General features: G+C 39.9%; 1 protein-coding gene and 1 long non-coding RNA gene across 3 annotated transcripts; both read left to right on the plus strand.

Moving 5' to 3' along the window:
- The first annotated feature begins 2,096 nt into the window (after window positions 1-2,096).
- On the plus strand, window positions 2,097-29,511 carry mxi1 (max interactor 1, dimerization protein). 2 transcript variants are annotated; one of them, XM_026170330.1, is made up of 6 exons: window positions 2,097-2,563; window positions 4,786-4,888; window positions 8,717-8,746; window positions 25,622-25,736; window positions 27,765-27,963; window positions 28,857-29,511. In XM_026170330.1, exons 1-6 carry the CDS (start codon window positions 2,335-2,337, stop codon window positions 29,018-29,020), a joined length of 840 nt encoding a protein of 279 aa, XP_026026115.1. In that variant the 5' UTR covers window positions 2,097-2,334; the 3' UTR covers window positions 29,021-29,511. The 2 variants fall into 2 exon arrangements, with proteins under 2 accessions (XP_026026115.1, XP_026026116.1); XM_026170331.1 differs by lacking the exon at window positions 2,097-2,563 and adding an exon at window positions 3,548-4,641.
- A 7,459-nt stretch (window positions 29,512-36,970) lies between these two features.
- On the plus strand, window positions 36,971-39,095 carry LOC113023247 (uncharacterized). The gene is made up of 2 exons (XR_003272527.1): window positions 36,971-37,800; window positions 38,452-39,095. It is a non-coding gene; the product is annotated as an uncharacterized LOC113023247 (long non-coding RNA).
- Window positions 39,096-72,089: the final 32,994 nt, after the last annotated feature.

Below are 72,089 nucleotides of genomic sequence, written 5' to 3' on the forward strand. Positions count from 1 at the left end.
CTTCAAACAGTATGTCACAGGACATACGTACCCCTAAGCAATAGTCTCTTTCAGTCTGTAGCGTCTCACTGTTACCAGTGTTTCCTGCTGGGACACATGACTCCCTTCTGCTTAGCAGCTCTTATCCCTCCTAATGCACGTGACCTGAATGGCCCAAACCTTCAGGAGGAGGAAAATATTATTATTGCGTCTAGAGCTTTTCATGCTATACTTTTCATGTCTATTGCTATATAAACACTTTGCTCACTGACAAAAAAAAGTTGCCCTGGAGCTATGCACTTCAGGAAGCAAAGACAGCATGAAAAGCAGAGCCTACAAAAGTAGGCCCAGTAACCTATAATGTTCAACTCTGTCCTGAAATCCCAAAGAGGTTTTGCCAAGCCCTTTTGAAAATCCACGCATTTTGTCATGTGCTGGCGCTGGCACCTTTCAAAGTCCAATCAGGATCCCTCTGAAATGGCTTTCCTTCGTCCATAGCTACCCCTCACAGAGGGTAAAGAGGTGGTGGGGCAGGGGAATGAGGGACCTTCAGAGATTCCCCCTTGTGTCGGACTAAAGTTTCTGCTTCTGTGAACTTTACATCAAACGATCACGGGCTGCTGCTGGCTCTTTGAAGTGGCAAAGTGAGGGGGTGTATCAGGGCTTCATACAGGCTTCTGCCTCGACATGTTCTGGTTCAAAATGGACTCTGCGGCAGTATAAAAACATCTTAACTAAAGGTCTACTGAAAATGGCACAAGATCAAGGCTAAGAACTTATCTCTCAGTTACCCTTTCTGTCATTTCAGTGGGATCAGTCTTATACTAACACAGTTCTTCAAGCTCCTCTTTCTCACCTCTCTTTAAAGCTCAGATTTGGGAATTTGTGTGTGTTTTTATAGTAAATTCATCTTAGGCTTGTCTTCTTGCAGGCCTACAATGCTGCAAACATATGCAGTGAGGGACTCAAATGCAAACTTTAGAAGCAAACTTGTAAGAACAAAGGGCACAGAACACTACAGATTTCAGGAATGACTACAATAGCCACACAGCGAATATGCTAAGGAAACTGAGCAAGTAAACAGTATGATGCAACAAAGAACTGAGTCAAACTGAAGCCTTAAATACACATGAGGTAATCAAGAAACGTGGACATGTGAGGGTGTGGGGACACAGCTGAAGCTAATTAAAACAAGACCAGAAAGTAAAACTAAATACAAAAGCTAGTTTACTGTCAAAGTAAAACAGGAAGTGAGTTACTGAAAAGAATATAGAAAACTTTATATAAAAGGGAAAACAAGAGCTTATAGAAAACAAACTGTAATCAAGACTCAAAACCCAATGGGAACAGAAGAGGCAAAATACAAGAAAATACTGAAACAATTGACACCTAGAGCTAAGATACCATAGAGACTAATGAATAAGAGGAAATTAAACCTGGAGATACAACTAAATTAACTAAACTCAACTACAAAAAGCAACTGCAGCTAAACAACACAATTGATTATAAAAGAAACAAGCATACAAAGGAATAAATAATAACATATTTAATAAAAAGTCTGAGTTCTGAAATCCTAGGCCATTGACCCAGGAACATGACTAGACATGTTTGTAGCCCAGTAATCTCCAGTACTGATCTTTGTTTGGATATACAGATGGTAACTTTCAGTGGGAGGTTCAGTTTGGAGTATACTATGGCATAAAGATCTGGAAAAAATGCTGGTGAGAAAACAGTATAGGCATGATAAACATGCACAGAGCCTCGTTTATTTTATTTTTTTAACCTTTTTATTTGCTCAAATAGCGTGGTCAGTGAAGAAAATAATAACTTCCTACTTCTTTGTAACAAATTAAAACAACAAAAACTATTTTTACCTTCAAATCAAGTTTTAAATGCCTTTCTCATAGCTTGACTTCTGTAAACAGCAGTAGAATACAATAAAAGCTGTTAGTCCCAAACCTGCCATTGCTGTTTAAACTCAAGTTATGCTTATTTTTGTTTAATGTGATGCCACGTAAAACAGAATTATGAAACTCTTATGTAATGTTAACATGTAAATATGATTCATTGGTATAGTGTCCATGCATGCACGATTCTGTCTTCTCTTCAAGGGCGGGCACAGGGACCATGCGGAATCCTTAGACTCTAAGGGGCCGGGCTCCCTGTTTTCCCATGCACCATCATCTACTGACATTGGCCACTGCTCCACATTAAACACCCTGCATTCATAAAAAAAAAGAAAAGAAAGAAAGAAAAGAGACACCATCTGACAAGAGCAGCGTCCCCCAGAAGCTGCCTCACTGCGAATTGCGCTCAGCCCGTCGCCAGAAAGCTCGGAAACTAAGAGGGGGGGAAATGGCCAAAAGTGAGAGGCAAAGAAGAAGTTTGAAGAGTGAGGAGTTCTTTTTTGATTCCGATGCGTCTCTCTTGGATCAGCAAGATTTCGAGATGTCTAGTTGTCCTTTCAATGACGTCTTCAACTCCAAAGACTCCCACATGGAGCAGATCAACACTTTTCTGAAAAATGTACAAGTTTTGCTGGAGGCTGCTAGGTTTCTTGAGAGCGCCGAGAGGAAGGACGGAAGTGAGTTTTATTTGTGTGCTGCGTTTGATCTTTTTCCCCCTTTGCATCTGAATTTCAGGAAGGAAAAAAAAAGACTTCACTGTCAACAGATTCAGACAACAAAGGGTTGAGTTCATTCAACTAAGCACCGCTGCCTGCAGTAAACACAGAATATGAAAGAGCACCAGACTGATTTAGGTGACCTTACTTATTGCAGTTACGGGAGGGGAGAAAAATATAAGCTTTCGTAATTTTACGGACTATTTTTACCTGCATTATCCGCATTATCTTCGTGTAGAGCTATGTCACTCTCCACAACTCCCAACACAGGGATCTATAATTTTTGTACCTCCCTGCTGCATAGACAAAGCAATATGACATAATGATTAGGTGTGTGGGTGTGAATGTTGGCTACGATTCCGTTATAATAAATCTGACCACATTGCAGCGCCGTCCAACTCAGTTTAGGATGATGTCATTGTGCCCCCGCAGACTCGATCGGTGAAACAAACTGAAACTTTATAGATAAACGCCACGGCTATAGCTCGCGGCGTTGACTCGACCTTTTAGAAAATATCCGACCTTGCATGATTTTCTTGTTTATCACGTTATAAGAAATGATGTAATTATAGATAAGTTGGCTGATTGCAGAAAGCACGATCATTCAGATGGGTATTGGATTGGCACGTATCCAATGTAATGACATGTTATCTGGGCAATGCACTACTAAAAACGACTCTTTATGATCATTTTCATGGCTTCGCTTTCATCTAACTCGTGACTTTAAAAGACCGAAAAGACGAATTTATATATGCATTTTTCTGTGCACGGCATTTTTCGTGCAGAAAAGGTCAGTCATGTTGGGTGAAACGCGCTGCGAAAGCCTTTGAAGTGATATCGACTATAATAATGCAACGTGGGAAATTTTCTACAGAAAGCAGTCCTCTCGATTGTTTGCTTCCTGCTATTTTGGGGGGCGTGTCGCACTGGCTTCCACATGGCGCAAGGTTCCTGCGGTTGGCTAGAGGCGAGCTCAACCCTCGCCGCCTGTCAAAGCCTTTCGCCAATCGAAGTTACGCTCGATAGCAACGTCACGTGTTGCTGGGCCTGGCTACAGCCGACCAAGACACGCCTACTGTCCCAGTGAAGGATGGGATTTGTAGGGCTTTTCTATAGGACTCGTAGTCTGGCAAGAATATGGAATTACATGGATATTTAGTAATTTAAATATGAAAAGCAGCCCTAATTAATGCTTTATTATTTTTTGTCATGCATTTATGACGTTGTCATGAAAAGAAGCAACAACGTTCCTAAACTTTGCAAGAACAATAGTAAACACACCATTTTTTAAAATAATTTCTGCTGATCTGTGCACTGGAACTCTGCCAGATGTATGTATTAATTTACACTGACCTGTTGTAGTTGCAGTTGAAACATTATTACAATCGTGAATGATTTTCCAATCGATATATATCTCAGTAAAGGTGGGCTAAATTGTGAACTTAATGGAATGTTTGCGTTTGAGGTAAAATGGACCATATTCACCAAAATACTCGATTTCCCAGAATGCATTGCACTTAGGCCGGCCTCTCCCGCCGCTGGATCCCCGCCTCTCAGCTGAGCAGCTAAGTAAACAAACAGGAAAGGAGAGGAAACGAGCTGCAGCACGCGCATTGCTGGTTCAGGGTTCCCTCGGGGACGTTTTATATTGTTTTTATCCAATTTTGTAAAAATTTGATATCGTGTTTCGTAGAAACTTTTAAATATTTTGATAGGCTTTCTTTTTCTAACAGTGAATTCTGGCGAGGATTGGCTGTAGCTTGCTAGCTTGCGAACACTGGATTTTTTTTCTTTCCTTCCCTTTTTGCGAAGGCTGTTCATGAGCCAGCAAAGGCACGGAACAAGGATATAACACGTCAGTTTTAATAATAACCAATGCACTGTCTTCCCTGTAATTAAAAAGCGGTCGTTGCTGCTGCTTGCAAAGCTAGATTGCAACGTCCAACACAGCCAGCCTCAGGAAAGAATGACGGCTGTTCAGCTAATAAATATCCAGCGGTTACTGGAAGCAGCAGAATACATAGAAAGGAGAGAAAGAGGTAATAACATTTCCAAATGTCTCAGTTGGCAGTGACAACCCTGTACTGGTTGTCGGCTCAAAAAGGGTGATTTTCGAAGTAGAAAGTGTCCCCCAAAAGAAAAAAGTGGCTAGTCAGTTAACCACCAGTTTTTTTTTCCAACAGAGTGTGAACATGGATATGCCTCGACGTTTCCATCAAATCAGAACACAAACTACCAGAGGCAAAGGAAATTCCGAAATAAGAAGTTCAGCAGTAACCACAATAGGTAAGACACTATTCTCAGTCATTTTTGTGATTGCTGGGGAAAAGTGTCTGTTTTCTTCTTCGTCTTGCTATTTATATGCCAGTAATGAAAGTGAAGTTCTGGGATGGATGACACTGCTGCAGATAGCATGTGATCCTAAACTGCTGCCAGCTGGTTATTGCAGCGTTTACGCTTTTCAGATAAAGGGGCTTTCTAGGTAAAGAGACACTGACATTTGAATAACAAAAGATCGATCCTCGAACTTGTAGAGACATCTATAGTAGCTACGTGCACGTTTGACCGTCAACACCGCTGGTTCGGTGGATTTGACGGGGGGTGGCAGCAACAGGGGCTCTGCTGGCTTTTCATCAGCTGATTGTCAAACGGACTGCAGTGGTCAAGGTTAGGGATCATGGTGAAAGTAAAGACTTTAAAACGAAAAATGTCGCTTAAGAAAAAAAATGTTGCAGCAACATCTTCTACTTCTTCTATTTATTGCCTAAACAATGCAGAAACATTTTCCCGTGATTTTTAAATTTAGTAATTTCTTTTTTTGTGGTTGACTTTCTGTATTTCCCCCTAGTATGCATTCTCCACTTCACTGTGGGAGAAAGGGATATTTAGTCTTATCCCCTAAAGAAGAAACGCTGCTATTTATGGCATGTTTTGTTTGCAGACACCAAAAGACGAATATGTGGAGCCATTTATAGGACTTATGTTTTGTATAATCACTGACTTGCTATTTCATCTTTACCTTCATATTCTATAAAAAAAAACATGGGTTCACAGTTTGCATAATTTCAAAGCTACTGGTGATTGTTATGGAACATATGCTTAGTAACACTCGCTGATAATGACTGTCACATAGATTAAGGCCCTTGTCAAACACATTAATTTCACTGATGGCAGACACTTGTATTTAGTAACAGGAGTTGGGAGGATCCACTGGATTTGTGTGGGTTTTTTGTTTGTTTGTTTTTTTTTAAGTTAGGCTGCTTACATTAATCTTTCCATTGACAGTCATACATCAAACACAAAGCCCACTCGTACTCTTGAAGAGCTTTTTAATATTAATGTAAGAGAAGGCCACCAAACAGGAACTGCGCATTACTCATCATGAGCGCACAATGCTGCCTAGTTCTGCATGGCAACAGTCACGATCAGATATATTGTTAGTCTGACACCATATTCATAACTCTTCATAGCATTTAGTCTTGTGAGAATATCCATAAGGACACATTAATGATGCTTAATGTAAAGTTAAATGCTAGAAAAGCTGTAAGCTTTCACAATGCATGCTTTTTCTGAAATCTGCTTCTAAAGTGGGACAACTTTGAGAGTCTGTAATCAAACTGTTTACGTATGCAGGAGAGAAAATGGAAGCAAGTGGCAAAGAGAAAAGATTTGGTTTTTAAATGCTTCGAGATGTGAAGAAGCACTACCAATAAAACTGTGCAGGGATAATGCTTGTTGTTTCTATTCATAGAGCTATGTTTACAACTCGCCTATTGCGTTAACACATTTTGTATTAAACACCCATTCACAGCTTCATATTGTGATGTGGTTTCGTTTACTCCCATGGGGAGATGGGCATCTGGCAAACTAAAAAAATAAGATCATTCGATGGGCCTTTTTCATTCAGAGATCCTGTGTATGACAGAAGCCAAGTGAGCAAATTAAAGGCATGGTGCATTAGCCAAAGAGATCTACAATGCAGCCATCTTCTGTGTCTGCATTTTTAATGACAAAAAGAACATCATATATACCCAAGCTTCAGTCTCAAACATGTTCTTGTTTATTCCTTACTTATAAACACTCCAAGGACCCTTTTAAAATTAATGTTAAGCCGACATCTTAGAGAATATGCTAATTTATTCATTATCATATTTACATTAATATTACATTTTATTTTAACACACTCTTAGTTGCTTGCTCCAGTTATATCTGCCTTCTCAGTAGCGTGTTGAGGCTTAAAGTGATGGGCTTATCTGAATCTGTCCTCTCTTGCCTACCGTTTATAGCAGGGCAGCTTTATCTCGCTGACCCACTCCCTGCATGCATATACATGCGCACACATACGCGTACACATACATGCATGCCTGCCTGCAGAAGGAAGCATGCTGCTGTTCTGTGTGGCCTTGCTGTCACTGTCCAGACATGCAGATATGGGTTTCAGGAGGCAGGGAAAAAGGATTGTGATGATAAAACCCACGTAAGTTGACTTAGGCCAAATGAAAGGCCATTTTTCAGTATAGTGAAATAGAGCAGCTGAAGAGATTTCCCAAATGTAAAAAAAGAAGTTTGGTTTCACACAAGTTCCTTGGAATCCTGAATTTTAACATTGTTCCCTGAATGCGCTTTTAAAGGGAACCAAATGAAGGTTCACATTTTGGTAAAACATTCAGAGTTTGGAAAGGTTACAAAGCAGGATGTTGGTTACCAAGCAACACAGACTCAGTGAAACCACTGTGACAGCAGATGACGCAAATTATGCACTCCAACGTATTAATCTTCTGTTAGCACAACTATTGATCTGACTTTACAGATCAGACAGTTACAGAAATAAGCGGAGTTGGAGACAATGAAAATAATTACATGTGTGCAAAGAAGTCAGCGTTCAACACAAGACTGTGGCTATTCATTTTCCCAATAAAGAACTAAATGTGTGGCTGTTAGCTCATTTTTTTATGACATTTATGGAGATCACCATTAAACAAAAAGAGATTATGCTGTTTTAAATGCACCATTCATATGATTTTAGTTTGTGTGGCTGGCCTGGTGAAGAGCACAGCCATACATGATTTCAGTGCTTATATAATGTATATAAAAGATGAAGGCATCCACGTGAGCATGTAGGCTCCTTCAGGTTTTAAGCAAATAGCCTGCAGTGTCTGAAATGTGCCTGGGTTTTGTTGTAATAGTAGCTACTCAGCCTGGTCATAGACCTTGTCATGTCAAATCAAATATACTGCCACAGTTGACTTACCATACTGTCTAGCATATCCAACTAAATAAACAGTAATCTATTCATTAAAAAATGAATTCCTCTGAGTCTGGGCCAATTTTTACAGATGGAACCGCAGCATTCCCTCTGTTCTGTTCTTACCTCTTGCTTCGTCCATATTTCCTGCATGCTTATTACCAAGATGGCAAGAAAAAAAGCATACTGCAGTATTGATAACCCACGCTATAGAAAAGTGCTTGACCAGGTTGCATCCAGCAGCACTCCCCTACCCCCATTTTGCCCCCTGGGAGGAGGTAGAGTGCAGTTTGTGTGAAAGGGAACTTGGCCATTTAAAAAATCTGGGGGAGGCCTTGTCTCCTTTCAGTATGTTTCCACACACAGACACTCTTAGGGACGAGCTGATTCACTTTAGATTATTAACAGAGCACTGAATCCTGGCTGCTTTTGTGTATTTGTGTGCGCACGTTCCTACTTTACCAGTCGCACACACATGCACAGTGTGAATGGAAGTGTCTGCAGTGTCACATCCTCCCTTGCATTATTGAGGAAGAGGCACTGTGCCACAGTGCATTCCTGGATGTCACGTTGACATTTGTTTGTGTAAAGGCTTCAGTGCACTGAGCCTAGAATTGGTCTAGTTTGAGATTAATTAATAAATCTGTTAATCAAATTTGACACTCCAATTCACCATTCACGTCTCAGCCCGTGGTTTTCTAGCTCATACATACTTAGTATTCTAATACTACCCATGTAAAGTAAATTGTTTTTTTTCTGATAAAGACGCCCTGTACCTTTTATTTTGCTTGCTCATTAAGGCAAAATTGTACATTTGTTCTCTTTTCTTTTTTTTTTAACAGCTTCTGCTTTTTGTTTTTTGTTTGCAGGTCGACACATAACGAGCTGGAAAAGAATAGGTGAGTTGGCAGTGCATCTTTAAAACACATTTCGGATTTAATCAGACCACAGACTGCAGGCTCATACATGCCCTACCCACATATATCAAGTCTGTTATGACCTACTTCTTCATTTCCCCTACAAGGTTATGGCCTTTTAAGTAAACGCTTATTTTTCTACAGGTCTTTAAAGATAAAAGTACTTGGGTGGCCCAGTTGGGTTCATGAATTCCTCCTTTTCGTTTCACCTTACCCATTTCCACCTCTAATATGCATAATCCTTCCACCTTTTTGTGTAACAGTGAATCATATGCAGTTTCCTTCTCCACGTTTTTGCATATAACTCTGTGGGTATGTGTGACATAAACTTCTGTCTGAGCTCTTAGTTGATATTCAGTAATAGTTGACCAGTCTAGCAGTCAGAAAAGGGTTAAAATCGAATGAATGAAGTTGCCGTATAACGATATTGGGCATGTTTGAGCCACATTCTTTTGTGGTAAGTTACATCTTACTGAGGTTGTAACATAAGCATTTGTTAGTACTGGCAGGCTTTTTTTTCCTTGCACGTTTATGTCTACACCCTCGTCCCGATTGTGGATACGTACTGCTCCGTTCAAGTGATTATATGCCATTTTACTCTGGCACAGCATAGATCCATTCATTTTCCAGATCAAAGTATAGCAGAACTGCACTGGTTAGCAGGGTTATGATTTTACTTTCCAACTTGTTTGTTACTAACAGAGAGGCGTGATTTTGAAGCTGCATCTCTGGCTAGGCTTAGATCTTTGGACTATCATGTTAATTATTTTAAGCCTATTTTGTTCAGTCAAATAAAATACGGGTGCTTTTCTGTTTGCAGTCCAATGGTTGTGTCCAGTTTGTGTACACGCCTGCAATTTTAGTGTGTAGCAGACATACGTTTGTCCTAGGGTATGATTTAAAAACTTAAAGTGAAATGACATTAAATCAATGTAGTATGTAGAAGCAGCATAAATTTCAGCACTGTATCTGCATCTAAAGTTTCTTATGTTTCTGTACTGAATTATGTCTGCATTCAAGTTGGTATCTGCAGTGTAGGAAGTGGTGCATTTAACCAGACTTTGGTTTGGGATGGTTTTATTGCTAAGAGCAACAGCACCTTGGAAGCCCTTATCAGACTGAGTTCACTACTAGGGTACTTGCTGGTGTTTATGCTCTTTATTCCATGCACAGTCAAGCACTAGAGCCTTTTCTTTGACACCATAAATAAGAATGGCCCGACTTGCAGGATTTATGGTAAATATATGAAAAAACGCATGCCTTCCATTTCATTATCTCTGAGCGTGTGGGTACAATGAAAGGATGCGAGAGGCTGGAACCATTCAGTGTAATTACATATCACCTCAGCCTGTTTTTTCTCGCCATTCTCCCTGGCAGCCTTTTCTGAAAGGATGGGAACATTGGAAGGAGAGCCGTCCAGTGATCTAAATATAGACAAGAGTTGATGTCTCATCTTGGTGCTCATATACAAAGCCACACAAGGCCGGCTGGTCGACTGAATGGCCTCAGCAGATTGCAGCACCCATGCGGAGTTGCATTTTTTTTTCTTTCAGCGTTCCACCCCAGCAAATACATTTCAAAGGGGAAAAAAAATGTGCCAACTCAGTTGTTTGTTCCTAAAACACAGTGTGAAGGATGGATTTGTTCATTCTTTGGGCTGATCTTGTAGTAAGGCTTGTTTTTATGGCCATGGTCATTCAGAGTAGATTTGTATAAAGCCTATATGTGGGAATCACTGCTAACTATAACAGGAGATGCAGAATAGGTGTACTTTCCTACCCTTTTTGCTCTAATGCTTTTTTTTAAAAGTTTGAATTAGATTTGGTGATCTATATCTGTGTGAGTTTTGTTTGTCCATTTGCTCTGATGTTTTATACTCCATGCTATCTTCTGTTTGCATCATATATTACTCCTCCAAAAAATGATTACTTCATAAAGTAAGCATCCTAATTGTGTCACAATAATGCTTAGTTTGTATGAACAGGAATCTTCTGACTGTGCTGTTTTTGCTTCCTTTAATTAAATGGCACAGTCTGTAGAATCCCCTGAAAAACAGCCTACTTTCTGCAAAGCACTAAATCACTAGAGATGGTTTGAAGAAGTTCAGAAATAAGCTAACTTGTTTAAATGTTAAAAACGACTGACCATTCATTTGTGCGTTAGTTTAGTGTCAGTGTGTTTTCATTCGCAATACGTGCATAATGTCCAGTGAAACTTTCTATCCCGTCCCTCCTCTTTTTCCTGGCTGCACTTTGCAGTCTTAGAGAGACATGCAGCAGCAGAGCAGGCCAGGAATAAGCTGTCCTGTACCAAGTCTGGATACTGACACCACTCTTCTCTTCACTCTTGTCTTTGTTTTCAGCTTGACACAGTTAGCTTGGTGTTGCAGCTTAGTAGCAGGCGAATAAGAGACTAATTCACATTTCCATTTGCAAAGAAAGAGTAAAAATTGAAATGGTAATCAATCCTTTTAGAGCACACTCAAAGTCAGAATCATTTATAATCCCTCTTTTTGCCAGAAGCTAATCCAATTCCCTTTAAGCACATGCCCCAATGTAAGTCATATGTTTCGAGCATAGTTGTTCATCCAAGTGTGTCAGGCTTATACCATGATCGTGCAACAGAAGCAGCTTTCGTTCCATGTCAGCAGAATTCCAAGTCCTGTAAATTGGAAGCAGCTCCTTTATGGTCCAGCCTGGGTGGAGCTTTTTCCAACACTTATCAAACTTGTGTATCTACTGCAGGCAAGATGATTTGCATTGCATGGCTACCGCAGCTCTTGATAACCTCTGAGGCTTGTAGACTCAGTGTGACAGCAGAGACGTTAGGACACGGATAAAAGGCACCGAAAGGGGGGGAAAAAATCCCCACACACATTCCAGATGCTTACCGTGGGACCAGATAACGTAGTCATCTGCCGCTTTGATCATGTACCTTCTAACAGCCTTATTTCACCTCCACATGTCACTGCTAAATTACACTCCCTTAGTAGGATTTAACAGTAAAAGGCTTGTATGACTGCATGTTGTGGTTCGACTGCTTTGATCTCACGGCCTTATGGTTATTAGTCATTTTCTTTAAACCGTGTTGATTATAAATTCAGAGTGCTCAGGTTAGTTGGTGATTTATTGTTGCGCGTTGTGTAAAGCATGTGCATAACATTAAACAATTAAGAGGTTTTTTTATGGCTCGGAGTTGAATCTGTAGGGGCTCGAGCAGTTGTGGATTTATTATAGCTAGTAAAAGCTTGTTTTATTGATTAATAATAAAGCCATCAATCAAAAGGTAACAAAACAAGAACCATTGCTTATCATCTGAGTTCCTCCTGAACTGCCACTCATCCATTTTTAATATAGTTCGTTGAGGCCAGGTCTGTAATGCAGTCAGAAAATTTTCCCAGGTAGTAAAACCAATGTTAGCTTTTCTTTTTGATTTGACACGGAGGAGCTGCCTAAGGCCGTTTTTATGCTCGCCATGTGGCTCGTGTCGCGGGTCTCTGGTGACAAGTTTCACATCACATCCTGTATTGCAAGACACAATCTTTGTGGAACAGTCTTTCACTAATCATGTCGGTTTTTACGGCCATTATAATGGTAATCCTGCACAGAAGCTCGGACACATACAAATACAAATGTTGGAGTAATTTGAAAAACTTGAGTTTTTGGAAAGAACGTTGCAAAAAACACTTGCCAACTCTTGGCTTTTGACATCTTCTCCTCCTTATCAGTGTGTATGACGTGATATTGTCTGAGTGGAGAAACCTATCGTTTTGGAGAATACTGCAACGGCTTCTTACAACTTAATTGCAGTTATAAATGGCTCCATCTGTGCAATGATGGCACAGCGGTGAGCAAAGCGACCACTGCACAGGGTATTTTAGCACCTCAAAGAATGAGCTAAACACCTCTGAGAGTGATTCTGTGGATATGTTTATCAGAAACACCCTTAGCCATTAGAGGTTGGCCTGCCTGACATGTAAGGAGTGTTTGTGAAGTCCTGATTTTTTTTTTTTTTTTTTTTTTTTTTTTGGTCTAAACATGTAATGCCTCATTTGCAGTCACCGTTTGTTTGTGTATGTGTGAAGTGTATGAACTTGACATGAACTTGGTCGGATTTACCTTTAGCTGTTATATAAACAACACCTATTATGACAATTTTCAGGCCAATATATAGTCTCCAGCTGAGTGGGATCACATATTTCAGAGTTCAAAGAAGGTTTTTATTAATGCAGTTACCTAGTTTAGTCCCTGCTTTTAAAGCCCACTTTCTTTTCAGAATATGCAGACCGTTACTGGCCAACAAAAAAAACTGCTTGATCAATGACAGTCATGTGAAAAAACACCTTTGCTATCTCTGCTGTAAATTTTATCAGGAGGACACCACTGACATTGAAGGTCTTAAAGCAAACTGCAAACATACCAAATCATATTCATCTGCTCATGTCTGGGCATAAATCCAGTCCAAAATGTAAAAAGTGGATAACACGCAATAACACGCATGCATGCGTGACACAAAATTAACTGTGATTCAGCTAGTCACAACCCATACAGCAATATTTTTCTTTATGTGTTCAGACTTTTGAAAGCTTTTCTTAATTTTCCAGTAAGTCTAAGCTAAATATCACTAAAGAAGGGTGGCACATTTTTTAAATGGCACATTACTTTGTTGCCACTGACTGCCCTCATTCATTTCTGCTCTTTCTAACCAGTGGGCTTAAAACACTGCACTGCTGTTCCAGCCTTTGGGTTGAATGAGCAGTCGAACATGAATAAGCCTGGGTTACTCTGACTGTGTTGATGTTTCTTGAAGAAAGCAATACTGCTTCTCGAGTCCAGGGAGTGCTGCCCATTCTCAGGCCCTGCTGCAGGGTCTAAAACTGGGACCATTTGTTCTGACCAACGTGACGACTTGTAAGCTTTTCTTGGCTCAGAAAAGCAGCTTAAGAGACTTGATCTTTGGTCTGGTGAGCCCAGCTAGAGCATGCACATGTGCTGAGGCATGTCACCTACCCTCTCTCTGAAACCACTCAGACCCAGTTCTGAATAGTCGAGCTAAGCTTTGATTTAGCCAACGATGGTATCTCAGTACAAGGAAGTTATTGAGATGCTGATGGGATGAGTAGAGAGATTGGTCAAACACACCTAATTAAGGGAGCCTTAAGAAGCACGCAAGCCTTATATAAACTCTCAGTGTGTGTACAATGAGCATTTCTGCCCTGTCAGTAGGACATAAGCCTGTACTCAGTTGGCAAACAGTCAATTTGTAGCTCTGGCTAGAAGTCTACCTGCTCTACCGACTAGTGTGGAGGGTTCCCAGCTGCAATGAAGACGTTATTTTCTCTTTTTAAAATTATAGTTCACTCATAACATGGTGAAAGAATCTTCACACTTAAATTGTGTGTTCTGGAATGTGTGTATTGTTTTCAGCCAACTATAAGACAGGCTGAGACGTTTGCATTTCACTTGTGCCACATTGGTAGCATAAGTGAACTATTCTGAGTCAAGTGGAGGGAAACTGGATTAGCCTTTTCTGATTTGCATATCAATCGCACCTGCTGCTGGGTTTCTGAGGGTTCTGACAGTAACGCCTTTTTGTAGTTTGGCATTCTTAGCAGGCCAGTCACATACATCTTTTCGGGGAGCACTTACCTTTTAACATCAAAAATGTGAAAAATCCACATAAGCCTCCAGATTGTGGGTTTTTTTTTGTTTGTTTGTTTTTTTTTAAATAGACAAATAGAACCTTTTTACTGAGAAGGAAACAACAATGGAATAAAGTACTGTTAAAATCTGGAAAAAAAAGTTTGCAAACATTTGTTATCACTGGCATGCTGCCAATGTAAGCTCAATAACTGTTGTAACTGCTTCTTTAAAAGACTTCCTGGTCAAATGAATGATCAGTTTGAATCATCTTATTACATGGGGTGCTATAATTATCTCACACCTTTATTACTATCTGTAATTTCAGTATCAAATACTGCTTGATTGAAAACAGGTCTGTAAGGTGTCATGGACATAGCATGTTCTGGCAATCCTCACTGGTTTGCCGTCAGATAAGACCGTAGATCTTTGTTTCGTCCCGACACAAATGTTCTGTAGACAGGTGTAAAGAAGACCCATACAGAGGATTATATGTAGGCACTTGAAGGCTTCCTCATCACTCACATCTTGTCTCGGCTCTTCTGACCCTTAACCCCTTGTCTGGGCTTCTTCTTGTTGTGCTTTTATCCTGCAAGAGTACATCTACACAGCACTCTGTGGAAGGATGGTGTGACCAAAAGGAATAAAGCTGAATGGCTATAGAAGCTTAGTCAGCAGGTTTAAGCCATCAAACAATCCCCTCTCTGACTCAAAACCTGGTTAAATTTTCACTGATTAAAATAGAAACATTTTCTTTTTATTAGTTTGTAGGTGTTCGGTCTTGTTAGGGTACAGGCTGTACACACAGTCTGTACCATAATACTCTGCAAAATGTTCCTCCTACACATTGGGTTTTTTGACCTGTGCCATTAACAAAACTGTGTGGGGCTGCTTGATTAGGCCACTTTGGAGAAAATGGGTGACGCTGGGGTTACATAATGTTCCAGGAAGAAATGTTCCTGCGTCCCTTCCTTTTTCCTGAAGAAGCTTGTTAAATGATCTGCCTGGTGACTTAGGATAGAAAGAGGTAAAAGGGGATGCTAGCTGAAAGTGCAAGACACACTCAGTTAGGCTAAATCTGACTATTGCTTCTATTTTTAGCCTCACAGCTGGGGAAAAAGGGGGAAAACACCACTGTCTTCTGACCAATCACAGAGGTTAATTTTTCACCAATGAGAGCAGTGTGATGGAGATGCATAGGAAAAAAAAGTCTCCACCCTTTACTGCCTCGTGTACTTTCTCATCATCAAACCTGCACTGAAAGTCATATGAAATGCACATGTTTAAAACTAATGCATAACTTCAGTAGAATTGCATGCCACCAGCTGGATTCAGTGACTTTAAGTAAATTTAGAGAGAGAATCGTGTACATTTTGCGCATTAAAGGTTGATGTAGAGCATTCGGCTGACATGCCTTCCCCCACTCTCAATTGGATGTATTAAAGCACATGAACAACTAAGGGGGTTGTTGTTTGACAGGACCCAACCTGCCCCCAGAGCCAACATCTGGTTGGATGTCCCTGGCTTTACACTAGGCCCATTTTTGGAGAAAAGCCATACTGGAGTTTTAATCCAAAGCTTTTGCCCTCACCCCTCCACTGACAGAAGGCTGAAGGGAAACTGAGGGTTGCCGATGGGTCAGTGACTGTGTGTGCCATTGTGTCCTCAAGCTGAAGAGCAGACAAATGGAAAAAGAGGTTGCTCCCTAAAAGAAGAAATGAATGTGTTTTGAGTAGTGTAGGTATACAGTCACATGATCTAATCTGTGGGATTTAGGCCATTTGCCAAAGACACATGTATTGGTAGTATTTTAGATCAGGTGGTATCACTCTTTTAAAGTGCCCTGCCCTCCATCTCTCGTCACCTCCGACCCGTCAATTACACCCCCCATTCCTCCTTTGCCCTCCAACTCTGGCTCTGTTTCTGTGGCCTTCTTTTTTGTTCAGGCCATCTATTTGTCAGTTTCCTTCTTTCTGTTTCTCTCTCTCTCTCGTCCAACCTTTGTCAGTGGACCAGATTAAAAGGCAGTGTGCACGTGTGAACTAATCCGTGCGTTAGTGATGGGTTTCAGCCCCAGAGTCTCTTGGCCCAGCCACACAAAGAGCGCATCGCCCTCTCTCTATTCCAGCACGCTCTGCACGTGTGTGTATTTGTGCGTGAGCACGTGTTTATGTCTGTGGTTGCTGCTCGAAAAGGGTAAATTGACGCATTTTTGCTTTCATCCCAGTTCTCTCAAAGTGATTTGTTTTGTATCATCTGTTTTCATTCGTTTCAGCCTGTCCTCCATCTCTCCTTTGCCATGTGTCATGAATGTGTTTCAGCAAGTTTAGCATGACACCAGCTGTGGCCTGGTCAACTGTGTTCTATTTTATTTACCAGTTGTGTCCTTTAGATTTGTGGCAGGGATTCTGCAGGTCTACAGTGATTTCTTTCTTTATTTTATTTTTTTAAAACTGCCATTTGCATTTTATTGCCCTCGGTTTCCAGTCTCGTTTTAGCTCCGAATTCATATCCATATATACATTTTTATTGTGAGCTTACTGCCATTGGAAAAATTGTCTCTCTTTTCCACACACTGAATCTCTTTTTTTGGGATTGAGGTCAAAACTGCCTGAATGCTCAGTAGTTTCATTCCCACCCACCCACATGTGGCAATGCATTTTCACACCCTTTGCATTTTTTATTTTTTATTTTTTTGTTTTGTTGTGTTCCCTGTCATCTAACCAGACTGTCCTCATTTGGCATAGTTTGTGTAGCGTACCAATACTTTTTAATTATTATTTAACTCCTTAGCCAAGAAGGATCCTGCTGTATGTGGAAATGTGACGCAATCCCTTTCTGTTTATCAAATGCAGTAAAAATCTGTGAAAAATCACGTTTGCTCGTAAGGCACTGACCATGTAAGAAACTTTTCTAGTTAGATATATATCAGTACACTCAAAATTCTGTTCCTTGTGGCAGCTGTGCTTTTTATATATTCCCTGTCTTGTGAAAAAGAAACGCCTCCAGATTTTCCTGCCATTAAAACTGGAAGTGACTTTATGAGCCCTCACCTACTGTCACTGTCCAACTGGGCAAACAAACTTTTCTAATACTAACGGGCTAAGATCAGTTAGAGTATTTTTCTAACTAATTTTGGCTGACATAATGCATCAGATATTATTGGCATGCTGTGATTTATTTATTTTTTTGTCTAAATTTACATAACAATAATGATCACCCAGAGAGAAAGTTGGAAGCAACATAGACGGTGTGCACCCTCCTGGATAACAGACCACAAGAGCAGCATAGCTCCTTTCCCAACAGCTTATTCGCTGGTTAACAGAAAAATAACTTACAAATCCAAATATTAATTCGGTTAACTAATATGCAGGTTCAGCTCTTGATGCCATATGTGCATGCAATATGTATGTTCATGATGAATTTTGGGCTAAGGATGTGTTGTTTTTTTTTTTTTTAAAGAACTTCTGCCATCACTAAGCGCAGTTGAATTCCACGTAGACCGCCGCTCGTTTGTGCCCATGGCCAGTTTCTGGGCAGATTACACAGGCAGAACCCTCCCCTTCCCCCCTCACTCTTTATATCCCTCACCCTTGCTATCTCACTCTGACTCTCTACATTCATCCCATCTGTCCATGTTTCATAGAGGAGATGAGGAAGGCATCAGGCTTTCAGAAAGAAAGAAAGGAGAAAAAAAGCCTACAGTTGCTTCAGAGCAAGGATTGATCTAATCTTGTGCGTGCCATGTTCGTGTAGAAATGTGGCGAACAAGCGCACGCATCAGCGATGGGTAAAATATAACTTTCACGGATCTTAATTTGTCAGTTGTGCAGCTTTTTAGCTTTGTTATAATCTCACAATCATATAGCTTTCAAAAATTTGTGGCACCCGTGCATTGTCAGTAGCTGTTAATGACTTCGTAGCACGTTATGGACGAGCCATGGGCAAATGTTTGAACCATCTGTAAAATCATGAATCAACACAAGTTTTTTATTTTAGTTGTTTTACATTTAAGTAAAACCTTAAATGTAAGCTCATCTCCATCTGCACTTCTCATTTCCTTAACTTGCCATTTATAGCTCAGATAATAAACCTGTAATTGGCTAAAGCACATACAACAGGCTCCAGTTTTGCAGCCAGGCTGGTGCCTCTTTGATTACTGTTCCAGTAGTTAAACTAGTAAATACTGGTATTTCGTAAGGTGCCCTGCTCTGTAGGGTCAGACATCTGACCTTGGCTTCAGCTTGACAGCAGTCATGTGAGAGGGACAGATGATCCCACCTGAACAAACAAAAAAAGAGAGAAAGCCATAGATGGCATAATAGACAGAGAGTACTAGAAGAGGTAACTTTAGCAGAAAACACAACCGTGGCCTTTGTAGTAAAACCCAACAAAGAAAGGTGGTGAACAAACACGGAGAACAGCAGAGAACTGTTGTTCCCTTACTGTTTTGTGTGTATCTGTTTGTATAACATTAGAAATGCTCGTGCTGTTGAGCTACGCAGAACACAGTTATTAATGTACATGTTAATGTGATATATTGTTTATATCTATTCATTTTTAAGGTAAACTCCAAATGGAACCAATATATCAGTAACATATACAGGTGACCGTAGTGTCAATAATCGACCTAACTGACTGTTCCAGTGGTGGTGATGACATTTACCACTGTTTGGACACCTTGTTCCTCTGCTGTGTAACATCAGTTAAGCACTGGGCAAATGTTCAAAACTAGTAAAATGAAGGGCTAAAAGACAGTTAATTGTTGATAATGAAAAGTTATTTGTTTCTTTTACACAAAGAAAGGAATAAATTACAAAAAACCTAAATGAAAATGATCTGTACCTGCATCAGGCTTTGGCTAAAGTGTTACAATCTTTGCATTAGTTGTTTAAAACTGTTCAGTTCTTATAGTTACACCAAAAGTATCATGGGACAAATGTAGGTACTTCCATTTGATTAGCGCCCTGTTCATTTATATTACATGTCACCATCTGTGGTGTGGACCACGGTGCCACATGTGGTTTCACTCTGTATCCTCTGTGAGAAGGAGCCTTGCGTGTGATTTGCCGTAGTGGCTGGGCTTGGGTAGCTTAAGCAGTAAGCATCTCACATTTGCTATTTTTAACCACGAAGTAATGGATTTGGAATGTTCTGGAAAATAATGTCCAAAGCACAGGAAGGAAAAAAAAAACATCTGTGGCCACATTTTATTTTTTTTTTGTTTGTTTCGATTTAATTGCACTCCCCCTCAAAATAGATCATTTACTGTTGAAGTTGATGTAGCTACTCAATGAACATGGCTTAGTCTACTTTAAATGAGGCTTTGCATTATAAAATACTGTAATCACTTCAGTAATCGTTGACATCATGTGAATCACAATTTTCTTTAAATGAGTCTTGACACCGCAGATGGAGGAAGGAACAAAAGAACTGCCTCTAAGTCATATTCTTCCCCCTCCCTAATAGGGTGTTTAATGATGTCTTAATTTCCTTTCTTATGTCACGTTAAAAGATTTGCCACTGAGACAGTCAGTGGCGACGTGTAATTAGTGTAATAACTGAGCGAAGGGTCACATCCTCTCCCTCCACATGCACTAGAAGTAGGTCAGATTTTGTGTGTGTGTCTGTCTCTGTATGTGTGTGTTAAGTGGGTTTCAGAGAGTGGGGAATTTGCAAAAGAGAAGTGCATTGACTGGTATCTGGGCTGGAAATCTGAGACTTCCTTTAAAAGCATGTACAATAATTATGTCAGACAACGTAGATGGCCCGAGAAGTGATCCATTATTTACGTATTCACAAGTTTAGAATCTAGGGCAGCTACATTTTCCCCTCCATAAGTCACACTTTGAGTAACTGTGTTGGTTCCAGAGGACTTTAAATGAGAAATAATCAGAACCAAAAGTGTGCCTTTGAGATGTCATATTATAACTCTTTGCATTCAGGTGTTCAGTCCTTGAAGATCCTAGTTAAAGATGTGAACATTTAAGGTTTCATTAAGGATTCCTGTGTTTATTGAGGAATCCATGTGGTTAATACAAAGCCTGTTATTTAATTCACATGCCAGTCTCTGCTGGAACTGAGGATGTTTAAATGAGAATTTTTACTTGCAGATCATAGTCATAATATCTTCACACTTCTCTCATACATTGTTGAAACATTTCCAAGACACTGCAGTTCTGATTTCCTCACATTTCACTTGTCGTGTTAATCGTGTGGGAATAACAGCAACATGTCAGAATACGTAGGAAAGCATGGATGCGCTGCAGTGTTTGTGCCCTTCATTGCTGTTCCAAAGGCAAGCCTTTTCTGCACGTGTGTTCCTGCATGGATGATACAAGAAAAAGGGAGGCGAGTGCTGAGCTGCTGTACATAGGATGTGCGTAGGTTCTGTCAGAGTAATGGTGGGCAGCTCCTCCATACCAACGGGGAGCGCTTCAAAGTGGTTCTTTAAAAAGAACTCTGCTTCAGTCACATTGGAGGTAGTTTGACGCATTTTGACAACATGCGAAACAGCTAGAGGCATATAAGGAGAGCAGTGCAGAATTTTAAAGTATAAATTCTCATCTTATCAATCATGAATTTAATTGTTCATTTGCAACGATGAGAAGCATTTAAATTACACTCGGAAGTGTTGTTAGCCCTTATACATAAAAGGTAAGTCTGTATTAAACTGAACTAAAGCAAGTACCAAAAAAAGAAATGTGATTATTAGAATAAAAAGGCAATGTTGTGCACATGACTCACAGAGAAGCTAGATTTTGAGGGGTGCATATGAAAGAAAAGTGCAGTGCAGTGACCCAGGGCTGCCTGGCGGCTCGGTCACATGCCAAAGCCAAAAGGCAGAGCTCGTGCTTGCCTGCTTACCCATCTGGGGTCCTTCAGGAACACAAGACACAGTTCATACACCCAGACTTCCAAGCATGACAAACTTGCATGCATACATTCCATGGAAGTGCATCACTGTCTCCTGAGGAAAAGGAAAGGCTGGCTTTCTAAGTGTTCAACCTGTAAGCTTTGTCTTTTAGGATTCATCATGGGAGTGCATTCATATAAATGTGCATATGCATTAGAGGATATATATTTCTTGTTGTTGTTGATGATTTTTATAAGAGAGTGTGGGGGAAAACTCACTACCTAACTGTCAGTTATTTCCCTCTACTGAACAGAACTAGGCTGTTTTGCTTACTGTCACTGAGTGATCTGTCCTCTGCGTGACAGTTGGTAGCACAGGTCCTGGTAGCCACGGGTAGCCATCTAATCCGCCACAGATGGAGAACTCTTCATTCAACCTACATCGCCATGCCATTCATTAAACTCTGGAAGTGCAAAGTAGGGAATTATTTTCTTCGCTGGTTTTAGTCTACTTAGACATTTTGTCACTTAACAGATATCTGGAAAGATTCCCAGTCACACAGTAGATCTTGTTAGTCGTTGTTCATCTGTTGTTTGATGAATGAGATGATTATTTTTTGTTCAATTGGATTTATTAATATCATAGCTTGATTAGTCCATGTAACAAAAACAAGCACTCACTCAGTCTTCTGTACAGATATGGAAGCCTTGACTTTATGTTCATCTCACCTTAACATTATAAAATCTTCTTTAAAAATATTACTCACACATACAAAAAAATGAACTCAACAAGTGGTCGTTCCTCTCAGGAGAGCTATTTAAACCCCATAATCTTTGACCAGTGATTGCATATTAATGATCAAGAAACTGACCTCACAGCCAATTATAAGGTTGGGGAAACCTGCAGTCAGCTGAGACTGAAGAAGTCACTTGGATGAGTGACCAAACGTTTCTCTCACAGAAAACGCTACGTCCAGATGAACAGAATCAACTTCTTGTTATTTAACTCCACTGAAATTGACTCCACATCAGTCACCACTGAATCACCCTGTGATCCTGTGATGTCATATCCTTTAACCAAATATGTTTAAGCAGTCCTTAGCATTAGCAGCAGAGGACATGAAGTTATGGGGCTACACAGTAAATCCATAGCTGTTTATGTAACTGGCACCGGCCTTTTCTAAGAACTCTGGGAACAGAAGGCTCTATTGCTGGTTACATAGCTACAACAGGGTGGAGGTGATACTGCCTGCAGCAAGCAGGTATTTATGGTCACAAGCCTGCACTCATATTGTAAGCTGTAAAGGGCTTAAGCTCTTTGGCTGCTGGTCTACATGATAAACAAGCCTTTTTTAGGGATTAGAGACCTGCTCTGTTAGGCATCAACAGTAGCCAGGAACTTATGACCTTTAGCCTCTAAGTAAGACAGTTATACTTTATCTAGATTGACACAGTGATGTAGAGGTCTTTCTGTGTGGCTCAAGCCACATTATTGTACCCTTCTTCAAGACCAGCCTCTTCAACAGGGCTGGTCATTGCAATCAGGATTGGAAATAAGTTGATCACACTGACATTCAAAGGTCATTTAGCTCTGAATTGAACACCTTGTGCAGGGACTGCACCATATGCACATCTGCTGCCTGGTGTTCGAGTTAATGTTGGTGACTAACATGGTGAACGTGTCTGACATTATCTTTGCTTGCCTGTAGCTTTAGGGACATACTGCACGATCATTTTTGACACACTGCCCTGTCGAGGATAACACCTCCAGTTTGGCTTCCTATTACCAGCCTGTCCAATGTGATAGTGAAGAATTACACAACAATAACCCTTCTCAGTTTTGATTTTCACAGTTACATACTGCTCTTCTGACGCTCCTTGTTATGCTTTTTGGACTTCTTTGCCATTTATAGTTATCGGAGTGCTACACGGTAAAGCATGTCATCCACCCAGAGATAAGAACGCATGCCACACAGGCGTTTCACATGCCTGTCTATCAATAAGAGGCACAGAGAGGGTTTTGAACGCTACTAGCAATTACTGTAGCTCGTGTTGAGTACATTACCAAAGGTGGTTATAAAAAGGTCAGAAGCAGGAAAGGACAGTGATAAAATAGGTGACAAACTATTTATCATCATCATAATCTCTTCCTTTGATGTTTGAGGTTTTATGCTGTTTAAGAAAAAAATTGATTTAGCAGCCAGACCAGTGACAAACTGGTTTACATGCCGAGAAGCACAAGTTCAGTAATATCCAGTGATAGAAATGTGGTGATAGTGGTCAACAGAGGTGATAGTGGTCAACAGAACAGTTCATGGTTTGGTTTTTTTTGTTTTTTCTGTTTTGTTTCTTTTTGTTTGTTTTTTGGGGGGAGGGGGGGGGGGGGGTCCATGTCAGTGGGTCAGGATGAGAGAAGGATGGAAGGAGTAGAGGAGTGGTTTTAAGTGGAGGGTTATCTGGGGTTGTCTGCTAAGATATTTACATTTATCTCTCTGGGACTGGAGGAGAAAGCTGTGGTCTCCGATGTCTGGAGTTTGTTAACTAAATGCCTAACAAGCCAGACAGACAGACCCACACATCAGCACTGTGTCCCGCTCTGCCCTCACCGCTTCTTTACCAGACAGCCGATGGCCATCTGTGGAAAAATGCTTGCATATAGACTAGAAAAAAGCAGTGAATGAGACTTGTGTGTACATGCATGAGGTTGGTGTAACGCAAATTAATATTTGTGCCAGCTCTTCAGCAACAGCTCCCTGATAAATAATATATTGGCATATCAGCAGAGCTGAAAACACACTACGTGCATAGCTCAGTTGATTTCAAAATGGTTGGACTGCAAACATGGCAAATTACACTTAATACCTTATTTCCACATAATCCAGTAATAATCCTGATTATAGCTTTTAACAGAATACACTGAACTCTAATCACTCTCAGAAATATTCGGCCATGTTGTGCTTTGTTGTACGTCCTCGACGTCTCCCAGGTGCAGCTGCGTGTATCGCTCAAGGCTGCTGTAAACGAGTAGCATGTGAATAAGTGACAACTGATGTATGTGTAGACGAGGGTTTGAGATGAGACACGCAGATATACATTACGCAGATAAAGAGGAAAAGGGGGCGGGGGGGCTCTGCTTTGTCCTGTGAATAGAACTGATTAAATGGACAGATGTCCTGATAGTCATCATGCAAACTCCCAGAATAAAAGGCTGTGTGTGTCTGTGTGTTGTGACTTCCTAACTTTTACTCACGCAGCCTGAATCAGGGCTCCTCCTAGTTCCCTCCCCAAACATGCAGTGTTTGTTGAAGTACACACTCACGCACACATTACTGGCATAATGGCTGTAATGGCTTGCTCTTATGTTCTTATCAACACCATCCACACTGACCCCCACCCCTACACATATGCACACAGACAGATATACTCTATGCAGCACTTACATGTATCCAACAGTCTTAAAGAGCATAGCAGAGAGCTGTCTAGCCCATCTTGCAACTTGGTGCAGTGAAGCCCTGCTCTGGTCCCTTGAGTTTGTCTCCTGTAAGCGTCCCAAGAGAACGTTTCTGAGTCTTGGTTGCTCCACTAAGTCTACTGCCTCCTAATGTCTCTCCACCTTTCCATCCAGGCTAGCTGAAAGACAGCCCCTGCTAATGGAGCAGTGATTGTGTTATAGCCACAATTATCTCTTTTTACCTCTCAACTCTGGTCCATTAGCAGGATAGATAGTACCTGGGGCTTGTCTTCAGTCACAGAATAAGGTACTGTCAGGATGATGGACTACATGAGCTGAGAGAGGTCCTGGAAATGCCATTATACCACCACCATGCCTTTTATCGCCAGATGAAACTTATTGTAATGTAGGCGAGACAAGTATCCATACCTAGATTTATTAAATACATGCAGATGATAAACCTCCTCGTTGTTGACCCGTAATTTTGAGATGATCAAGACTCAAGCCAAATCTGTCACGGGTGGAGGCCAGCACCCCAAAGACAACAGAATACTGCCTACATCTAGCTACTGAAGCAAGGGTGTTACAGACGAAATAATAATTTAAATCGAATAATTTAAATAGCTTGACATCACAAGTAAAGAGAGATGCCATATTTTATTTGTTAGGGTGCACTGCTCCTCTAAGAGCCTTTAGACCTTTGATACATAGTTACAATGGGCTACACATTCAATGCTTTGTTTAAAGAACTCCCCCAATCTGCATGAACTTGCCTGAGGCTATTGAACAAGACAAACAACTACCACACTGTATTTCATGTTTTGCTGTATACACAGCCGCCCTGCCCTATTGTTCCTTTTTTATTTATCTAATTATGCTTTTGTTTCCTCTTTGTTACTTTTTCCTTTGTAGACGAGCTCACCTGCGGCTGTGTCTGGAGCGGTTGAAGGCCCTCATACCCCTAGGACCTGACTGCAGCCGTCACACTACCTTGGGCCTGCTCAACAAAGCCAAAGCACACATAAAGGTACATATGATTACCCAGCTCTTAGCTAAAGCTGGTCCTGTTTTTTCTTTTTCTTTTTTTTTGTGATAAACAGAACAAAGAAACTGCAAGCTTTAATGATAATGATATTAATGACGATGCCTTTCTGAAGGTTTTTAAACTGAGTGGTTACCAGCTGACTATGAAAACCTTATTATTCATTTGGTCAGAAAAAAAATGAGGAAAAGAAAGGGTGCAAATTACCAAAGACTCACAAGTTGGTGCCTCATGATTGGGTTAAAAATATGCGAAGAGAGATTTTTCAAAGGTTAATGAGCATCAGTGCTCATGCAGAGCCAGTCCTGTTGGTGTCCTCTGAGAACCAGCCCCCATTTAGACAGATTTCTGAATGAGATGTTAGATAGTGTTGTGTGGCAAAGCATTTCAGTTGAACTTGCCTGAGAACGGTCAGTCCGTTAAGTATTTTGGCCCGAGTAATTTGATGTTGTCTTGGGTTCAACATCAGGCTTCTTGTGGTGTAACTGGTTCTAGACTGGGCACTCAATTACGGATCAGTGGGAAAAAGGTATTCAAAGCAGGTGCCAGAAAGGACTTTTTTCCATTTGGAGATGCACTTAAAATTAAGCCTGAAACCCACTGCTATTTTCTGGGACATATTTTCTTTAAGCATTGGCTCAGAAAGACGTCTGCTGTTTGAAGAATGCCATGATCATGAAGGAAAATACACCATCACACACTTTCACCTGCAAAGGGCCTCAGAAAATGACCGAATATTCACCTGATGTAAAATTCTGTTCAGAACTTGTGGACTGGAGAACTTCTCCCCCCCCCCAAAAGAAAACAAGGCTTTGTGCCAGTTATTCAAATGAAGGGTTGTTAGATAGATCACTGAATAATTTGAAAGGTGAAAGTATTAGGACATGGTGTGTCATGTCATTCGTCACACATGAAAAAATATTTTGCTTGGAAAGACCAAACTCGTGTTTACCTTTATGATAAAATGAATCCACAGTAATTGTGCAGGCAGTGTAACACTTCACACTTTGTTATCCACTTTAAAAGCAGGCATGTGACTGCCTGAGAGTGAGCAGTCTGTAAGGGGAAAGCGAGGCATAGCATGCACTCACGTAACAGACAGGACATGTACAAAGGCGATATTGTTGTTGAGGTGGGCCTCCGCCAGCTCTGCCGCTCGCACTTCTGCTGCTGCTGTCAACTTGAGTCTCTTCATCGCTTATTGATGGCCTATTGTTTTGGTCTGTCGCTGGGAGTCACGCTCATTAATGTTGGCACCCATGACATAAGGCTGCAAGGTTACATCACAATGTGGCTGTATCGGGCCCTGCCACGGCCTTCATTTGTATCATAATGGTGCAAGGCGTAAACAAGCCGACACGGTGTAAACAAGACAGGTGAGGAAAATCATTTAGGGGTGTCGTCGCTGACAGCAGGAAAATCCGAGGGGACAAACTTGTTTAATTTGCTGAATACTAAAGAGCTTCTGGGGCATTGTCCATGTGTTTGTTCACACCCTTTTATGGAGGCTCGATGGCTGTGAATTCTCTGGACAATTACCTTTTCTGTTCTCACATGGGCTCAATCTGACACCAGAGTTTGTGGGGAGCTGGCGGAGAAAAGTCCGTTTAGTCTGAGCCCATTGATTCAGACATTTGTGTTCTCACATGAATGTATGAAAAAGGCCTGTTTCTTTGCTGGCTATTCATTTGTCTAACCTCTTTTCTCAGCATTATTTTTATGAGGCTTTCCTCTTGCTTACACACTTAACCCTCCTGTGCGTTCTCCAGGATATTGGCAAGCCTTGAAAAGCAATGAATTCATTTACAAGCTAGTAAGACTTCAGAAAGTATTAACAAGGATCGAGTTTCTTTTGCAAAGCAGCCGAATGTCTTTCTTCCTCCCTGTCATAGACAGTAAAGTTTTTTATAACTAATGATCCCTACAAGTCATGAATATGATTATTTAGCACAACACAATGTCTATAATATCTTTTGGTGAAGACTCCTCTCCTCTTCTCTTTCACCTCACCAGAAACTTGAAGAGGCGGACAGGAAGAGCCAGTACCAGCTGGAGTCTCTGGAGCGCGAGCAGAGGCACCTTCAGCGTCAGCTGGAGTTGCTGAGTGGAGGCAGTGGTGCTGCAGCCCAGAACAGCCCAGGGGAGGGAGAGAGGATACGCATGGACAGTGTGGGCTCCACCCTCTGCTCCGACCGCTCTGACTCTGATCAAGGTATGTAAGGTGGCATGCATGATTTTTAATTAAGCATCTACACGGCTATCAAAACATGTTTTCACACATGGATAAATTCACAAGGGTATTAGCTGCGCTCCGCTATCTGCCATCACAAGGACTTTACAATAGGGGGCCAGCAGGTTAAAAAACAGCTCATTTTTAGTATGAGTACACTGGACATTTGTGCTCTCACATGCACCTCTGTCATGACTGCAGTGCATGTGTGAAAACAGCTAGAGCCTCCAGCTGCTGTCGGTCTAATTTTATAGCACTGAGGTTGGGTTGGTCAGAGCTCCTCTGAGACTGCATGTCGAGGTGCTGATGAAGGACATCAGATTTAAAATGCAAAATGTTTCCTGAACTGAAGCAAAACCAACATGGTGTCTGTTTGTTTGTAACGATGTCAAGTATGAGGGACATGTTTTCCTTTGTATTTTATGTTAAAATGACTCTAACCTAACAGAGAAGCATTAAAGCCATCATTAGTGTGTCACCCTGGTTGTGAGGTGACAATTTTAACCACTGAAAATGAAACTGACTACAATCTCCTTTCTTTTCATATTCTGTATTTTTGTTTTCATAAAGTGCTGTGGCACAAGCCAGATACTGTGTAAGATACTGTGTCATCATACAGTACAGCATGTTGCTGTATAAGTAAGGCTTTTCTCTAAGATATTGTATCTTTAAAAAACTCCAAAACAAATTTCTGGCACCGCTTTTATCCAAAGGAGAAAACAACATGGCAAACAATATAAAACGTAGGAAGTTTCTTAAAATATCCAGAAATAAAGTATCAGCAGAGAATAGTTTTCTTAATAATCCTCAATGAAAGTGGAAATATGTTAAATTGATCTGTTCTTCTCCCCTTTCATCATTTTTCCATCCTACAGAGGAGATTGAGGTGGACGTGGAAAGCACGGAGTTCTCCCATGGAGAGCTGGACAGTGTGAGCACAGCCAGCACCAGCGACCTGGACGACCACAGCAGCCTCCAGAGCATGGCCAGTGATGAGGGCTACTCCTCCTGCAGCGTCAAACTTGCCTTCTCCTCCTAGAGCCCCGCACCACCGACGTGACCATCACATTCCTGCCAAACTCGCCTGCCCTCCCATCTGTTATATCCATCCAGCCATGCCTATGAAACACACACATCCAGTCTCATCTCCGATGACTGGCACGCACCCAGCTAATAGTGTCCCCCCTTTGCTCCCAGCCTTTTTTTTTTTTTTTTCTTTTTTTTGCCCCACGCTTCCCCTCCACGCTGCTCAACCCACTTTCGGAGGCGTTCCAGTGAGAGCTCTTTCTCGCCTCTGAACTTTGAACCGCTCCGACCAACACTGACACCAGGGACCCAGACACAGACTGCCAATTGGTTCAAATCTTATTTTAAAAGGAGGAGCAGAGACGTAGACATCATCTTGAAGTTTGAAGCCACAACATAAAATTAACTGTTGATTTTTATCTGCTATTTCCACACACCTTTAAAATCCCCAAATGTATTTCAAATTACACAGCCCCAAATATGACTAAAATGCTCTTTAATTAATATAATTGTCTGTTTGGTTCTGTCTAATGTGGGTGTTTGCCTATATCTTATTATTCTGGCGTTGGGCCTGGCTAAATCTGGACTGGATTGAGGCTGAACTTTGCCATATCTACACAGCTCGTCCCCGCAGCCCTGAATTTCTTCCTCGTCTTATCGAGGTTTTTCTTTTCTTTTCATATTACCTGTGCTCTACACCACAGAAGCTCTGACCCTTGAATTGGTGCTATTGTGAAATAAACCCACCAACCAACCAATGGGGGAAGCAGATCAGATCCACCACTAAGCTTTTAAAGCGAACAAAGCGCATCTGTCGTGATTGTTTCCGACCACACACGGAGGAAAACAAGCCACAAAAACGGAGGGAAAAAAATAAGAAAACATTCCTGTCGGATGTGGGTGCTCAGTGCATTTTCAAAGAGTGGAAATTGTAACTTTGTGTGTGTGTGTGTGTGTGTGCGTGTGCGTGTGCGTGTGCGTGTGCGTGTGTTTTGTTTTGGTTTCTTTCCCCTCGACAAGCAGCTACTACAAGCTATCCTGCACTTATCTACTTTAGAGCTGTCCATAGAAATGGCACAAACCAAGAAGGAAGAAACACACACACACAAAAACAACAGCAACAAGGGAAAAAAATCCAAACTACAAGCTTTGGAACAGATGTCCAACTTCTCTCCAGCAGTAACAAGCAATAACTCGTGCAGTTTTTTGTTTCGTCAGTTTGAACTCCTTCCCGTTTTTTGTTTGTTTTTTTTCTCCCTCAAGACTCATGTGACCGTCCACATTTTTTTTTTTTTTTTTTGTACATACAGATAGCTTAATAAATAAAACTTTAAAAATGAGTTCAAAAAAAGTAGTGCTTACAGATAGAACTATTGCCTCTGTTGCTGTTTGACCTGTGTTTATTGTGCATTTTTAAATTGAAAGTTTAGAACAATTTTTATCCTCCGATAAAATTTGCTGATGGAAACGTTCAAACGCTACCCTCTCTGTCCCCGCTCCCCGCCCCGAGGAGGTAAAAGGAACGGTATCCTCGATAGAAACAGTAGAACGACTTTCCATCCAGTTGTAAACAGTGATCTAAAATGGCATTTGTTGGAAAATGCAGACTTTGTTTCTCACTGTTTTCTTTTTGTTTTTGTTTTTTGTTTGTTTTTTTAATCAATTAGACAGTTTTTATTCTCTTGTTTGTGAATGGCGGTTTAAGTAAAAAGAAAAAAAATATATTATATGGCATTCCAATGGTGGTCAGGTGATCTGTGGAGGGAAAGTCTGAAGTGTTGGAAAAAGAAAACGGGTTGTATGATGTCAATGTACTCCATCCCTACTCCACCGGCATTAAGAATTGCACTTCGGCTGCAGTTCGCTTTGTTTTTCTTTACCACTGTCGTGTTGCGCTGCCAACCATTATTTTGTGTGTGAGAGAAAAAAAACTAAGAATATGATGAATATTTATTCTGCAATCCCTCAAAGAACACACAATGGGGAGAAGGTTAACTTATTTTGTTTCTGTCTTATTTTACTCTTCTCTTTGATGTTTATTCCTCACTCCTTATTTTAAAAAAATGTATATTTTATGGATTATTGTTAAGGTTTGTTTTTTTTTCTTTCTATTTTTTGCCGGGTGGGTGGGAGAGTGGTTAAGAAAATGTAGCCATTTTTTTGTTTTCATTTTTTTGCTGTTTTATTCAATGGACACTTGAAATGTAATTGGCCCGTAAGCTGCTCCTAGTGCTGAGCCTCGCCTGTTTAGAGTCACCAGCCTTGTTCGGGGCTGACTCCCCAGCCACACACCAGGCCTGTGAGGAGCATCACAGACCTGAAACAGGAGCACAGGCTGAACCTTTATACCCATTCTGCTGTCGCAAGGTGAAATGCTCTCGACTTTGTTTCTGGGTCTGTGCTGAGGGGAGCTAATTCTGCACAAGACTCACCCATAGCCAAGACTTTACTGGCAAATATTGAGCCGGCTGCTATGAAATAAAAGGGGTCTAAAACTCCGCTTTCCTCTATTAGGAGGATTGTAGTCTCTATTAGACTTGTTTTAGTTGACAAAATGTGTCTTACATTTACAACTCCTCCGACTGAGGATTTAAAGAAATAAAAACACAAAAGAACAAAACCTTCGGTTTCTCTGATGGACATCGTTACGGTGTAGAGTTCGACATGTACGCTCTTTGCGGAGCTCTGTTGAGGTTGTTGGACTTGGCACTAAATCAGAAAGTCACCACTTTTGGTGCTCAGATATTTAAAAAAAAAAAAAGCCAAAACCACCTCAGAACACCTCAGTGTCCTCTCTCTTTATCTCTTTCTCTCTCTCTGTGGAGGACAGTTTACATTTATTCTGCCCCGTTTTAAGTTATTACCTTTATCTGATCTTTGTTTCTGCTTTCTTCTTATGTTGGTTTTATGAAACTGCACTGCTGACACGACAAAGGTCTCAGTGTTCTGCGACAAATGAATTTCTCTTCTTGTTCAGACCTCGATCAGTTCTTTGCAGTGTTTTAACCTGCTCACACAGTACACAATGTTGTGTTTTACTATGATGGGACAAACTGAGTGTTTATCACAAAATGTGTGTCATTTTGTCCCACGTTGTAAAATGCTGAGATGCGAGATGATTCCAGGACGGGTTAAAAACAAAAACAACACTAAAAGAACTGGTTTTACTGAGGCCAGGTCTGTCCTCACTCATGTGAGTCTACTATGTGTGTGTGCATGGGTGTATGTATGTGTGTGATCTCTGTGTTCTTACTAAAGCTGAGCTTTAGAAAGGCACCTAGTCCATGACTAGTCTGCACAGATGTCAGTGGGCTGTTTGCCACTTTGATACTCAGTAAATATCACACTTCTGAAGGCTGTTTGTCATTTTTAAAAAAAGACAAGCTCTCCAGCGTACGATGCAAAAACAAAAGATGTTCAGTCCAGTGCAGAATAGTCCTGGATCAGCTGATTGAGAGGTCTGACAAAACATTTCTGGCCATGCTGCAAAATTCATTAGCATATCCTCATCACAAAGTTGTATTTTTACCTGTGTTTAAGGTTTCAGTGGTGGTTAGGGGACAGCTTGGCCAGAAGTGCACCAGCCCCGTGAAGTGGAAGTTGCAGTGTCCTTTGTAAAACCCCACTCCACTCTGGTGTCAGTCTCTCTCAGGGGGTTGATTTGAGCAAACGGGTCCACGAAGTCAAGTTAGCCCAACCAAACAAGCAGTCCCAAGTGCAGTAGGGAGCCCTCCTGTTGTTCTGAACCTGTGGCCATCCTTTGTAAAACATGCACTCTGATGACGATTCTAGCTGTGTAAGTTGATGATGCAATACTTAAAATAAAAACACCAAGATTTTCAAACCTGAAGGACTGAACCGAGCTTTTAATACTGTGAAGTGTGTCACTGCTGAATGTATTGTAAAGCAAATGGCTTACGCCAAGTTAAATACAAGTCACCTGTTAATCACATGATTCCCATTTACCACATGTGCACAAATCTCGACAAAGCAGCAGTTTTTTTTTCCACAAGTGATGTGTCATTTTCATAATGAAAGAGTGTCTCTTAGATGTGACTAAGAACATAAATGTCTGAAGCCCTTTATTGGGTGGCTCGATGAATCACAGGAGTCAGAAGATAATTGTAGCAGCTCATAAAAACGAAAAGGTCTTCTACTAAAAAGCATTTCTTTTAGATTTCTCTCATTTTTATCTCTCTTCCATTAATTTAAATATTAATCAAACATCATAAGAAGCAATGATAACTCGGCTCGAACTGTTTATAGCTGACAGGCAAACAGGAATCCTTTGGGAAAAGGTTGCAAGAAGATTAGTCTACAGTTTAATGAGTCACAAGCCGAAACTGACACAGCTCATTCATCTGCTTTGAGACCAGCTGAACCCTGAGTACTTCTGTTAAGCCGAACTAGATTATGTTGTCTCATAATCATCCAAATCAAAATCAAAGGCCTCCCCCCCCCCACCCCCCCACCTGAAATTTCCGACCTTCAGGTTGATTATTTTCCTTGATAAATAGTCTAATTTGTAACTTGACTGCTTCTGTTTATATACATCCTTCATAAAGCCTTTTATAAACCACGTCAAACTGGATGTCTTGAAATGTGCGACAATATTAATATGAACTCTCATCATGCAAAGTGATTTTTAACAATAACTGTCAGAAAGTGATCCAGTTCAGTGATGCTGCTCAGCATCTCTTTTAGGGGCCGTGTTTTTCTAAACTGTAGAGCCAGCAGCGTACATGTGTTATAAATCTGTGACACGATGTCCATGGTTTCACAGGACTCTGGCAGGGAGAAATAGATTATGCCCCCCATCTGTAACACACTGCACTAACATCTGCTGCATGTATTATTATTCTTAGGAGATCAGAGCCTGTAAGAAACTATTCCGAAGCACGACTTCCCAAGATGTACAAAAGCACTGTGTAAGTGTGATAAGAAGATGTTCTCATGAGAAAGTCTCTGTAGCTACAGATAATCTGGGTTTTGATTAGAACTCCACATCAGCGTTTACTCCCATCGGCAGCGATGACTGTTATAAACTATAAAAGATATTTTAAAGTCAAACAACAACCTGGAAACTGTTGATGATGAAAGGACAAGCTTGTCTTTATATGTATTTGACAAAGTAGTAAAATACAAACTCTTCGCTTGCAGGTTTACTCTCATTTTTTTAAATGGCTTTTGTGAATGCATGTTGAAAATATAATGCATATAATGCCTTTCAGCTGGTCTTGCATCGCAGTAAATCTCACAGTTATCGGGCACAGCGTGTGTCACAAGAATGAAATTGCAAAAAAAGAGAAGACTCGTGTTTCTGCCCATCTTTTGAAAGACAGAACGTCCTTTCTGTCCTCCTTTTGAACTAATCTGGAACATTATGATAAAGCCATTTTGTTGTCAGTGTGGTATCTAATAGGGAGCTCTTATCAGTTTCATACTGTGCAAAATGCTGCCACCTAGAGGATAAAAGCTCAAAAATAAATAAAATTTCAAGTTCAGCTTTCTGATCCTTTCATTACACGCACCGATTGAATATATAATTTTGTGAGACAACGCCAGTGCTACATATTTATATGACATTACATATCAGCACGTACACTAAAAACATCCAACATCCAATGAACAGTATTATCTACTAACTAAGACTTTTTTACATTTAAACTTCTTTTCTTTTTTAAATAATTAGACGTGCGTACACAGTGGATTTGAAACCACACAGTCAAGATGTGACTGAAGTGAAGACTTTCAGCTTTCATTCAGGGTGTTTTGCTTTAAATGTTTACAACATATTAAAGAAAAATAGGATGATAATGCCCGACAGACACTATGGGCAAATCAGGTAAAAAAACAAACAAACCCCCCCCCCCACAATTCTCTAAATCTAAGCATTTATCTCATGTACGCATTACAGAGGTTACAGTGATAAATGAAGTCAGCCTAGAGATCACAGTGAGACATAATCTTGGGCTATACAGACTCTTTAGGCACTATTTTCTAATCTTGGATATTTATGATGCTGTTTAAACTCTGTGTTTGTGAGGGGCAGCCAATCAGAAGAAAGAAGACCCAGATGTTGTTTATTATATTATGGTCAAATAGAAGCATGGAAAAAACAGCAATTTTGAATTCAGTGAAGTCTAGCATAGCACCAACCACCTGGTGGCACAAGAGGCTTGAAAATAAGCAAAAACATGGAAGGGGTGAAATTGCAGCACTGTAACCTGTGGTTGCAGAGTGGATTTAATATGTGTGTTAATAAATGTGCATTGTCCCTTCTTTTAACAAATAAGTGTATCAAAGAAAGAACTATTTTATATCCTGTTACGCTACTTTCTGGCTTTTGTTATTTCTCTGGACCCTGGTATGGCCTGAATCTGCCTCTGCTGCTCTCTGTTTGATTTCCTGCCTGTGACTTCAATGAAAGAAACCTTGGTTCTTTTTTTGCACCGCCGTGCATTTACCCTTGCTTTTAGGTTAATAAAATAGCAAATTTTTAATAACCTTTAGCTACTAAGTCATTAGCTATCGTTATTAGAATATTAGTGAGGCTTTTGCAAGTCTTCTGGTATAAATGTTCTTAACTTTCCCAGCTTCTTAAACACCATCCACTAAGGTTAAAGGTCACCTTTACTTAACTATTGTCTCTTGTGCTCTTATTGTCCTTTTACTTTTATTGTTGTACTTTTTTTTATATACATTGTTTCTGTTTCAATGGCATTTATTTTCTTATTGTTAAGCACTTTGTGCAGCATGGTCTGTCTGGAAATGTGCTATATAAATACATTTGACTTTGACCTTGACCTACCTATAACAGTAATGTCATTTAGTCCTTGTGTATCTAAAGGCAACGTTCATACTTCTTACAAATTCAGCATTTCAGGCTTTAGAGTTTAACTTTCTTTTGAATCTAAACTAAAAACAGGACCCAGAGAGAGTCTGCAGTGAGCCTATAGTACTGAATCAACACGTCGATTTTCCTCTTTTGAACCACTGGGCTGCACTCAAGTATTAGATATTTCACAAATAAACACTTTGAGCCACTACGTGAGCCGAGGGCTACAAAGATGTTCTTTTACTGTGTATGATAGGGCAGTGTGTTGTGTTTTCCGGTCTGATCTGCAGTAAAAATCACAGATTAGAGCATTTCTGAATTGAACTTCTTCCTCAGAAAACCAGAAAATCAGTCTACTTCATAATAAAACTGAAACAATTTCATCCTACACAATTTTCACAATAATTTTTGTTTATCAAAAGCAAAGTGATACCTTTGCGAACGATAACACGGTCCTATTAACAGTCATATTTTTTATGTTTAGTGGCTGCTTGTAAAAAACACTTTTAAAAACAGTTCAGTCCTCTAAGCTGACAATCAAAAACCTAAACTTTACTTAAAAAGACATAAAAACTTGTGAATCAAGAATTAGAACTCAGTAGTTCTCAGCCCGCCATTGAACGAATATCAAAAAGCTGACTTTCCACTAAGATGAGGGTTCAGCAGTGATGAAGGATATCACGACTTAGTCATTATGTGCTGCACTTGAATCTAGATGGTGCATCAGATTTAACGGATTTCATCATCTGACGTAGTAGCGCTGGATGATTGGCCAGAGACTGATTATACCTGAGTCACCACGTAAAAGAACCGCTGGTGCCGACAGTTTTCTGTCGTTCTGGAGCTGAAACTGAGTTTAAAGAGTCTGTCGAAATGAAGCAAATATCCCAGAGACAGATGCTGGAATCTTATTTTCAGCCATTAACGCCAGTTTGTCTAACGTGTGAACCATACGCTTGTGAATTAAAAAAATAAATAAAAGTGTGACTTTTGGAAGCCGTGATTTTATTTCCAAGTGGCTTGCACTTCAGTCAAGGTCACATCTTACTCCCATAACACCAGAGGTCCTTAAATTTTGTGGCAAGACATAAGAGAGAAGGGTTGTAGTGAGGAATATCAAAGGAGGGGCTCTGCTCTACTTTCACTCCCCTCATGACTCATACTCTGGACCTCATCTCCATATTGTAGTTGTTCTTCACCCCCCCACCCCCTCTTCCATTGCTGAGAAGCAAACCCAGGCCACCAATTACTGCACTGAGAGAGCACCAGTGGGAGTCCATGGGGGATTATGAGGAGGTAAAAGCAAGAAGGCCATCGGGGCTGAGTGTGTGGAGATATGTTGGGGGTGGGGTTGCAGAGGGGTTCCTCCGGTGATGAGCATGAGTCATCATCCCCACAGCGCTTGGGCTTCTGACATCACAGCAGCCTTATCAGAGGAGGAACGCAATTCCCCACAAATGTCTTTCACAGCTGATGGATGAGGCAGCAGGGGGCTGATAGCAAAACAAATTATGCATCATATCTCTGAGGCATGCAGTCAAGACCTGAGGTGCGCTATAATAAGGAGACAGATGTGTGTGTGTGTGCAGCAGTGTCTGTGACATCCGTTTGACAGACAGCGAGGGAAATTGTAGTTGCAGGGAGAAGGACTGGTTTCGAGGCAGGTCGACGTCATGCCCCGACCAGGCTTCAGGGCACCCAATCACGACAAGCCCCTTTCTCTCTCGCTCTCTCTGTGTCTCTGCTGTGGGTTTATTCATGCCATCAGGATTAGGAGACCCAGCAGGCACGTAGGTCCTTCCCTCAGCTCACGTAGTCCAGTCTTTTCGGTCCTCAGCCAAAGTACTGTGAAAAGCCTGAATGGAAAATTTGTGCGTTGTGACCTGTGAGTCAGCCAGACAAATGAAATCTTCAAAAGGTGTCACGGAGAATCTCGCTAAGAGTTTGTTGATCAGGTAGATGAATCTGTGGGATGAAAAGAAGCTTTGACACACTGAGAGGGAGAGTGGATAGATTTCTGAACCGTGGCTGAACAGGAGTCAAGAAAGGCTGTGAATCCTGTGAACCAAGCTAAATTTTCAGCACCGTTTATCTCCTGCAATTTTTTAAAATGCCACATGTCAACACAGATCTGGATCAGCTCTTAAAAAAGAATCACTCGTCTGCTTGGAAGCTAGGCTAATTGCTAGCTCTGGTAAAGAAAACGATGAAAACCCATAACTTATGAACTTTTTTGTTTGCTAACAACCAGACAAACCAAACGGATCACATAGCCTCATGGAGTAGAGGTAATAAATGTGAAAAAAAAAGTTTCAGAGCAGGGGTGGAGCAACTAAATAACTCAGAGACTTAAAGATAAATAAACTTTATGCTTAACAGATGGAAATGTCTGAGAAGATGTGAACTGTCTGTAAGGCAGTTTCTTCTTGAAGGAAATTTACTTCCATTTAAGGTTTATTTGCACCTTCAGTGAAGAAACTGCAAATGGGAATTCTCTTTTATTGCAAACCCCAGAAGGGCTTTGTTACCTCTAACCTGATTCTGTCTCACTAACAGCCAAACATGAGAAACACTACACTGAAGCTTCTTCTTCTTCTTTTTTTTAGCAATTCAGCAGGTACTTCAGAAACCATCGGGCCTTGCCAACAGAAATCAAAACGAGAAGTGACAGCTGCTTCCGTCTCACCAGTGAAAACCTCGTTAAAGTGGGATCGTGGCTGGTGGACATAATCAGATCAGTCATCGATTTAATAACACAGAAGAAATGATCATGCATCACTTTCTGCCATAAAGTCTCTTTTATTACCAGCCAGACTTGTATGTGAATGCTTCTATGGCTCTTTGTGTCTGCTGAAATTTTAATTGAGAATGGCCTTCGCTTGAATTTCAGCACAGGAAGCAGAAGATGCCTCGCATGCTTTCAGATGTGCGAGACGGTGTTTTATTTCTGGTTGCTGTCTTCGTTTTCATAGAGCAGTTTAGAGGAAAAAAAGTGGATGGAAAGGACGTTTCGGGGAATTTTCCTGTCAGCACTTTCAAACCTGCTGTGCTGTAAAAAACAGAAGGCAATGCAGAAATGTAAATATGCACCAATCACTCGCTGCATCACAAAGTAGAAGTCCAAAACTGATTTGTTCAGTTTCCTGTGGAACAAAGCAAAAGTGTGTTCATGTTAAGAACTGTTGAAATATAAATCTGTTTTATGATATGATGTGCACACTTTGTTCCAGAATTAAATATTCATATTATCTCTCTGTCTCTCTGTTGCGCTGTTTGTCTATTATTATTGTTTTTGGTGTGCATTGCCAGCCTGTTCTCGCTCTCAATGCAATTATTGCTGCTTTGTGTGAGTGACAGAACTGCCTCATTTAAACAAAAGGCAGCTTTTAATGCACCTGACTGTAACATTAGTGAGATGGGACTCACTCCTGACTTGTGATTTTTTCAGTGTGTGTGGTTAGTTTCGTGGTGTCTTCTCCTGAGCCTAACCATGTCCTGCTTTTGCCTAATCTAAAGCAGGGAAGAAGCAAAGGTATGAATGGATTCAAGGAAAACTAAAGAAATGAAAAGTGGAAGAAAAAAAACTTCACAAAACAAAAAGGTTATCACAAGATGCAAACCTACAGTGTCTAAATAGCAATATAAGCTACCATCAATCTGACCTCCTAACTGGGACTTTGTAGATCTCTAAAATTCAATTTTTCCCTCATTGCAACCAGATTACAGTAGCCAGTAAGTCAGCCAGTGCCAAAGGATAACTTGTGCGTAATAAGGTGAAGCAAGTGGCAATTGCATAACCCTTTTTTTGTTAGATCCTAATCATACACCCCAGGAGTTGCATAATTTTGAAGATGCTGGGCAAAGAAATGTCTGCATCATCTTCTTTAAGTTCAATAAATGTAAAGAAGTCCAGATGCTTTTCTTTCCAAACTCCTTAGTAGACTACGATGACCTGGATGACTGAGAACCTTCACATCTTAAATGTAATGAAACCAAATGACACCTGCCTTATGGTGCTCAAAACTCCCAAAAAATAAAAATTGAAAAACAGAAACAAAATGAAACGTCTCTTTCCAGAAATCATGTTATGAGCAGTTTCATACACAAGCTATTTTCTTCTACCAACACCTGCCAACGAAAATGAAAAAAAAAAAAGCATTAAAGATAGATAATATGTCAATTATCACAGGGAACATAATGGACACATTATTTGGTGGAGTGGACACGAGGTGCAGCTTTAAAAGAAGATCCTGGTTCAGTATTTGCCTTATGAGCATTTGTCCTCAGTGCAGTGTTGCTTCTATTCACGTCAGCTATCCGCCATCTTTGTCAGTGTTTCTTTCTGTAAGACTTGTGTCTAGTCTGGACTACTAATGCAGAGAAATGTAAATGAGCAGCAGAGGCTTGTGCATTATATGTACAACAGCTGCCACTCAGTACCTTTATTTGTGTCTCACAGCGTGGTAGATGGACAGCAATGACAAAGCTCCTCCTGTTGTGGGTCAGTAGGAAAGTCTTTGTCTGCTGGTCCCCGTCCTCCTCTTAACTCTCCTCTACCGTCTCTGTTTTGCTGAGCATCATCTCTTTAATGGTGATTGTTGCAAAGTAGCACTTTGCTGATGGAGTGATGTGTCATTTCCACTGCTGTGCCCCACACACAGGCACACAATTCCACATCGCTAACTACCACTGACACATGTGGGTGACACGCACACACACACTGCGCTGACTCCTTCACAATGTCACACAGACAGGCTGCCCTTGTTGAACACTCAAGGTTAGGTGGGAGTATTTTTGTCAAGCTGTCGTTACAATTGTGTAACTTCTTTTTGCACCTCACTATATATTTCTTTTGTAATCACCTCGTTCTTTTCCCTCCATCACGATATGTTCCTCATGATTTGTTCCTCTTGCTCTTTCACGTCTTTGTCTCTGTGTCATGTGGTGTGACATGTCGCAGTTTGGAGCCTCTGGTGAGGTGACGGCTTTTGGAGGCAGACTGCAGGGATCCAAACTCCCTGCCTGACTTATCCTTGACTGTGTCTCCTCGCCTCTCATTGCTACATTGCTCCTAATCCACCCTAAATGATTTGGTGACAGTGAAGCCCAGCAGTAAGTTGGGGCGGCTGCATAACACTTAAATGGGAAGGTCAGTCTTCCGTTTATGTGTATGTATGTATATATGTATATGTCAACGAATACATTCGGTTAGGGTTAGGTTTAAAGTTAGCTTAGCCAGTGCCTGAAGATTAATAAATATATTGATGAGGTTGCATGGCTACATGAATAAGGGTGATGTGCAGAGCTATAGAAGCTACAGAGGGATAAGGCTGATGAGTAACAGTAACAGTATTTCTTCATGCCAAGAAAGAGCAGTGAGGTGTGTGGTTGGAGTGATAGATGGGGTCAAAGTGGGAGTGGATTACATCAGGGATCTGCTCTGAGTCACTTCCTGTTTGTGATGGTGATGGACAGGTTGACTGATGAAGTCTCTGTGGACTGTGATTTTTGCAACATTGTGATCTGTAGAGAGTAAGTGAAAGGGAGCCTGGAGAGGTGGAGGTATCGTCTGGAGAGAAGAGGAATGAAAGTCATTTGAAAGGAATAAAAAGGCAGATAGTTGGAAAGGTGAACATACATGAGTTTAAATACCTGGGATCAAACATCCAAACTAACGGACAATGCACAAGAGAGGAGATTACAGGCAGGAATGTGTGGAGATGAATATCAGGGGTGATTTGTGAGAGAAGGATAGCAGCAAGAGTGAAAAGGAAGGTTTACAAGATAGTAGTGAGACCTGCTGTGATGCATGGTTGAGAGACGGTGACACTGACAAAAAGACAGGAAGTCGATGGAGCTTCCAGAGCTGAATATGCTAATATTTTCATTGGGAGTGACCAGAATGGACAAGATTAAAAATTAGTACATCAGGGAGACAGTTCAAGTTTAATGGTTTGAAGGCACAATTAAAGAGGAAAGGCGGAGATGTTTTGGATATGTGCAGAGGAGGGATAGTGGATATACTGGACAAACGATGTTGAATATAGAGCTGCCAGGAAGCAGGAAAAAAGGAAGACCACAGAGAAGACTTGTGGATGTGGGAATACAGTGAGATTTGGCAATCCCTAATGGGGTGAAATAGTAGTAGTAGAAGAAGAAGAGGAGAAGACAGCATAGCTGGCAACTTACGGTGTTAATCATACATGAGCTCAGTTTGGGTGCTTTAGTTTCAAGGTTTTGCCCTTTTGTCTGCCCACAATCAAGCTGCCGTGGCTGTCTGCAACACTGATACAAAAAAAACAGGATTTACTCACCTTGGCAAGTTAAAATAATATAATACAGTTTAGACATCTGCCAAAAGGGAAATTTTTCATTGGGGAACTTTACAAAAACTGTTTAAAAAAATACAGATAACCGTGACTAGTTGTAGTTCCCCTTAACTGTCAAGGGACCTGTTTAGCCCACACAACAGTCACATGATGCTGGCATCAAGCCGGTAAACAAAGCAGAGTACTTCATAATGCACTGTATATGAAAGATGGACTTAGCTACTGGCATGTCACTTGTAGGCTTGTGAACAGAGATGGGCAGTAACGCGTTACTGTAATCCGATTACTTTATTCAAGTAACGAGTAAAGTAAGGGATTACTATTGCAAAAACGGTAATTAGATTACCGTTACTTTCCCGTAGGAACGCTGCGTTACTGCGTTACTAAAACCGTGGTTTTTTTGCGAGAATGTCTCATGACAGTGACGTAAGCAAGTGCGAAGTTCGTGGCAACAGCTGTGTGCAGATCAACAATGGAGAATATATCGAGTGCGGGAGAGAGTGTGAGCGTGCAGCGTTTAAAGCGTGGAAGTACTGACCTTAGTTTGAGTTTGATTCCATAAAAAGTGACAAAAACATTAGTGTCCGTCGTGCGTGGGAAAAAAACTTCTTTTTACAGCGAAAAAAACCCCTAAACTTCCAAGCAAGCACGAGTGCGCTACGAGGTAATGGGAAATTCACAGAGAAACTCGCGGATTCTTCCACTGACCGCTGCGGCACACCTGCACCAGGGTAAACCTCCGCCTACTCCACTCCTGCTTTACAGGTGAAAATAGAGCAACAGGACCGCTAGTCTTTGATGTTATTTATTTTCTGCTGTGTTTTACTTGCGTCTATTTGAAAGACTGAGTGCAAACACACACAAAAAATATTTTATTTTATGTGCTGGAATGTGCAGAAAATAGGTTTAAATATTAAACAAATTTCTTCCAGTCAGAGAATGTTGCATATAATTAAATTTTTGCTTGATGCATAAAGTTAAAAGAGACTTTTCCATTTGATTACATTTTGTATGATGGGTTATGTAGAAAAAGTAAAATTGGGCTGAAAGATCTATCACTTTATCACCTATTCAAGTTGTAAATCGTGTTTTAAAAAGTAACTAAGTAACTAAGTAATTAATTACTTTTGAAAATAAGTAATCAGTAAAGTAACGGGATTACTTTTTGGGGGAAGTAATCAGTAATTAGTTACTGATTACTTTTTTCAAGTAACTTGACCAACACTGCTTGTGAACACCTTTAGCATTATGGCCTTCACCATTTTTTTAATGGAGCCTGATGTGGCCACATTTGAATGAGAGCCCAGGATGCTAACTTAACTTGCTAACACACATACACATACTATGTTCATATGTTAATTGGCATCAGCAAATAATTGTGGAATTAATTAATTAATTAAAAACCTGGAGCATAGTTATGGTTTTATTTGCTTTGGAAAGCATCGATATCACAAACATGGTCAAGAGATCCAGGTAAGCAGTCATCACTCACCTGTAAATAAAAGCAGGCAAACCCTTAGTAATGACTTATTTATACACTACTACATTTCTAAACAAGGAATTTTTTATATTGATGGTATTGTTTTATTTTGTATTATTTTATTTGATCAGTTTTCTGCTGTTTGTCTGGGTCTGGAGCCCAGACTTCCCTCTCCCCAGCCACCTCCTCCACCTCCATGGGGACACCATGGTCTGAGATATCATCACCGGGGATCCTTCCCAGTTGGACATCCCTAGAACACCTCATCTCTGAGTATATGTATTTATATATTTATTGTTTTATTTTATTTTATTTTGTTGCTACTGGGATGTAAATGTGTTTTTTTCTGCTATGGAATTGGGCATGTTTACATGAGTGACTATAGAGACGGAGCCAACTTTGAGTGGACATTTGAAGATCTGCAGTTTCTGGCACTTTCAAACTGACTGTTTTTTAGCCCCTTGAGATTTCTGCTTAATGAAGATTAAAAACAGAAGTGAAAGAAAAGTGGGAAATATTTGCCTTGCATAAAAAAAATTTATGTGAATGCTAAAGTCACTCCCTGTTTCGGTGTAAATGCACAGTATGGACAAAAGTACTGGGACACCTACCTACCTGCTCGGCACTTGCCATGAAGCTCCCAATGCACAGTTTTTGTGCTGATCTTAATGCCAGAAGAGGTTTATAGCTCTGCAGTTACTCAGTCAGCAGAGCATTGGTGACTTTTATGGTAACTTCATATGGTCTGCCACTTCCTGACAAACACTTCCACTTTGCAAAACTGTGACAGCTGATCGCTGAGAATCTAGGAGGGATAACATTTCACAAACTTGACGTCTGAATTTAATGAGCTCTTGGAACGATTCATTCTTTCACAAATGTTTGCAACTTTTTTTAAAATTTAACACGAGAAACAAAATATAAAAAGGTACAGCCAGTCTCCTGGTCTGTGTGCTTTCATCTTCTTTTTGTGCGACTGATGATGAACGGATTAAAACAATCAGTGTGTGTGTGGTGTGTCTGAGTGTGTGGTGGTTTCACTGTGTAGGAGTGGGATAGCTCAAATGGGCAAAAGTCTTTTAGTCTTAAAGGGCAAGGCAGGCAGAGAGCAGCTGCCCTGGAGATGTCTCAGATGATAATCATCCACTCTAGTGTTGTTGACTCAGACTTTTGGGGCTTGGCAGGAAAATTGTGCAACCACAAAGCCAGTTTGGAGAACTAACAGTGCATCATATCACCCAATTTCTACTTTCTGCTGAAAGAGCTGAGATTATACACATGCTGTGTGTTTTGTTTCATTTTTGCTAAAGTTGCATTTGTAAAATTGCAAGTGAACAACCTCACAAAAATAAATGAACAGGATTCACATTTCAGATGGTAAAACTGTTTTTGGATTTTCTGTTAATAAATTATTAATATAACAAACTTCAGACTATGCATGGGATTGAAATCCCTGAAATCCCCCACAGAAGTTGATTTCTTTTAAAACCCTAAAAAAGCTTAAACTTGCTTAAAAAAAACAAAAAAATTTCCACAGTGGTGATCACTCTGCTGCTACCTCACACCTGGTTCTGCTGAGGTTGATTCACTGGTAGTGCACCTGGTTTGATTTTAATGAAATCATTTCTATGAATGCAGCTTTGTTTGCGGTGCAGTGAGTGAATGCGGGGAGGTCTGATTACACCAGCAAATATGTCAGCACTGAGACAGGAACACATCATGGAAAGCGTCAGAAACACATCATCCGAAGGCTTCTGGATTTGTGTGTGTGTGTGTGTGCGTGCGTGCGTGTGTGTGTGTGTGTGTGTGTGTGTGTGTGTGTGTGTGTGTGTGTGTGTGTGTGTGTGTGAGATTACTCATAGGATGCGGACATGAATCTGTAGACGCAGTCACATTGTGGGAACTCTTTTCACAATAGAAAATAAATAAATAAGTGATGACATTTCAACATAAAGACTCTGGTTTAAGGTCTGGACAATGTTAGGTTTAGGTTAAGGTGAAGGTAAAGGTTAGGTTAGGATTGGAAATGTTTCTGTTTGTGTATCCGAAAGATATCCTGGGGCAACAAAACGCATGTGACAATGTCTGACGACAGGACGTGGAGAGAGGATGCTGATGAGTCACCAATATTGTTGGTATGTATGACAAAACACACCAGGCACCCAGTCATGTCTCCATCTGCCTATCTCCCTTTCTCTCTGTATATCTCTATCTCTCTTGCAGCTGGCTCCCAGAACCACTACACTCCAGGCTGATTCAATGCAAGAGTAATGCTATACAAGTATAAAACAGGCATTTTCAGAGTGGTGAGCTGTTGTCACCAAAGTACTGATGTGGCTTGCTATCAAATATAACCTCTGAGATTTTTATTATAAGTCTGTAAGTATTATGGCAAAATCTATGATGGCTACAAAGCATGTTTTGGTGGGACTAAGTAATTTCACACTATTAAGCATTAATAAGGTATTAGTAAGTACTTAATTCATCATTTATATAGCACTATTCCTCCTTAGTATGCCATTTATAAATGTAGATATGTTTATCCATCTGTTACTGTTACACTATGTATCTATCACTGCCACTACATCACTGTAATAATTATAATCATAATATAATCATAATCATAATAATATATCTCTTGTTATACTAAGGAGGTATATTGTTGTATAAGTGATAAATTAAGCACTTGCTGATACCTTACTAATAATGCTTAATAGTGTGACATTATTATGAAGTGCGGCCCATGTTTCTAGTATCAAATGCAGCCCAAACTAGATTTGGTAGCGCTAATGATCTGGTTGTATTTCAATGTGGTCCAACTTTACTTTAATATTGCGTAATGATAATAAGTTGAATTCAGCTGACTAACTGGCCCTTCCCAACCTAATTTACCACATAGGACATCACAAAAAGGCAGCATGAGTGACTGATAACCTTAAAAAATGTCACAAAAAATAAAACAACAGCCTAATGCTACTGTAACTTTAAGAGTGCAATGTTGAAGGCACTTATACAGTCGCTTAATGTTAACAGCACAAGTATACTGGTAGAAATGAAAAGCTGCATAAATGGGTAATGATCTCAATGCAATGAATGAATGCAGTGAGGGTACAAACAAAGCAGAAGTGGATTCAGAGTATTGTTCAGTTCAGCGACATATTAAAAAGGTCATGTAACATGAGAGCGCGATTTTCTCCGAATAACAAGTCTGGGTAAAATAAAGTGCACTGTGTTTTACATCAGCTTTTCTGTATTAAGTATCCTTTGAATATTCATTTAATTTGGACTAATTATTTGCGAGTTACAAAACTTCTGGTGATGTAGTCCAAGAAAGTGAAAAATTCTAGTGAGCAGGTTTTTATGATGGAAGATTCATGAGCAGTGTTTGTTTTCATCATGTTGTGCATTAGGTCCTTACATACACTCACTGGACACTACACTAGATACGCCTGTTCAGCTGCTCATTAATTCAAATATCTAACTGGTCAGTCACATGCCAGCGGCTCAGTGGCATGCAGGCCTGGACAGGAGGGCCTGCTGAAGTTAAAATCGAGTGTCAGAATAGGAGGAAAGATGATTAAATCAGTGATAAATTAGATTAAAATAAGTCTTTTGGTACCAGGCTGTGAGAGTTGAGGCTCGGGTGTGAAATTCATGGTTTTCAGGGTTTTTATCGTTTTTTAGCATTTTTTTTTTAATCGTCTTTATCATTAACTTGATTTCCCTGGGTCTTTTCCCGTGTGTTATGAATAAATCTTCTTTTTTTGGTACTGGTTCTATTTTGTTGTATTTATCCGCAACACCTTAAAGGCCGGTCCGTGAAAATATTGACGGACATAAACCAGTCCACTGATTTAAATGACTTTGAAAGTGGTGTGGTTGTTGGTGCTGGACCGGCTAGCCTGCGTATGTAGAAACAAAATCATCTGTAGGGTTTACAGTTCTCTAAGTGAAATGCCTTGTTGATGCCAGGGGTCGGTGCAAAATGGACAGTCTGCTTTGAGCTGAAGCTGTTCTTAGCGGTCAACCAACAACTACAAGCTTAGACTACGATTCGTATGGGCTTCCCAAAATTCTGTTACCTGTCTAATGGATATCTGAGATATCTTGCCCTGTGACAGATTTTGTTCTAAGGAGTTTGGAAAGAAAAGCATGTGGACTTCACTAAGTTTCTTGAAGACGTCTTACCTCTCTAATCCAAGAAGCTTCTTCAGTTCTAAGAGCAACTGGTGTGGAGAGTCCCAGATCCCAGGGTTTAAAATCTGGCACTCCACCAGTTGCTCTTAGAGCTGAAGAAGCTTCTCGGATTAGAGGTAAGACGTCTTCAAGAAACTTCCAGATGCTTTTCTTTCCGAGCTCCTTAGATTACAATGACCTGTATGACTGAAAACCTTCGCAGACAGAATGGAGAGTTGAAAGCATGAAGCCATTCTCCCTCATATGAGAGGCTCAGGTTCCTGATGGTGGTGTATTGGTGTGGGGGTCATTTTCTTGACACACTTTGAGCTTCTTAGTACCAACTGAGCATCATTTAAACACCATAGTCACCACAGACAGTATTAATGTTGATCATGTCAATCCTTTCACAGCCACTGCCTACCCCATGTTACCACAGTTTACCCTTTCAGCAACAGCAGATGTTTTTTATTCATGGGTGTGGAAATGACAAATTATAAACTGCCAGTGCCAACATGTTAATAGTGACCAAACTCTCTGAGGAATGTTTCCAACAACTTGTTCAATTTATGGCAAGAATTAGGAAATAAAGGTGTCCAAAACAAGATCGGGGATAAATAAATGATTGGAAAATAAAGAGAAAGTTGTACGTTTTAAATGTTAATTTATGGCTGTGCTTCCATTAACTTGATGTCGCAACAAAGAGACAACCTATTTATTTCTTACTCTTCTTATATTTATTGTTGTTTTTTGCACTGAATGGAACTGGAGCCTTGTCGTCTCATCTCTCTATATACTGTACTGTATATACCAGAGATGACAATAAAGTTTACTTTGACTTAAATTCCAAAAGCTAGGCCTAACTCTTAATTGTTGTAAATGTTCATTTTTGTCCATGACAATTACCCAAGAACAGATCAAAAACAAAAAGTAAAAAGAAACAGAAAATACCCCCAAAATATATAAAAATATTTAAAGAAAAACTAAATCACAATGAGCAAAACAAGAACTGGAAACTAGAAAACACAACAAAACATAACAAAAAAAATATGAAAACTGTATTTGGCATCACTACAAAACACTGAAGGTAACTTAATGAGACTAAAAAAGAACAATTATAAAATAATAATAATAATAATAATAATAATAATAATAATAATAATAAACACCATAGTGCAAAAACATGTACTGGAATAATCTTTAATTTTTTCCCAGTGGATTTCTTGAGTGAGCTGATGCTGGCAGTGTTTTGCTTCACACAGAGGAAGGAGGAAACTGCAGGAATTCACCTGCTGTGGAGCCACTTTCAAATGTTTCATCTTTTGTCATCTCCCACAGTCCCTGTAGGTGAAGGTGTCTGCCTTTATCGGCTGTATTGCAGCTCGAACCCCTCTATTAACATATCTTCACAGCAAATGACTGCTATGATGATAGAGATGACGCTCATGTGAGGATAATGACTAACTCTTCCTCTTCTGTGCACTTAATCCTCGTGGATTGGCTGTAATACTGGAGCACGAGAACGATAATTGCTACGTCAACGCCACTAGCAGCAGCACCCCCGCGCCACCGCTTACTGTAGAGGAGGGAAACTGTGAGCGCAATACAAATTCAGTGAGGCGTCTCTATTCACTACAGAGCTGCGAGTTTGTGGGTGTGTGTTGTGTTTGCACTTTGTACTGTATCTGTGTGTGAGTGTAGATACTGTACAACAGCTACTGTGTAGGTGTTTTACAAAGCGCGTGTGCATTACAGAACAATCGCATACAAACGATCCTTTGTTTGTCTGTATTTGTGTGAAAGAGCATCACAGACATCCCTTTGTTGTTTCGTCTTTCTTCATCTCCAGGCTTCTCGGAGTGACCGTGGTTCCCTCAACAACAACATAAACAACAACAACAACATCCTGTCGCTAGTCCAATTAGATGTGAGACTGTGACAGTGTAAGATTTGGCATGCCTGGCACTTGGCATCATTCACACTTTATTATATCACACGCTGCAACTAATGAGAGCACCTCGAGGGATGGGGGGCTGCATTCATAACTGTGAAGGAGTCACGTTTTCATTTCCTTCGTCTGCCTCTGATCTGCAGCGGTCTGCTCTCTCTCCGCCTCGATGCATGTGGCGTTCTGTGCCTCCCTGACTCTGGTCAACAGGAAATGAGGAGGGGTGAATCACACTGGGTGTACAGCAGTCTCATCACCACACGTCTTACTGAAGGCTTTGTGACAAGACTTGATCTGGTTTCTAAGAAGTCGCCACCACTTCATATTGGATAAACAAGAGGAGGAGTGACTTCTAATCACTTCTCTTTTTCTTAGGTCTTTTTATATTACTTTGCCAGCTAACTGGTGCACTAAGTAAGATGAATAAGAGTAAATTGACGTATATTGTGTCCAATAGAGCACCTGTTATCACAGTTATTACAGTAATGCTTTCCATATTCTCGTAATAGTTACTGGTCAAAGTACATTCAAACCCTCATATTTGGTCCTGAGTTGTGGTTGGTGATTTATATTACTCCCCAACACTGCCCATTAGTGATGAAATTTAATGGAAAACACAGCACATCACCTAAGCTAATAATGAACAGATGTTTCCTCCATGCCTCTCCTTCTTTTTTCCAATTGCGGTGTGAATGTAAAGCAGACCCATAAAGCTGCACATGCACGAATGTTTCACACTGCTCTCACACTTTCAACTTATGCAGACGCCTTCCTGCGTCATCACTGTGCTTCTACACACATTTGTCTTCTGTGCCTGTATGCAAATGTACAGCATTAAAAATGTTTCTGACTCTATACACATAAGAACGCAGGTCCAGTCATCTGTTTCTCCATCGTGAGAACATTCATTAAGTAGCAAATACAAACTGTGTACACAAAATGTTGTATAGTCTCCAAGTGCAACAAAGCAAACAAGTAAGCTCACACTGCACGGCACAGTTTTTTGCATGGAAACAGTTTTTTAACAGAAATGAAACAATTCTGTATTTGCATTTAAATCTTTCAATATTTCAGTGATAACCTTTCCTGTGAATATCTGAAGAGTTGAACTGTTCACGTGCATTCTTCCTGTTGTGCCTGATTACACAAACCAATATTATATCATTGATGATGTCACTGACATGATGATATTAGCAACACGAGGCAAGCACACTCAGTATATTAACATGTTTAACATTTGTGCAATGAGTTTTTGTTCAATTCACGATGGATCTTGAATAAAACCTGAACTCTACATCACTCCTGTCAGATATTTTGATGGAGTTTAGCAGATATTTTGATCAATGGTCAATAGATGCTTTTCACTTTGTTAACAAGAAAAATGGCTACACTGACACTGAGATGACCCTGATATCCAACTGAGCGCAAAAAGTAGGATCAAAGCTGTTTTTAGGGGAACATTTTTGTAAACAGGAAAGGGGGAAGATGAAACAAGATGGTATGCTGAGAGAGGTAGAAGTGCAAAGCTGAAGTAGGGCTTTTAGTCCAGTGGGTGCACGCTCAGAGCCAGGTAGTGATTTTGGATGATCAGCTGAGTGGGTCACATCCTGTTGCATCAAGTCAATATGGGGTTGGTTGGCCAATCTGCCATCTCAGTCCCCAACAGCCTGCCTCCTTCATCTGGTGTGACATCTGGAAGTGGAGTGACATACAAATGTAGCCTGTGTGTGAGTGCGTGGACATGCATGTGAGTGTTTTGACAAAAGAGTATGAGTCATAGCTTAATTATATACTAAAGCTTCTTCTTTGTGTATGCTGCTTCTCCCCTTTATTCTATTTCTTTCACTGTTTCTCTCTGTCTCTCATTCTGCTTTTTATCTATCTAATTGGCTTAGTGTCTTTTTGTCTGTCTGAATGTGTGTCAGTGCCTACAGGCTTGTCACATTCACCTCTTTTCTTTTTTCTTCCTCCATCTGTCTCTCGCTCTTCCCTTTTCCATTGTATTTGTGTGTGTGTGTATGCCTGCAGGCTTCTGTCTCTTCCTCAGTGTGTGTGTGTGTGTGTGTGTGTGTGTGTGTGTGTGTGTGTGTGTGTGTGTGTGTGTGTGTGTGTGCCCCTGCAGGACCAAATATGTTTCAGTGTGTCATGATGTGTGAATTAAATACAAGATGGGGCAATAAGTATATTCCATGGAAATGGCTGTCTGTTTTGATATATTTGGAAAAGTAAACAGTCTTGTTTGGAGCAGTAGCCAAAGATAAAAGTGGTATTGAGAAGCCAGCGTGGGCTCTTTCTTCTTTAGGCATAACTGTCCACCATTGTCAATTTTTAGATTTGATTCTATTCAGAAACAGAAACAGTTTTTAAATATAAGCTGTTTAGTGTGTGTGTGTGTGTGTGTGTGTGTGTGTGTGTGTGTGTGTGTGTGTGTGTGTGTGTGTGTGTGTGTGTGTGTGTGTGATGGAAAGTCAATATCTCATTAAAATTGATTTCTCAAATGACGTCATATTTCAGCTGTGACTTGATTTGAGGCGATCAGTCGCAAAGAAAAGGCCTCTAGAATTAAAATAAGAGGCCGGGCTTTGATGCCTTCCTGGACTTGTCATTATACTTGCTAGTATACACTAAACGCCTGTGGGCAGGTGCACTACAATGCTGTCATTGATGACTTTGCATCAGGCAAAGTGAAGCAGACAAAGGCAGCCGTGCGGCTGTCTGATGCTGGCTGGTGTTGAATGGCTGCAGGGATGCAGCTGCTGGTGGTTTCGAATATTCCTCATGTGGCAGTCTCCAAAGAAAATGTATTCTTACTGTCGAGAAAATATGTATTTGCATTACCAATAAAATATGAGAATAAATGACACATTCATAGTATTTTCAAATCGATTTGGTGGTTGTAAATCTTTGAAATACTTCTGATTTACGCTGTATGCTGGATAGAGCATGAGACAATAAAGGGCCCAATTCTGTACCACACCATTTTATGCATGTTATGCCCCCTCTCTAACTCCACACCTTAGCTATCAAGCAGCTGGGGTGACGAAATCGTAGATATATGTGGGGTAAAGAGTATGTCTGTGTGGGGTATGCTATTAACAAACACAGTATCACGGCACGCTTTGCCTCTCCTAAGTGTGAAATGGACACACATGCAGAAGTCGCAGGGGGAGAAAACTTTAAAGCCACCAAGTCACAAGTGACCAAAGAAGGTACGAAGTACATTTCAGGCTCCTTCTACGTCAGGTAAAATTAAGCTAGGTGGCTGAGATGTATTTACAGATAAATGTGTTAGTAACGTCTCTTTAAACGTTTGTTTTCTTGTTGGTTTGGAATAAAATATTGCCCGCTGGTGGTGTTAAAACTCACTGCAACTTACCGCAACCTACTACAGCTTCTCCATTTCACGCTAAACAGATATCCACACAGTGGACCAGCGTGTTTATTACACACTTTGCCATGACATCAGGTTGTATTAACACAAAGAAACAAAGAATAAATCCAATTTAAGTAGAAAACATGAAAAACTATGTAGTTTTTCATAAACACAGTGTTCTTACGTTGAATTCAGTTTTCAGTTCACTTCTATAAGCATAACAAAGCTGTGGTCTGCTCAATATTGGCTGTAGTTCTGTCTAATAATTAATTTCTGTGTTTCAGTTCAGTTCAATTCAATTCAATTCAATTCAATTGCAGCTATGGCACTTTTTGAGGTGTATTTCATGGGACATGTTTCCTTTTAAAACAGAGAGCCAATCAAAATGTGCCACAATCGAGGAAAGATGAATAAGGGTTCCAAATGCTGTGCAGTCCCAATTGAAGTAGAATACCAGGTCACCCTGCAAGTCGTGGGCACCAAAAAAGCTATTACACAAGCCTTACACAAAAACCTATATGCATCAAGTAATCTTGTATTCACATCCTGGTGTGGTCCTATTTCCTGATTTTGTTGAGAGTTTAAGTCATAATATGGAGAAAATGTGGAAGTTACACATATATTGCTGATTTGTATAAAAATGACATCTAAAGAAGAATTTTCTAACTAATGTCAGTCAGTCGTGATATGCAGCATGTAAACTGGCTCCAGTAATCAAAAGTTTTTGGAAATCAGCCAGAGTTTCACTTTCATTCATCATGTTGTTGTTCTGACTCGAGGGGGCGTTCGTATAAATTTTCCCAGTGGGGAACTAATTATTTTGAATTAATCAGACACCACATTGTTGCACTATTATTTTTTAATCAAAAAGAGGTGAAGTGCAAATGCTTGAGCTGACTGACAATAACAAAAGTGGGTCTGTCACTCAATCGCTTTTTAGAAGAAAAAAAGAAAGAACTAATGTTACAAACTGCATTTGTACTCCTCTTACGACCTTAAACATATCACTAGCTTAGAGGTATCTGAGGTATGTAATGTGCTCAGATGTTTTCAACCTTCCACGTCTTTGTTTACAGCAGATTCTGGTGACGTTACTATGAGCTATTTACTGTGGTATGTAGTCCAGCAGCCGGTATGTCATTGTTATTGTTTGTGTTTTGAAATAAACATTTATCATGCAACTTACGTAATGAGCCACACAAGGCATCTACTTAACTGGTTCTTTCCAATGCCGAGGTGTACTGGCTCCACCCTGAGCCTCTTCTGAATGTCAAAGCTTCTCACTCTTGATTATTCTTTCCACCTGTGCAAGTGTGCAAGGGTCTACTTTGGTCTGAGGGAGCATGAGGGTGCTTGTCAGTTTTTGTTTAACCATGCAGACTCATCCAGTGAGAATATAAATTACCAACTACTCACGCGCCCCAGATGGTGAATTTCTAGCGAACTTCAAATAAGTATAACAGGAATGACTATTTGGTTTCTTGGTATCACCAGCTGTCTGTGTTTGTGTCCTCAACAGATTATTATCGAGGCTTAAGAGCGAGCCTATACTCTTTTCAGGAAGCTCATTTCTGCCACATATATGTTATCTAATCTTATTTTTGTAGCTACCCATAGCTCTTGGCCACAGGTGAAGTAAAGAACAAAGTTGGAGCAGTGCTCAGCTAGCTCTTCTCCACTATGGACCAGACTCAGATATGTCTGCAGATGCTATACCACTCTCTGTCTTTCAGTGTCCCACTCCATAATCCCCCTAATCATGAACAAAATCTCGAGATGCTCTAAGTCCCCCACTCTAAGAAGCAACTTATCCCCAAACTGGAGCAGGCTCTTCCCATTTCAGGCTGACAAACATGGCTAATTCACATTCCAGCCACTTCGCATTCTGCTGCATAAAACCCCGGTGCACGCTGGTAGTCACGACTCAATGAAACAAACAGAACCAAATCATCAAAAGCAAAGACAACATCCAAAGACCACAAACCCAGAAACCATATGATAATACAACACTAATAATATAATTAAGATGATAATATGTGAATATATTCCAGTATAAGCACTGTGCTAACTAGCTTTCTGATCACAGCAAAGTATCTTTTGAAACTTTTGTGCACATTTTGGCTCGTGTATTTTCAAACAGGGCTTTCCCTTTTCATCACTAAAAGTATATTTAAGTATATGTTAAATTATCATACTTTTAAAAGGCACAGAGGATCCTTTTAAACCCAGCAGCGCCTGTGTCTGATGTGTGTCGCTCACTTCATATACCAGCAGCGAGGCAGGGATCACACCCACGTGTTTGAACGCACAGTTTCTCCCCTTTGCCACTCTCACGCTCTATATTACACATACTCATATACGTGACTGCAGAGTGGTTTGAACCACAGGTAAAGCAGAGAATATGTTTAGTGGTATGTGATTCACCCTTCAATGAAAAGGAGAATGCGTATGTGTCTCTGATTAAAGCCTCTCCTCCTTCTCTTTGTCCAACTCACACCACCAACTTAACGCTGCTTTTACACCTCTATACGCAAGAAGGAGCTCAAAATAACACCCCACCCTTTATCTTCCACTCCTTAAAGGCCGCCCAACGCCTTGTGGGAGGTTGCAAAGCAGTGGTGGTGACGACTGTGACCTTAAGTGAGCTTCTCCAAGGAGAGGCTGAGATAACAAAATCATCTACCCAGCTGGAGGCAACTACATCTAGGTTTGAGTCATCAAAAGTTCCCGAGGGAGCGGGCTGGTCCCTTGGGATGGCAGGCCAGATAGTCGGTGTTGCCAAAGACAGCACTGAACAGCAATGGCATCAGAATCTGAGGGCGTGCGATATACACACAGTGACTATACATAGAGTCATGGTTATGATGTTCATAGATCTCACAACATCTGTGGTGTTGTTTTGAATCTCACCCAGCTTTGGTCATCCAGAACTGGAAACAGAAAGCGGTTTCTCTGAAACGTTTATCTGCCATCCTACATCCCTTCATTCAAGTTTGTCCCTGTATGCTTCTCCCAGACACATTAAAGCTCTATGAAAGTATGATGAAAATGAAATCGGTAGCCACTCACCGAGGAAGTAAAAAGATCAAATCAATAAAGATCTAAATTCAATTTAAACTCTGTGGTATAATGTAAAAGTTTTGACACATACGGAAAAAAAAACTTCACACTTTTTAAAATAATTTTTTTCATCTATACAAAAGCAAAAGAACACAAAAACATACAAAACATGGCGCACAAAGTATTTAAAAGGGTCACGGGATCTTAATGTGACACAAAGAGAGGTTAGCAAAAAAACACAAACACAGGTGACTCACAGAGAAGCCATGTGTGTACACAACCAACACTGTATGAACAGGTATTTGATGGACACTCCTCTATCTTTGCTTCCGAATGCTGACAAACTTGATTCAGTGCAAGCGGCACGCCATTCCTGTCTTTTCCACTCTACTTGTATTAATGGTGTTTACTCACACCAGTCTGGAAAACAACTCATGACATCAGAGACAAAATATTCAGGTGTGAATATTTTCTATTAATCTACACCTGACATTACATAAAAAAATAACAGTCTTTGGAATGTTTTTATTGCAATAGAGTGTATAATGTAACAAACTTGAAAAAGAAAATGAAAAAGGCATCAGTAAATTGATGACCTACTCATTCTAGTAGGTCATTGGAGGACTCAGGGGAAAGTAAGGTATTTTCTAGAATCACTGTTAATGGCACAAGGCTGTCACGCTGAGTCATGGATCTCAGCCTCGCCTCTACGCAGCACTCCCATAGCTTGTTATTGAAAGTGTCATCGTTTCTGCCTGCTGGGCATGAAAATAAATACCTCGTCTGAAACTGAATTACTTCAGTGTTTATTTAACAGGAGATGTTGGCAGAGTATCTGTCCTCTTTCCAGATGACAGTCTCACAAAGTTTGGAGAGATGAAAAATATGGAATTAAATTTGGGGAAATGCGTATTTGCTTTTGTGCCAGCTGAATGATGAGATTATTACCTTGTGGACCTTTGCATGCTAAATGTAAAGCTGGAGCTCAGAGTCATTTAGAGTAGCACAAAGATTTTGTGTAAAAAGGTCGCTTTAATCTTTGTAAAGGTAACACTCAACCAGAACTTCAAAAGCTCACCTAACAACAAAGAAAAATTTACCTGTGATAAAAGAGGCCACTGTTGAAGTGCCTTAAACATGAATTGTTTCTAACGCTCTGCAGGGGATATACCATTAGGGGGAAAGAGAGGTCAGATTGTACTGAAATCTGTGAGAAAACAACCCTTGGCTCCCTTACTCTATGACCTCTATAAACACCTTCCTGCCCTTTACTGCTCTTTATCTCCAGTTTCAAATATTACTGGACAATATAATGTTATTTTTTTTAAATACTGCTAATAAAATAGAAAATAGAAAACTATTCCTAAGTTTTCCAGGCGAAGATATTTCAAAGTTCTGGATGTCTTTTGTTACATTATCTGTCAAGATAATCCCATACTGCTTCAATAACGTTAATTTCTAGGCTCCGAGGAGGCCAATCCATGACTGATAGTTTTCCATTGTGTGTTTTTCTGTCCAGGTATGGTATCTGCCATCATTGTCATACTGAATGCGAAGCCACTGTCAATCAGTGGTATTGCATCAAAATCTGTCTGTGCTTTTCTGTATTCATAATTAGCCCCAGAGTCTAAATGAACTACTTCTAGTCCAGGAAGAAGTGAGAGCAACACTAAACAAAACAAGAACAAGCAGGATGTCATGCATGAAGGAGCAGGGGGCTTGGCTGAGGTGAGGAGGTTTGAATGAATGCAGGCTCACCTGTACTGACATTTGGTGAGTAAAGCCTCAAAGAATTACATTACTCATCCAGCCTGTGCATGACATGTTACCTAGCCCATCACCAACACCTTCCTGCCCTCTTTGCTCTTGGAAGGGCATGCTCAAGCACATCTCGAGCAGGTGCCTGAAGGCCTTAGGGGATGGTCACTGGGTGGTGCCATGAGTAGGTCCTGAAGGCATTGGCTGGGATCACTGGCTATTTAATAACAGCAGACGGGTGTCATTGCATTTTTATTATTACAGAAGAGTTGGCAAAAACCACAAAATAGAGTACACGCAGGCCTAATCTATGCATCATAGACTGGCAGCTAATGGTCGATCTGGGATTACTGGAAACGGACTTGGAGAGTACAATAATATTCGGTGGAGGTAGGCATCAGAGGTTATACTGTTGGCTCAACAGAGTCTTCACCTATAAAAACCTGCTGCCACTGATTTCCAGTCATATTCTTGTGTAATTTGGCATATCTCAGCCAAATTTATGCTGAAATAATAGTAGGTCTGTTTTAAGTGGCATAAAAAACAAACAACCTTTGTCTGGAAATGGTTAGGTATAAGAACTTGAGTGAAAATGAGTGAAAAGCCAAACTTTGTGAAAAGTCTGGCTCTCAAATAAAATATAAGGAAATGCGGGATTGCTTAAGACTTTTGCACAGTAGTACTTTTACCTACGCTAAGCTAACTGAACTGTTAAATGTTGACAAATTAAGATTCTACCATTGTCAGGCATTTGGCTGAGTTGTATCAGAAGTGGTTTTCCTTGCTTTCTGTTGCCACTGACGAGCTCCCCAAAGAGAATTTCCCTTGGCAGGCAGGATGTCGAGAGACGTGACCTAACCAGCACAATCTGCTCTTCCATCAATCTCTTGGCAAGAAAGTAACAAAGCTATTTCCCAAAAAGCAGAACCATTGCTTTAAGGCCATGGTTATGGCTAAGTAAGAAAAATAGAGCTCACAGAAACCTCAATGACAAATGTTCATTTCATGATTTCAACCTGCCAGACTTGAAACTGGAAACTTGCTACATCACACCAAACCCAGAGCACTGTGATTATAATTGGAAGGATGACATTTTCCAGGTGCTTTCCAGTGACTCCTTCACTTTCATGCTGCTATTTCCTTTAGCTTAACCTCTGTATATAGTTCTCCCACTTCCCAGAGAGAGCACATGTTTTATATTTTAAGATATCAGACTTGCAGAAAATTACTTTCTTAATCGCACCTGTTAGCTGCTGCCGCATAACCACATCCTGTGTTATTCTCGGCCAGTATTGTTGTTGGGTACATATTCATTATCCCGCTGCAATCACGAACCCAGCATAAACAGTTCAATTGTCAGGATAAATTACATAAAAAGCTTTTTCCTGTAAAGCTAAAGCCTCACTGGAACACCAGCCAGCACTTCTCCACAGAAGGTAATACATTTGTTGCTGTATACCAGCTTTGTCACCATCATCCTCACTGACACTAGTCCCTGTTAACATCATCCTCGCAGATCGCACTTAGTTAAACAGCCAGGTGGGCTGCATGCGCACACGCCACACCACCCTCCCGCCCGGCAGCTCTGCATGACGCGAGTTGAGCTCTTGGCGCTGGGTTGCGGCCTGCTGGGAGGAAGCAAAAGCCAGAGGAATGGAGGAACAGATTGGGCCAGATTACTCACTGTTGTCTGACTCTGAGGCAGGCCTGTTTGCGCAGGATGTTGGAGGGTAAACAGGGAGATTCAAGGGCTGCGAGTGTTAGGGCAAGATACCCCACACCATGTCTGCTTCCTTCCCACCAGGATCCAGACAATACGACAGGGAGCGTTCACTATGCGATATGTGAATCGAGTCAGCTGCAGAAAGAAATACACAGAAGCAAGGCTAACACCAAAAAACAGTAATACATTTTATGTCACGTCTAAAGAAGCTCCCCTCCAAATGGTAATCGTATTCGTGGCATATCAGGTCAACATTAATTCCCTCAAAATTAAAAATGTAAAGAATATTTTCATCAGAAATGTTTTTTACACTATGAAAAGTCAAAAACCTGTGAATTTTCACACTATGTAATTTTTCATAATGTGTTGAACCTGTTAGCAAAATGTTTCATAGACTTCTTTCACAACATTCCTATGAAAGGTTTGGCTCTTGAGCTCCCTGCTAATTGCAGTGACTCAGTTCAATCCACGCTTCCAATGAAACAACTGCTTCAAATATAATTGTGCAATTAAGCAGTGGCATTATGGCAAATAAATAAATAAATACATAAATAAATAATGATGATAAAGTAAGTTTCCCTAAAAGTCTAGTTTGACTGACAGTTTCAGTGAAACAGTCTGTTTGTTTTACAGATGGAAAACTATCCTGACTGATCCTTACACAAACAAAGACGTGTTTGTCTGTCACTATTTAATACCTACTAATTCTAAAGAAACTCAACGACACAAACATTAGGAGCATAAGGCTACAAGCCGACATACTTCTGACTAATTTACTAATCACACTGGTTTTTTCTACGCCCACAGAAACCTCATGCACACTCGTGTGAGCTCTAATAGAGGTTTTGTTGTAACAGTCACCACAGCTTTAGTCACGTTATAAATGGGGCTTTCATATTTAACAGCACCTTTTTATGTTGGGAGGCCCTGAGCTTTACATGATTACATAAATATACCCAGCAACCTCCAACAACCTCGTGGTGCTAGATTAGCCAGAGAGCATTGCAACTGTTGTGACTGATATTTAGATTTGTTTCTGTATCTTGTCAACTGTGCGGCAGTGGAGGTAGGATGCGAAGGACTAGGAGCAAAATAGAAGCGTATAAATGGCCTACAAACAGACTTGCTTTTATTTAACTAAAATTCTTATTTATTTTTATTGCATTTTTATGCATTTTTTCAGCTTATGAAACTAACCAACTATCACATGAAGATCTCAAAAACAAAAGAAAAATCATTTAGTGCTTAATGTGTCTCTCAGTTTTTAATAATGCAATGACTAATAACATTGTATTAATAAATCTCTTGAGTGTGCATATTGAAATTCCTACTCCCTACCTTGGCAACCCAATATTAGTGTTAAAAGAATTATCTGCTTGCATCACAAGAATGGGAAACATTGTTTATGTGTATGAATGTGTAACTTTTTAATATCAAATGTAACAAATTATTGCATCTCAGAATATAAATTCATATACATTTAAATAAACTTAGGTGGAAACAGACTGGGGATCAATTAAATTAAAATACTTTTTAAATGTGGTGATATTATCCATCTAATGTATTTATACTGCTTTTAATTTGGATCAAAGTGAGTCATATCCTGCTACAAACTGCAGTCGTTTAGAGTCAGTAGTTTCTCTTTTCTTTCTCCCCACACACAGGTGCGCAGCTGACAGGAGACAGCTGAAGTGAACATAACAGTTAATCCTGCTGACAACGAAACCTCTTATTACCGCAGGATAATAAAAAAGTTTACCAAGTAAAGGAACCAAGTATTACATGGTTCTTCTAGCTTCTCAGATAAGATCTCAGACCAAACACAATTAGAGCTGAAGTAAGCTAGCAAGAAAGAGAGACAAAGCAATGTCCTCAGATCCTTTCAGTACTGTCAGCTCAATTTGAGACACAGTTTGTAATTAAGTTGGGTTTTTTAATGGAAACATAAGCTGTTGGTGTAGTGTCATAAAACATGCTGACATTTTGCTCTTAGCTTCCTCCGTGTTATGCTAGCTCTGCAGCAATTGCTGCAGTTCTCCTCTCTTCCAAATAATGGATCAGTGCATTCTCAATGCTTTACTACACTTTTCTACATTTTGGAGGTAAAAATAACGCTTTTTAATTTACTACATTTACATAAGCGCTTCAAATACCGATTACTTTCAACAGGGTGACCAGATACCATCAAACTAGCTGTGGGTAAACTGTGTTTGTGGGACACATCCATAGTGATGAAAGATAATCTAAATGTTTTACTTGAAAATATAATAACCTTTGTATGTTACTGGTCATTTAGCATGCACGGGCTAAATATATTTCCAACTGTCATGCTACATAAAGACAATAAGTATAAAGCTTAATATTGTTCTTATGGTCTCATGGTGCAGTCATCTTCATATACTTCTACATTCTTTTTTATTTGACTGCTCAGAATATACTAGCACTTCATTTTGTTTAAGGTATTTTCCCTCAAGCAAATTCTGCAAAACCTTGGTGACTTATAAGTTTCCCTGATAAATAGACAGGCTAATCTCATACTGACGATAATAAAAATCTTTCCTTAAAGCGTGCCACACAGAACCAGTCAAAATGTGTGATATTGTCTTAAAATTTGGGACAGGGGGACAAGGAATAAAAAGGTTAAAAATGCTGTGCACTCCCACACAGGAGGGGTTAACATGTAAGCCTTACATATAAAAGATGCCTGGTTGATATCTGGCAGGAGACACAAACTCAGCCTTAGAAAGGGTATCTGGTGTTTGATTGTTGGTTGCCACTTGGACTGCATGTGCACATATCACTTTCCACCTTCCTACCCACCACATCTTGGTAAATAAAGAGATCTGCACAAACCACTCGATATTTCAATCAGTGTAACTTACTTATACTAATCATCATCAAACAAGTTTAAATAAAAACACATTAAAGAACAAACTCCATTAAAGAAGTCCACACCTGACCCAGTTAACTGCCATGAGACCTTTTCCAAAGCCCAGAGCGTCATTATTAGCCTAACAGCAACATACCAGTCATAGCTGAAGAGCGCGTCCCTCCGGGCGATCTGCTCTACCACCTGCCCTGACAAAGTGGGCCCGGTTTCCTGCTGCAGAGGAAGTTCAGTGTCACTTGCGGTGAGGACAGGAAGAGTACACTGGCTGACAGGAAACAGTCCCTTCAACAGGCTAAACAGTGTCCAAAGCAATGTTTGGACGACCTTTCTAATCTGCTCTTTGTTTGTGCTGAGTCCACAGGTTTGTTTTACAGATGGAAAGTTCTGAACTTGTTAATCCTGTCAATCAATGTTAATGTATAAAAAGATTCACAGTTTTTTTTTCCAAACAGGAACATTGAGCTGTGTTGTTGCTTTAAAGTTCTAAGCTGTCTTTAAAGCTGTGTTCAAGCTATTTAACTGTATTTTAGTTAAATAGCTTGAAGTGAAGCATATTTTCTTGGAGGGGGCAAAAGCAAATAGGTCATTTACAAAATCAGAATCAGAATCAGAATACTTTATTAATCCCGAAGGAAATTAGGGAGAAAAATTCCCAAAAATTGACGACTTAAAAAATATGAAGATTCAGCTGTTTTATCATAATTTATAGAAGTGGTTTCTGTTACCTCATTTTTAGGGAAAATTCAAATTAAATAAATAGCTGGTCTAATAATGGTTGACATACATGGCAGTACTCTATGACTATTAACATGTAATAAATGTGATTTGTTCACTTTGCTTCTTTAATGAGGTTTACGATGTGCTGGTCCTGGTTTTGTTCTATTTGAAAAACTTTACATCAGTTTTCACTTCAGAGCAATTCACCATCAAAAACTTCCACTATTTTAGTACAGAAGAGATAACTATTAATTAAAACTGAACCGTGGAAGCAGTCACATCCGAAGAAGAGCAAGAAAGACAATTAACTTATGCACTGTGATGTCGGGTGGAACTGACAGGCTCAAAAGAGGTGGAGCACACAGCAGGTGAGGACGGAGTGAAACAGGAAAGGTCCCAGGTAATAAGGGAAGGATATTCGAAATATGTGAAACAAAGTTCATTTTGGGAGGATGAATCAAGAGGAAAGGTAATTGCCATAAATGGCATAAATGGGATAAAGTAGGCTTTTAAAACCACAGCTGTCACCGAGAAAGTGTTTCGTTTGGGGGGAAGGATTCAGTCTTCTGACTCATTCACTTTGTTCATGTATAAGGTTTTCATCTGTGCCACTGTAGCACACTGTAGTTTGGGTGTATGGAATTTATTTTTTCTTCTAATCCTCTCTTTCATATATTAGTCAACCTGAAAGTCACATTAGTGTCTTGAGGTGTGTGTGTGGGGGTATTTGTGAACGATATGACTATGCTTCAACGTCATCTCCTGCAGAATACATCCACATTAGCTACTTTGTATTAGTGCTGTTATTCACTGGCAACATTTAGTACCAAAACAGGAAGCACTGTGATGTTTATATACAGTAATGGTGATGACTACTTTCCAACAAGTCCAAGCAAATGATTTGTCATTGCTTTTTAAATGGCCATGTTACCACAAAAAAGCAATATGATTCATAACAATCATAGGTTTAGACACAGAAGTACTTGGTTGGAGATCGAATGGCTGTTTCTAAACTGGTGGAAGGTTGAATGAAACCTGAAATGTTTAATTAATTTTTTTTTTTTTTTTATTCTAAGGAGCTTGGAAAGAAAAGCGTCTGGACTTCTTTAAGTTGCTTAAAGACATCTCACCTCTCCAAGCTCCTTAGACTACGATGACCTGGATGACTGAGAACGTTCACAGACGTTTTGATGTTATAATGTACTGTATTCTCAATAATTTTAAAGTTTTTTTCTCGTTCTTTATAAGGTAGAATTATTAACATTCTCAAGAAAAAACAAAACAAAAAAGGAAAACAAGGAAAATAAAAATAAAAAAATGGCTTTTAAACATTATTATAAGCAAATGTACATTTTTACAAAGTCTTCCATAAACGTTTGTCAAATGGCTTTAGCTGCTGTATCAGCAGATCAGTTTTAATTCATCATACTGTAAATCATAAAATAAAAATATTCCTTACTAATAGTTCTCAAACAGTTTCCTAGTTTATTGTAAAAAGAAAAAACTAAACAAAACTCAAAGCACATGAACTAACCAGTGTATGCTTTAAGAGGACTTTGTTGTATTACTTTTGATGAGGGTTATGTTTTACTTGCATTTGTGTAAAGCATTTTTGAGTCTGATATGCTAAGGGAGACACAGACTAAAAGGGAGTTTTTCCCTCCCACTGTCGCCAAAGTCTCATTGGAGGTCATATGATTGTTGGATTTTTATCAGTATGTATTATTGTAGGGTCTACCTTACAATATAAAGCACCTCGAAGTGGCTATTGTTGTGATTTGATGCTGTATAAATAAAATTGAATTTAATTGAATATCTATAAAAAATACCTGTATGTGGCAAACTGTGAAACTTGATGGCTGTTCGAATAGTGGCAGGTTGGTTGTGTTTGAATGCAAAGTTTCTAAAACTACAATAGCCTGCATTCAATAGGTATTCATGCTGATTTTTGATCTATATATCACTTTATAGCTGATTCAGGATTTTACTTAGAGTCTACTTCCGCTTTACTTACGTTAAAACTATAAACATAAATTGGGATACCACTGACCAGCCCCTTGCTCAGATCTTCTCTGTGAATTCCAATCTCAGGGTAAATTACCTTGCTAGCGTCTCACCACACCCGTCTCCTCTCAGCTGAGAGATGTCTGCCTCCCTCGTCCCCTTTCATCAGTGCCAGAGGTCTTTGTGATAACAGGCTTTAGCTCCGTCGCTGATTGAATTCAGGTGCACTGGCTCATTTCCAGGGCATTGATCGCTTCCTTAATGAACAGACACCAAGGAGCCTTTTGTATAAAGACTCTGAGCTTTACATTTATAGTGGTCAAACTCAGACAAACAAAGAACAACAATAACCTAGAGTAAATAGAGTAAATCTTCCTTAATTCACATTAAGAGCGGAAGAACAACAAAATGCTCTGAAGCAAAGGTAGATTATATGCCCATTATCGGGCAACTGGGGCTTGACTTTCAGGGGAAAGAAAATGACTTTCTGATCTTTCTTTTTGATTTTGTTACTATTTCTATTGATCTTTACAGCAAGAAAATGAACAGCTAATCATTAGTTTGCTGTGGTTAAGGAAGCTACTCTGAAAAAAAGCTCAATTTTCTTTAGATTACAGTGCATAACAAATTTATTAGCATACCATTTAATGTAAGGTTTATGCTTCATTGTCCTAATTTAATTGTATTTGTAATTACCAAAATAATTCTGTAATGGTTAATCCACCAGTATGTGCAAGCTCTTTATTCAAAGTTATTCAAAGTATTTTTATCCATTAATTTTAAAAATATACTGTTTTTAAAAAAGAAGAGAAAAAATAGTAAAGCAGATTACTATGTTTTGATTAAAGTGCCAAATTACAGTTATTTATGGTTTTAATAGTTAAATCCTATGCTTAATTAATTTCTGATGTCTCAGAGAAGTTCAGTGTGACAGCTCAAATTTGGGAACAAAACATGAATTCAGTTTATTATTTGCTTATTCAATAACAATATTTTTTAGTTTTAAACTTATTTTTGACAGACATAAGTTTTTTCTCAAAAATGTGTTTTCTTGTTTTTAGATCAGGTGATTTAATAAATTTGTTAAGTACTATAAACAAACAAATGAGAAAGTTCAAAAATGTCAGCTTTAAAGGTACAGCAAATAACTTTATGAGGTTATTTAATCAGAATCAGAATCAGAATCGTGTTTATTGGCCAAGTATATGTGCAGACACATACAGGGAATTTGGTTCCGGTAGATGGTGGCTCTCAAGCACAGCAATGTAAATCTCACACACACAAGTGTCTATATATACACATTACACATACATACACAAAGCTATGTAAACCAACTATAAATAACGAATCTAAACTTATATACATAAAATACAGAAATGAATGAGGTGGAATGAATACTACAAAATGTACATAAGGTGCAGTTGCACCTAATGGTTAATAATAAGATCGTGGATAGTGGCTCTGTATTCAAGATAGTGGGACATCCACCTAATCTTGTTTTATGCATGTGGGTTAAGACCAGCATGCTTATGTATCTCGGATATTATTGCAATTTCTTATTGCCAGCACATTAGCTATGCTAGCCTCCTGTCTCTGGACAGCAGACAAGGAGGTGGCTAAACAACAACATCAGCCGGTTATAAGCTAACATTAGACAAGCTAATTTTATGTTTTTACGTATCCTAAAAATCATACTTTCCCTCTGATAAACAGTCTGATTACATTCACGCATCATATGAGATTTTATTTGTGTTTAGGTGTCCAAGTCCAACAATATTAGTTCCACTTCAAGGAAAGTTCCATGCTATCACAAGCTAACAGCAGCTAACGCTGGCAAAAGGATTAGGATATCCTCAACAACTTTCCTCAGCACTGCTGTCATTGGACAGAAATGGGGACCACTATCTCTGCAACTTGTACCAGACTCCTTACAACCAAGAGTATATAGACATGGACATGAGGTAAACTAACTGATTGCATACACTCACTACAGATAGACAGATTGGACAAATCTACTGACGTCTAGCTTTGTGATTTTACAGACTTTACCTTTAATGTTGAACCTGAATTGTATAAATTTAGAATGAAACACTAGAAACTAATGTCAGATATATTTTCTTCTTTTATGGCTCAAACTGCTTCAGTAGTGCTACATAAAAAAAAATGTAGCGTGAGGCCGAACTGCTAGCTTAATTTTACTTCACTGCATTTCTCATTTAAAACTTTATGTCATTGTATGTCAGAGGAAATGGGATAAGGGAAGTAAAATACATGAATTTAAAGGAGGTGAACTAAGATTACGGGATATTTCTTTGGTACAGGAAGCCATGTTCCCTGTAATAATCAAGGGATGCTCCCACACCATTAGTCACCATCATCCACACTCTTCAGCTTATTTTGTAAGAAAATGTTGTAAATTAGTTTTTTATGAGTGTCTTCTTTGTGTAAACTTATCTCATTGTTTTCTTCTTCTGTCAGTGATTTTCAATCTTCTCCAGGAGGTGAATCAGACTTTTTTAGGGAACACGCCCAAACAGTTTTTGGTAGAGAGGTGAGTAAGAGATCAAAATTTAAATTAAGTCTATGTTGCAACAGATACTCTGAGAGCAAAAGTTTCTGGTGTTACCACAAAAACCTATTAGAAAAAAACTTTTGATTTCTACTGGACTGACTCAAACCCTTTCTTCGTTAACCCCAAAGCTAGGTGAGCAATCCAGAGGTGCATTGCCCAGAGTTTTTATAATGCACTTTTGCTTCTGTTTCTGAAATCTTTTAGCTACTGGTCTCTTCTAACTTCTCTCATATTAGAGGGAGTCTGTCTTCTTTGCTACTGTGAAAAATGAAATGACTGTGAGGGTATTCCCTAAAGACCATTCTTCCTCAGTCTCCACTGGTTTGTGGGGGTTGGTGAGCTTATTTTTCAACCAGCTGAGTCATCCATGTCATTTTGATCTCAGTTAACCTGTTATGAACCTGCTTAAAGAAAAGGCTGGCCTGTTTGTCACGGTCAAGGGTCATTTTAACAGCTTCCCATTAAAAGTATGTGTCTCACTTTGGAGAAAAAAAAATAAAAAACAATATGCCCTGACAGAGACTATCATGACTTTTTGTCTTTTATTATATGTTTTCTGTTTTATCGCCAAACGATTAATTTGCAGCATAAAAGACACTTTATGTACAGAATATAGCAGCTTGCTTGAATTTATTACAAGACATGTCCTAATCTATTTGTTAGAGTGACTGATAACCCAAAGAGCTAACTTCACCATTTATGTAGCAGAAAAATACATAAATGGTTTGGAAAGAATTATAGTGGTGGTTACTAAAAAAAACCACCCTTGTTCTTCTAAAAATGGTTTAATAGAACTTTCCTGAAAATAAGACTACTAAAGAACAAATGGAAGCTTATACTCCTTGTTGTTTAATGTCCACTGGAACACACCTTGTTTCATTTTCTGTTGGAAAAACAGGGGTTCATTCAGAAACTATAATTTATCAACAGTTAAGTGATTTGTGTACATACACTTTTCATTAGGTTCGCCTTGCTAGTACTGGCTTAGTCCCACGTTTACCTTCAAAACAGCCTTAATCTTCAAGGCACAGAGTCTGGTCCATGTTGACATGATATGATCACACAACTGCAGATTTGTCAGCTGCACATCCGTAATACAAATCTCCTGTTCCACAGTATCCCAGAGGTTTTCTGCTGGATTGAGAAATTCTGTCTATGGAGGCTATTTGAGTACAGTGAACTCAAGAAACCACTTTGAGATGATCTGAGCTTTGTGAGCTTAGATAATCTCAAATCATTTGGTAAATTATACTGTTGGAAGCAGCAATCAGAAGATGGGCACGCTGAGGTCATAATGGGATGAACGAGGTCAGCAACAATATTCAGACAGGCTGGGGAGTTTAAACAATGCTATGCTGATATAGCTAATCCACTTTAATGTTTTGTATAAAGAAGAACATGTTTTATAGAAATGTTCTTATAACGACTAAGTTACTCTTCCCTTGGCAAGGAATCTTAACCCATCAAAAACCTACAGAAATTCTCTTAGAAACAAAACGTTAAATGGTGCATAGTAATAATGGGTGGGGCAATAAGGCCTGGGTGGGATAATAAAGGAAATGAGGGAACTACAGCAAGACTGGCATGAATGTAGGGTAATAATGAGCAACATTTTCTCTTATCATGTTATAATGAGCTCACTCTCTGCCAGCAAGGATGTAACACGATGCTTCTAGTCAGCTGGTAGCTAAGCAGCTAATGAATGAGACAGTTATTGTGGAGCATGAATTTTTGGTGCTGTTTTGTTTTACTATTATGAGCACATGACCATGAATGGAATTTAATTCCCCTGCAGCATCCGTCTTACAACAATGGATCAGCAAGGAGTAACCCTCACTGGACAGCATGAACAGATGATTTCTTTTATTATTTACCTTGGAGAACTTTTAGAGAAACATGTGCTGCCATAATCTAGCACAGATGTCAAGATGACCTCCATCTTTACGGTTTGTTTGTTAATAAAATCATGTGAAACCTTTTGTGTTTCAGCATAACTGAGAATCTTAGGTGTGATGTGGCCACTTGGCAGCTGTGATGCTTACGTTGTTTCTTCTTCTTCCTCTTGTAAATTACTACCGCTACCATTCCTGATACTTCTCTGACCCACTACCCCACCCACAGTGTTATCAAGAAGCAGCAGTTCCTCATAATCAAGGAGACGAGTTTACAAGCTAAAATTAGCCCCTCATTCTATCTGATGGCTCAGCGGGAATGATGGATGCCATGGGTGGGGGAGGACCACAGTGATATAGGATGCTATAACTTTCATGTCGTCTCCAAAAAAAATACAATTAAAAATTAAAAAAGAGGTTTTCCTTGAGTAATTTGGTCAAGGTGGCTCCCTTGGGTGTTCCAGCCAATATGAAAAGTGGAAAAAAAGAAAAATTGAGAGTCAAACATCCCACATTGCTTCCTCCCGCCGTCCTGATTGGGGGTAGTTAGATGGAGACAGACAACGTATGAGTCACCAGCCCAGCCCCCACCTCATCTCCTCTGTGAGACTGTAAAAGAATGATATAGAAAGAGGAAATATCACAACCCAGCTGCCTGTCAGCAACCCTGATAATTCCACCAACTTCAGTGTAATGCATCGCGTCAGCTTAACCACAAATGTCACACTTCTATAAAAATTAAGCAGAATAGCCACATAATAAGCATACATTATATTTTTGTGTATGCATTTGTGTGCAGAGGCATGGTCCACCTTAAGAGATTACATTGTACAGTTCTCACCCACGCACTGATAATCTGTCACTGCACATTATACAAGATGAAATATGAACCTGGACGGAGTTTTAGGCAGTAAGTTGCTGATATTTTGGGTCAGCTTCTTGTCGCACACGTAGTGATCTTTGCACCTCTGAAAATACTAAATAGCTATGGCAAGGCAAGGCAAGGCAAGGCAAGGCAAGGCAAGTTTATTTGTATAGCACAATTCAACAACAAGGTGATTCAAAGTGCTTTACAGAGACATTAGAAACAAGAACAAATAAAAAGCATGATTTAAAATTGATTAAAACAAGCAAATAAACTAACTAACTAATTAACAAACAAACAAACAAACAAACAAACAACAGTATATAAAATCAAAACAGATAAAATCAGAACAGTAGATAAAATCAGTAGTTAAATGTAAGTTTTGAAATTTAAGCTTAAAGTGTGGATTTGGTGCTTTATTCAAATGCAGCTGAGAACAGGTGAGTCTTCAACCTGGATTTAAATAAACTGAGTGTTTCAGCTGATCTGAGGCTTTCTGGGAGTTTGTTCCAGATATAAGGAGCATAAAAGCTGAATGCAGCTTCTCCGTGTCTGGTTCTGACTCTGGGAACTGATAAAAGACCGGATCCAGATGACCTGAGGGATCTGGATGGTTCATACTGGGTCAGGAGGTCATTGATGTATTTTGGTCCTAAACCATTCAGAGCTTTATAGGCCAGCATCAGAACTTTAAAGTATATCCTCTGACGGACAGGCAGCCAGTGTAAGGACCTCAGAGCTGGACTGATGTGGTCCACTTTTTTGGTCTTAGTGAGGACTCGAGCAGCAGAGTTCTGAATGAGCTGTAGTTGTCTGACTGATTTTTTAGGTAGACCTGTAAAGATGCTGTTACAGTAGCCAAGCCTACTAAAGATGAATGCATGGACTAGTTTTTCCAGGTCCTGTTGAGACATCAGATCTTTTATCCTTGATATATTCTTGAGGTGATAGTAAGCTGACTTTGTTATTGTCTTAATGTGTTTTTCTAAGTTTAGGTCTGCATCCATCACTACACCCAAATTTCTCGCCTGGTTTGTGGTTTTTAGATGTATAGATTGAAGTTCTCTGGTGACCTGTAATCGTTTTTCTTTGGCGCCAAAGACTATTACCTCAGTTTTGTTTTTGTTTAGCTGGAGAAAATTGTGGCACAACCAGTCATTGATTTCCTCAATGCATTTACCAAGAGCCTGTACAGGGCCTCGGTCTCCTGGTGACATTGTGATATATATTTGTGTGTCATCTGCATAGCTGTGGTAGTTTATTTTGTTGTTCTTTATAATCTGTGCCAGTGGGAGCATGTAGATGTTAAACAGAGGGGGTCCCAAGATGGAACCTTGGGGAACTCCACATGTGATACTTGTCTGCTCAGATGTGAAGTTACCTATTGATACAAAGTATTTCCTGTTTTCTACGTATGTTTTGAACCAGTTTAGTACAGTTCCTGAAAGACCTGTCCA

Source organism: Astatotilapia calliptera, chromosome 6 (assembly GCF_900246225.1).
Source record: "Astatotilapia calliptera chromosome 6, fAstCal1.2, whole genome shotgun sequence".
In the NCBI taxonomy this organism is placed as follows: Eukaryota; Metazoa; Chordata; class Actinopteri; order Cichliformes; family Cichlidae; genus Astatotilapia; species Astatotilapia calliptera.

Coding starts and splice junctions, on each gene's coding strand:
- mxi1 (XM_026170330.1), top strand. CDS start 2,335: ATGGCCAAAAGTGAGAGGCAAAGAAGAAGTTTGAAGAGTGAGGAGTTC. Junction 2,564..4,785: donor CGCCGAGAGGAAGGACGGAA/GTGAGTTTTATT, acceptor TTTTTCCAACAG/AGTGTGAACATGGATATGCC. Junction 27,964..28,856: donor CCGCTCTGACTCTGATCAAG/GTATGTAAGGTG, acceptor TCCATCCTACAG/AGGAGATTGAGGTGGACGTG.